The 67,106-nt window shown below is 40.4% G+C and overlaps 1 protein-coding gene across 1 annotated transcript; it reads left to right on the top strand.

Moving 5' to 3' along the window:
* Positions 1 to 39,794: 39,794 nt before the first annotated feature.
* Positions 39,795 to 53,835, top strand: ENTHD1 (ENTH domain containing 1). The gene is made up of 2 exons (XM_010960277.3): positions 39,795 to 40,494; positions 52,645 to 53,835. Exons 1-2 carry the CDS (start codon positions 40,209 to 40,211, stop codon positions 53,235 to 53,237), a joined length of 879 nt encoding a protein of 292 aa, XP_010958579.2. The 5' UTR covers positions 39,795 to 40,208; the 3' UTR covers positions 53,238 to 53,835.
* The last annotated feature ends 13,271 nt before the right edge of the window (positions 53,836 to 67,106 follow it).

The raw sequence follows: 67,106 nt of genomic DNA, 5'->3' as shown, positions 1-67,106 counted from the left end.
AATAGTGCTGCTATGAACATTGGGGTGCAGGTGTCATCCTGAAGTAGGGTTCCTTCTGGATATGTGCCCAGGAGCAGAATTCCTGGGTGCTATGGTAAGTCTATTCGTAGTCTTTTGAGGAATCTCCATACTGTTTTCAACAGTGGTTGCACCAAAATGGATTCCCACCAGCAGTGTAGGAGGGCTCCCTTTTCTCCACAGTCTCTCCAGCATTTGTCATTTGTGGACTTTTGAGTGATGGCCATTCTGGCTGGTGTGAGGTAATACCTCATTGTAGTTTTGATTTGCATTTCTCTGATAATTAGTGATATTGAGCATTTTTTCATGTGCCTATTGATCATTTGTATTTCTTCCTTGAAGAATTGCTTGTTTAGATCTTCTGCCCATTTTTGGATTGGGTTGTTTGTTTCTTATTATGTGTATGAGCTGCTTATATATTCTGGAGATCAAGCCTTTGTCGGTTTCATCGTTTGCAAACATTTTCTCCCATTCTGTAGGTTGTCGTTTTGTTTTACTTATGGTTTCCTTTGCCGTGCAGAAGCTTTTAAATTTAATTAGGTCCCATTTGTTTATTCTTGCTTTTATTTCTATTGCTTGGGTAGACTGCCTTAGGAGAACATTTTTGAGATGTATGTAAGATAATATTTTGCCTATATTTTCTTCTAGGAAATATCTTGTCTTATGTTTAAGTCTTTGATCCATTTTGAGTTGATTTTTGTATATGGTGTAAGGGAGTATTCTAGCTTCATTGATTTACATGCTGCTGTCCAGTTTTCCCAGCACCATTTGCTGAAGAGACTATCTTTATTCCATTGTATATTCTTGTCTCCTTTGTCGAAGATGAGTTGACCAAAAGTTTGTGGGTTCATTTCTGGGCTATCTATTCTGTTCCATTGGTCTATATGTCTGTTTTCGTACCAGTACCATGCTGTCTTGATGACTGTAGCTCTGTAGTATTGTCTGAAGTCTGGAAGAGTTATTCCTCCAGTCTCTTTCTTTTTCTTCAATAATGCTTTGGCAATTCTAGGTCTTTTGTGGTTCCACATAAATTTTATTATGATTTGTTCTAGTTCTGTGAAATATGTCCTGGGTAATTTGATAGGGATTGCATTAAATCTGTAGATTGCCTTGGGCAGTGTGACCATTTTAACAATATTGAGTCTTCCAATCCAGGAGCATGGGATATCTTTCCATTTTTTTTAAGTCTTCTTTAATTTCCTTCATCAATTGTTTATAGTTTTCTGTGTATAAGTCTTTCACCTCCTTGGTTAGATTTATTCCCAGATATTTTATTACTTTGGGTGCTATTTTAAAGGGGATTGTTTCTTTACTTTCTTTTTCTGTTGATTCATCGTTAGTGTATGGAAATGCAACTGATTTTTGAATGTTAATCTTGTAACCTATTACCTTGCTGAATTCTTTGATTAGTTCTAGTAGTTTTTGTGTGGACCTTTTAGGGTTTTCTATATATAGTATCATGTCATTGGCATATAGTGACACTTTTAGCTCTTCTTTTCCAATTTGGATCCCTTTTATTCAAAATGGTTTTTTAATTTGAGACCAGTTTATTTGATGCTGGTGGCTTTTAAGGGAGAAAATAGACTTAATAGCATAATCTTGTATGCTCTGGAGTCTAACAAAGACATAAAATGTCACCTAGGGTTTTTTTGTTGTTGTTGTATCAGTCTTTAAATTCTCATTATTATTGTTTTTTCTTACTTTGGAGGTACCCACTGTAACTGATGTACATCATTCCACATCTTATATCTGAGCAGAATATGGTACCCATCCCTCAAAGGAAGTTTAAGACTGAGATTAAGATTAAAGAAAGATTTTTCTTTCTCAGAGCATCACTGTATCAGAACACTATTCTATCATCCTATTGACAAGCATTACTGTTATTACTGTCAGGAACATTTGATGCAATCTAATATGTCTCTTCAGTCATCTGCTCTTGTACCAGAAGACAAAACCTACCAAGTTGAATAGTAAATCTAATTGTTGTTGCCAAGTGTACTGCACCTACATTAAAAATTCTCATGTTATTAATAAAGAATGAGAAAGAAATGATATTGTTGATTGCTTAGGCAGAATGAGGAGTGCTTGAAAAGTCTTTTAAAAACTTTAAATAGAAACCTCTTTATTCTCTTTCCACAAATGAAAAACTGATCTGAAAGCAGTAAATAAAATTCTTAACAGAATAGGGCTTTCAGAAGCAGAATAGTTCTTGCCTCTGATACTTTCCAAACTAAAGAAAGCCTTTAAATTTTACACTTAGATGTAGATGAGTTTTCTCTCTGCATACTCTCCAGAATTTTTATTATTAAAATAAAAGCTAATTAATAAGGCTATTTGTAGCTTTTCATCACCTCAAAGGACCTTCCTCTTTTCCTGCTTGAGGAGATTCAACAGTGAGGTTATGATTTTTTTGGTCACAGTTGTTTCCATAGCAACAGTTAGGGATGCTATAAATTGAGTCACACAAAATTAAAGCTGACCAAAGCCTTCAGTGTAGTTGTGAGTTACTAAATTGCTAGTGATAGAAGATAAATGTTTACTTCCTACTGCCTGTGTTTATTATTTGCTAAGTGAAGAGTAAACAGTTTTTATTCTTAGGTTTATTAGCATATCATTTATTATATTTTCAAAAATTTGAACTCATCAGTGCTGTTAGAGAAATGGAAATTATACTTATCCTAATTATGTTTGATTCATCAACCTTTTACTTTCTTTATGCCTTATTGCTCTGTGCCAGGAGTCTTTATTTTCATGTTTGTACTTTTATTCTTTTTAAATTAGAAAGTACTTATTGAAAAAAATTTAAATGATATGAAAGGGTAAAAAGTGAAAAACAAAATTTCTTCTTACTTCTCTATACTCCTTCAGTTCCTTTCCTCAGAGGCAACTATTACAGTTGTTATGAATTTGGGGGAAAATTTTCTTTGTCCATACATTTCTTTTACCTAAATGGATTCATTCAAGATATTCTGCTCTGGAACATATTTTTAACTAAGCAATATATCTTCATCTTTCTATGTAATAAATGAAATCATTCAATGTAAATTGTTCCAAAATATGCTTTTTTCATTAAACTATATATTAATGGAAATATTTCTATTTCAGTACATATAGCTGTGCTGTGTTCTTTTTTTCCATTATCACCATTATTATTAATTTTTCAAAGCAGATTTAAACACAGGGAGAGAAAGAACAGGGGACTAATTCACAAACTGAATAGTTAAGTCTCAGTAATTAACCCTCTGTTCACAAATATTACAACTTACTTGATAAGGTAGATACTAAACACTTGTGACTATTTAAATTTACATTAATAAAATGAAATGAAAACTTGAGTTTCTCAGGCACACTAGCAACATTTCAAATGCTCAACTGTCACATGTAGCTAGTGGCTACCACATTGGATGGCACAGACTAGAGTATTTCTGGTATTACAGAAAGTTCTGTTGGACAATGGTGTCACCACCCTTGCTGCTGTAAGTTCTAAGGTAGAGAACTTGCAGAGACAGAGGCCAAGATGTCAGGCATGTGTTACTTTCCTTTCAGATTATAAGGTGTTTCCAGTGCTGCATGAGTAAGTGGACATTTAAAAAATCTGTTTATCAGCAATAAACATAAAAATTAGTTCTTATCACAACTTCAAATAGAATGCATAGCTACCAAGAATTTTTCTCTTTCTTTTCTTGTTTTTTACATCATGAAATGATTACCACAATAAGTTTAGTGAACACCCATCATTTCGTGTAGTTTCAAAATGAAAGACAAAGAAAAAATGTTTTCCTTGTGGTGATAATTCTTGGATTTACTCTTTGAACAACTTTCATATATAACATACAGCAATGTTAGTTATATTTATCATGTTGTATATTACATTCCTAGTAGTTATTTATCTTGTGCTGTATTTGTATATGAATGAATCTTAATTTATTTAACCAATCCCTGTTGGTAATCATTTAGAGATTTTTAATGTTTTTGTCTATGAAAAGCAATATTGCAATAACAGCCTTGTACATATATTTTTATGATGCTCTCCCAGAAGTGGAATTGCTGAAATGTTATATTTATTTCTAGTTTTGGAAAGTACTGCCAAATTGTCCTCCCAAAAGTTGCACCAGTTTATGTACACCAGAAGTGTATCCCCTCATCTATGCAAATACTGAGTATTACAAATTTTTACATCTTTGTCAGTCCGAGAGGTGGAAAATTTTTGTTTTAATTTGTTTTATTGTAATTATATGTAAGATTGAACAACTTTCCATGTGTTTATTGGGCATTTGTTTTTATTTATTAATTCTGTTCATGTCCTTTGTTCATTTTTCTCTTAGGTTTCTTATCTTTTTCTTATCAGCTTCTAAGAGCTGTTAAATAATTAGCCCGTCATCTGGTCCTTCATCCGTCTATTCATTTTTAGTTTTTCATTTGATTTCATTTATTTTACTTATAGCTTTTTTTTTTTCCTTTGGAAAAGAAAAACACATTATTCCTCCTGTGTTTCTTCCTTACTGTCTCAGTACTTCCACATTTCACTTCTAACCCCAGAGACATGGGTTTTTCACACATTAAGCAATTCTCTGACACCAGCTGGGTTTCTGACATTTTACTCATTTCTTACACTGTCTACCGGGAGATGGCATCAGGTACCACAGATTCAGGGCCCAGTCCACAAGACTTCCCTCCCCACAGCCTCCGCTTAAGATACCAATGGCAAGTTCCAGGTTGTTACATGTACTTCTGGCCGACACTATAAATTAGTGTTCCAATGACCCCCTCCTTAGGTTTGATGATTTGCTGGAACAGCTTACAGTACTCAGGGAAACACTTACATGATATAATAAAGGATATGATAAAGGGCACAGATGAAGAAATACATATGGTGAGATTCAAAATGGTCTTGGGTGCAGGAGCTTCTGTGCCTATGGAGTAGGGCACCTCAACCTCTGGGCATATAAATGTGTTCACCAATCCCGAAGTTCTTTGTATGCTGTACTTTCGGGATTTTTATGAAGGCTTCATCACGTAGACATGATTGATCATTAACTCAGTCTCTAACCCTCTCCCTTCTTGGAGAATGAGGGTTAGGGCTGAAAGTTTCAATTTTCTAACCATGGCTTGATCTTTGTTGTGACCAGTGCCCATCCTGAACCCATCCAGGAGCCCACCAAGAGTCACCTCATTAGAACAAAGACATTCCTATCACCCAGAAAATTCCAGGGATTTAGGAGCTCTGTGTCAGGAACCAGGGTCAAAGACCAAATGTTAGACTGATGCTCCTCATGCTCCTACCATTTAGGGAATTACAAGAGTTTTAGGAGTTCTGTGCCAGGAACCATGGACAAAGACCAAATATATGTTTCTTACTATAAATCAATATCACAGCCTTATAGAAATCAAATTTTAATGTAGCCAAATTCACCTTTTAAAAAATGGTTTCTAGATATTAAGTCATTTCCAGAAAGAACTTCTCTAGTGTAAGACTTTATAAAATATCACCCTGGCTTCTTATTTTAACAGACTATTTTTCAGATCAGTTTTAAGTTCACAACAAAATTGAGGGGAATATACAGAGATTTCCCTATATACCCCCTGTCCCCACCCCCTACCCCAAACAGCCTCCCCCACTATGAATATCCCTCATCAGAGTGGTACATTTGTTACATTCAATGAACCTAAATTAACACTTTATCACCCAAAGACCATAGTTTATATTAGGGTTCACTCCTGGGGTTGTATATTCTAAAGGTTTTGATAAATGTATAGTGATATGCATCTGCTGTTGTAATTTAGAGAATAGTTTCATTGCACAAAAAATCCTTTGTGCTCCACCTATTCATTCCTCCCTTCCGCCTAACTCCTGGCAACCACTGATCCTTTTACTATCTCCATAGTTTTACTTTTTCCAGGAAGTCATATACAATGGATCCTTTTCAGACTGTCTTCTTTCATTTAGTAATATGCATTTAAGATTCCTCTATCTCTTTTCATTACTTAATAGCTCATTTCTTTTTAGTGCTGAATAATATGCCATTGTTTGGATATACCACAATTTATTAATCCATTCACCCACTAAAGGACATCTTGATTGTGTCCAGCCTTTGGCAGTTATGAATAAAGCTACCATAAACAGTTGTGTGTAGGTTTTTGTGTGGACATAAATTTTTAACTCCTTTGGGTAAATACCAAGGAGCCGAATTGCTGGGTCGTGTGGTAAGGGTATGTTTACTTTTGTAAGAAACTATCCTAGCTTTTTATGCTTCAATTTTTAAAATATATATTTAAATGTTGTCTATCAAGAATTTGTTTTGATAGATGGAGAGTATTAGAGGTCCATTTTTAAAATTTTATTTTTACAAATGATAATCAGTTGTCTCAGCATCATTTATTGAATATTCCATCTTTTCCCCATTGATTTGAATTGTGGCTTCTATCACATAATAAATTCTCATTTATGTTTGGCCCCATCCCTATATTTTCCATTTCTTTATATTAAAGAACTAATGTGTAAAGATAAACTATAACATTAAAAAGAAAGAAAGAAAAAAAGGAAGGAAGGAAGGTTGTTCATAAGGGCACAGAGAGCATAAGGGAGAGGAGGAATGGAAGCTAGATTTCTTTGATTATACCTTGTTTTTAGATTTGTCATTGGAACCCTGGAAATATCTTGCATAATTATAAGACAAAAGTAAACTAAAGAAAGTAATCCCTAAAAATGTAAAATAAAATTGAATAAATTTACCTTTCATTCAGCTGGTATTTTTATTCTGAGAGGTTTTTTGCTGTTTTGTTTTGTTGGTATTTTTGATCTGGAACTATTGTGAGTATAATGTGGGGTGAATCAAGTAAGTGATCATGTGACACTCTATTTGTATCATCTTTGGTGTCCTTGAGACCTGGGATTCTCAGTTTGGGAGAAAGAAGATAGGGATATAAGATAGAAGAGATTGTCAGAACCCAGTAGATCTGAATTGAATTGATTTTACCTTAAATTTTTTTTGAAAATTAAAAAATTTCTAAATTATCCATAGGTCAAAGAGGAAGCTCAGAGGAAATTTAAAAGTACATAGAACTGAATGAGAAGGCAACATGACATAATAAAATATAAGACACACAGCTAAAGTAGAGGTGAGAAGAAAGTTTATAGACCTAAATGCTTACATAAGAAAAGAGGAATATAACTTTTTTAAAAAAGATAAAAGGTATAAAATCAATAATCTAAGATCCTTCTTCAAAAAACTAAGAAAAGCAAAATAAACTGATAGGAAACAGAAGAAGGGAAATAATAAAAAGCAGAAATCAATGAAACTGAAAACAAGAAAACTGTCAACAGGGAAGATGAATGATACAAAAAGCCACTTCTTCGAAAAATATGTAATTGATAAACCTGTAGCAGGACTGACAAAGATAAAGAGAAAAGATCCAAATCACCAATATCAGGATGAAATGAGATATCACTGCAGTTCCTATATCCATAAAAGGACAATAAAGAATTACTACCAACAACTTTATGTTCGTAAATTTGACAACTTAGAAGAAATAGAACAATTTCTTAGAAAGCACAAACTACTGAAAGTCAAACAAGATGAACTAGAACCTGAACAGTCTTATAACCATTACAAAAATTGAATTTGTAATATAAATCTGAAAAAAAAATTTCTGGGCCTAGATGGTTTAACTGGAGAATTCCATAACATTTAAAGAATTAGCATGAGTTTTATACAAGGTCTTCCTAAAAACAGGGAACACTTTACAATTTATTTTATGAGGCAAGTACTACCCTGATACCAATACCAAATAAAGACAATACAAAAAAGGAAAATACAGACTATTATCTCTTATGAAAGTATGCAGAAATCCTCAAAAATACTTTTCCAGTTGAATCCAACAATGTATAAAAAGAATTATATACCACAACCAAATGGCTTTAATCCAGGTATGGAAGGCTGGTTTAACATTTGAAAGTCAGTCAGTGTAATTCATTGTATCAACAAATTACAGAAGAAGAATTACAGGATTATGTTAACTGGTGCAGAAAAGCATTTGACAAATTTCAACACCTGTTTATAATTTTTAAAAAATCCCAGCAAACTATAAATAGAAGGGAATTTCCTTAAAGTGATAAAGCTCATCTACACAAAACCTACAGCTAGCATCATAATTAATAGTGAATGATTTCCCCCAAAATCAGGAACAAGGCAAGGACTCTTACTCAGCGTAGTATAGAAAGTTCTAGCCATTGCAATAAAGCAAGAAAAAGAAAACACATGCCAATTTTAGAGGAAGAAAGAAAACTGTCCTTGTTTACAGGTGACATGATTGTTTGCATAGAAAATCTTAAGGAAATGACACAAAATAAACCTCATAGAACCAGTAAGTGAATTCAACAAAGTTGTAGGATATAAGATCAATACACGTAAATCAATTACATTTCTATATACTAACAGTGAACATGTGGAAACTGAAATTAAGACATATACCATTTATAATCACTCCCTCAGAGTAAAATTCTTAGGTATAATTATAACAAAACATGCACAGGATAAGTATGCTGAAAATGATAAAATACTGGTTAAAGAAAATAAAGACCACCCAATTAAAAGACATACCATATTTATGGATTGGAAGGCTCCATGTAGTAAAGATGTCAGTAAATATGCCCATAATTATTCTGTCGGTTTGATGTACTTCCAATCAAAGTCTCAGCAAAGTTTTAGACATAGGTAATAAGCTTATTCTAAAATTTATATGGATAGGCACAGGCTCTAGAATAGCTAAAACTATCTTGGAAAAAAAAAGAATAAAGTAGGAGTAATCACTCTGATATTAAAACCTACTGCATAGCTATGGTAATCAAGAAAGTGAGGTATGGATAGAGAGATACTTAGGTCAATGGAACATAATATAGAACCAAGAAATAGACCCACACAAATATACCCAACCAATTTTTGACAAAGGTAGAAAAGAAATTCAAAGGAGGAAAGATAACCTTTTTGTCTGTCAAATTATATTGGAACAATTGAACATTCATAAGCGAAACCATGAATCTTAACTTAAACCTTATACAGAAATTCATTCCAAATGGATCACAGACTTAAATATAAAATGCAAAACTATAAACCTTTAAGAAAAATATTTGAGAAAAATCTTGGAACTCTAGGGCTGGCCAAAAACACAATCCCTAAGAGAAAAAAAAAATGATGTCCGACCTCTTGACAATTTGAGAACTTTTGCTCTGTGAAAGACCTTGTTAAGAGTTTGAAAAGACAAGCTAGTAACTGGGAGAAAATATTTGCCAAACACATATGAAGCAAAGGACCAATATCTGGAGTATATAAAGAAGTCTTAAGACTTGACAGTTAAAAACCAAACAATCCAATTAGAAAATGGACAAGTCATATGAACAGTCACTTCAGCAAATACAGGTAACAAATAAGAACACAACAAGTTGCATCTAACATCAACATCATTAGCCTTTCGGAATATGTCATTTAAACATTCAGTGAAATATCAAATAGCTAAAATAAAAAACAGTGACACCACCAGATGCTGGTGATCATGCAGAGATACTGGATCACTCATATACTACTGGTGGGAATGTAAAATGGTGCAGCTACTCTGGAAAACAGTTTGACAGTTTCTTAAACTAAACATGCAGCTACCATTTGACCCAGCAGTTGTGCTCTTAGACATTTATCTCAGGGAGATGAAAACTTACTTTCTTACAAAAATCTGTGTACTGTTTTCATAGCAGCTTTATTTGTAATAGCCCAATTTTGGGAACAGCCTAGATGGCCTATAACTGGTTAAACAAACTGTGATACATCTATACCATGGATACTACTTGGCGGTAAAAAGGAACAGATTATTGATATATACGACAACTTGGATGAATCTCCAGGGATTGTGCCAGGTGGAAAAAGCCAACCCCAAAAGGTTACAACCTGTATGTTTCCATTTATATAACATTCTTTAAATGTTAAAATTGCAGAAATGAAGAATAGATTAGTAGTTGCAGGGAGCAGGGTATGGTAATAAAAAGGCATCAGGAAGGATCCTGATGGTGATAGAAATGTTCTGTATTTTGACCTTGTCAATGTCAGTATCCTGGGTATGATATTGTGTTATAATTTTGCAAGAGGTTACCTTTAGGGGAAACTGGGTAAAGGATACACATCTCTCTGTATTATTTCTTACAGCTGAATGTGAATCTACAGTGATTTCAGAATAAAAGTTGAATTATAGAAAGTGGCAAGTCACTTTGAAAATGGTTTGACAGTTTCTAATGAAGTTAAAAATAAACCTACCCTATGATCTAGCCATTCTACTCCTGTGTAAATATCCAAGAGTAATGAGTGCATTTGTCCACAAAAAGATTTGTACAAGAATGTTTATAGTAGCTTTATTCATAATAGCTGAAATCTGGAAACAACCCAAATGTCATATGCAGGAGAATGGAAAAACAAATTGTGATATTTTCATATAATGGAATACTTCTTACAAAAAAGAAGAACTACTGGTACACATAAAATATGGGTGAATCTCACAAATATTATGTTAAGTCATGGGAATCAGATATAAAAGAATACATAGTGTATGGTTACATTGATACCAAATTCAAGAACAACCAAACTCAGTGATGGTAACAGAAGGGAGAATACTGTTAACTGGTGGTAGGGGGTATCAACTGGAAGGAACTTTCTGGACTGAAGGAAATGTGGTTATGTTAAGTATACACATAATATTCAAAGTTATTGAGCTTTACATGGAAGGTTTTGCATTTTGCTATATGTTAATTACACCTCAATAAAGTACTGTAAAAAAATTACCCCCCATTTATGGGGAAAAAAAGACATAACCAATCCCACTGTGTAGACTTTATTTGGATCCTTTTCAGACAAGCTGTAGAAAAACATTTATGACACGTTAAATTGAAAAGCTGAACAGTTTATAATTATGATATTTAGGAGTTATTGTAAAGTTTATAGGTATAAAATAATTATTAATGTTAAAGAGTTCTTATCATTTTGAGATACATGTTGAAATAAGTGATATAAGATTTGCTTCAAAATAAAACAGATGAAGGGTGGTAAAGATAACAGATGTAACAGGACTGGCTAGGAGCTGACTGTTGTTTAACCTACGTGATTAGATTGATTATTGTCATTATAAAAAATTAAAAATTTAAAATATGGATGAAAGATACACAAAGGTAGCTTTATTATTACCAATAAAACAGAGTAATTGGCCTCTGAGATAGTTTTTCCTAAGGGTACCCTGTGAAAAGTTAATGCCCCAAAAGAAATCATTGCTTGTCTATACCTGGTGTCTACAGCAAAGAGCGAGGATTTTTTTTTCACTCGTCAGAGGTATATTTTGGGTTTTTTTATTACTTATTTTAATTGAAGTATCATTGATTTACAATACTATGTTAATTTCAGGTATACAGCACAGTGATTCAGTATTGTTACAGATTATACTCCATTGACAGTTATTTCAAGATAATGGCTATAATTCCCTGCACTATCTAATATATCCTTGTTGCTTATCTATTTTATATATAGTAGCTTGTATCTCTTAACTCCATGTCCCTAATTTGCCCCTCTCCCTTTTGGTAACCACCAGTTTGTTTTCTATATCTGTGAGTCTTTTTAAAAAATTTATTTACTTTAGTTTTTTTTTGGGGGGGTGTGGATTTAGGTTTGTTTATTTATTTATTTTTAACGAAGGTACTGGGGATTGAACCAACCTTGTGCAAGCTAAGCATGCACTCTACCACTGAGCTATACCTTCTCCTCACCTTGAGTCTGTTTGAATATACATTCAACCTGTATTATTTTTTAGATTACACATGTAAGTGACAGACAGTATTTGTCTTTCTCTGTCTGACATTTCACTAAGCACAATATTATCTAGGTCCAATCACATTGATGCAAATGGAATGGGTATTCTTAAGGGTAGAAAACCACCCTGCACTCAGTAAACACAAGTGTATAGATAACTTATGTGGGAGGTCTTTCAATCATAATGTGTTTATGATAATATTAGCACATATAGGCACATTGTATCTCCATAAATTGTCCATACATTGTAACAAACTGAAGCAGTGGGATTAATTTTTTTTCTACTTTCACGTGCTCTCTTGTTTTCTGTAAGGACCTGATGTTATTTTATGAGGATGATCCAAAGCCAGTTTTGCCAACAGTTCCTACTTCCATTATCTCTTCAACTACGTGGTTGTCAGAAGGGCCAACAGACTGTAACCTCTTGCATGCAGGTAAATTGGTTAAAGAATAACAAGTGTACTCAGAAACATGAATGAGAAACACTGGGCAGGAATTGTTTTTCATCAGATTTTACTTTGTGAAATATAGCAACGGTGGCTTTAATTTAACTGTGATAAGGAGGGAAAGACTAGCATGGATAAATTCAACCCACATGGGATCCTGTAACCTTATTTTACAGCTTGTTTCAATATTTTTTCCTCTGTTTTTCTTTTTTCTTCTTCATTGTTTTATTTTAAAAAATATTAAAATACTAACTACAAACCTTAAATCTTTTATAAATTATTTTTTTAAAAGCAGAGAATTTAATTTGAGTTCCTCTTCTTGTTTGTATTAATCTTCTCTGATGAAGAGTTTTAAGTTATGGTATTTTTCAGAAGCAAGCATTAGATGAAAATGTGTAAAAAGCAAGACACATGGTATCCCCCAAATTGGCTAGTCATCTCTTGAATAATTAGAAAATGTGTAAAAGTATACAAAACTGCCTCCAATAAATTACACCATCAAATTCCAACCGGGCTCTACTGCTACTCACTATCTGATTGATCCACTGTCGAGCCACTCCATCCTGTCTGTTCTCCAGGAACACTCAATTTCCAATGCATTCTGCCTCTTGGTTTTCTCAGAAAATAGGACGAAAGATCAGCCAAGATGAGAACAAAACATTCTCAGTAGCTTTTATCCCCTCGTAAATCTTTACTTTTATATTCATCCAGGCAGCCTTTCCCTTATCCCAGAGTTGGCTCCTTATGTTCCAAGTGTCATATTCTCCCTCTTCTTTGGACCTTGCCTCCTCAGTGTGCCCCTTATATGGCCCAATATCCAAAATATTAAAACTGAAGTTTATTATATAGATTTATTTTACAAATTCACATGTATACAGTTTTCTTTTAAAGCCAGTTGTGAGAATGATGAGGATATTTTAATAGACACAGAAACAAGAAATTTTGGGTTATGGTGATGTTTGTAGTACAGGGATGGCATTATTCATGTGAATAATTGGTTATAAGTAGTTTTAGTCAGCTTGCTTTGTTTTCTTAGAATACACTTTATGTAAACTGATCCAGATCCAGAAGCTTGAAGGAAGAACAGTAAGGAAAATGTTTTTGTATTCTGATATCCCCTAACATTTCCAGCCCCTAATGTTTAAAATAGACTTTATTTTTGGAACAGTTTTAGGTTCACAGCAAAATTGAGAGGAAGGTACCGAGATTTCCCCATGTACCCCTTATCCCCAAACGAGCACAGCTCCCCCTGGCTATGTGTCTCACATCAGAGTGGTGTGTTTGTTGCAGTCAGTGAACCTACATTAACACTTTTTTTTGTCACCCAAAGACCAGAGTTTTCATTAGGGTTCACTCCTGGCGTTGTACATTCTTTGGGTTTTGACAAATGTATAATGACATGCATCCACCATTATAATATCACACAGAATATTTCTCTGTCCTAAACATCCTCTGTGCTCTGCCTGTTCATTCCTCCCTCCCCCTTGATGCTTGGAAACCACTGATATTTTAACTGTCTTCATAGTTTTGCCTTTTCCAGAAAGTCATATAGTTAGAATCATACAGTATGTAACCTTTACAGCTTGGCTTCTTTCATTTAGTAATAGGCATTTAAGGTTCCTCCATGTCTTTTCATGGCTTAATAGCTCATTTCTTTTTAGTGCTGAATAGGACATACTAGAGTATTTATCCATTCATCTACTGAAGAACATCTTGGTTGTGTCCAAGTTTTGGCAATTATAAATAAAGCTGCTGTAAATATCCTTGTGCAGGTTTTTGTGTGACATTAAGTTTCCCTCTGCCAAGATTTAATACCAGTATGAATTTGAGTATAAGTGAGCATCAAAGGCAACCCTTAAGAGGAAAAAAGTCACAAAACGTCGCCTGAACAATGATTCTACCATTTTACTTGGTTACGATTCTTCTTAACTGGAGGAGCTTTTCCTATTTTTAAGTCTTTCTTTTCTCCGGTCTTTCCTTCACTCTGATCTCAGAAATACCTTGCAAATGCTGATCTTAGCATTTCACTTTCCCAGCTTAAAAACTTTCAACAGTTCTCCACTGCCAGTAGGTCTGTATATTTTTGCACTGTCTTTTAAGACTTTTCATAGTCTGGTCTCAGCCAACCTTTTTGGTCTCATCACCCAGCACTTCCGGTATTCACAATACTTTGTGACATTCTGTTACTTGTATAGTTTCTTCTCCTTAGAATGTCTTTGTTCTGGTTACTTCAGCTGTGTAACACATTGCTGTAAAACTTTTGTGGCATAAAATAACAACTTATTCTGCTCATGGATTCTCTGGGTCAGGAATTAGGACAGGGCACAGTGGGGATGACTTGTCTCTATTCCATGACGTATATCTGGGCCTCAGCCCGAGAACACAAAGGCGGGGCCCAGGAATCATCTAAAGTCTCATTCCCTTCTGTGCCTGGCAGCTGATGCTCACTACCAGCTGGGGGTCTCAGTTTCTCTCCACATGAGCCTCTTTATGTGGTCTCTCCACTTGGGCTAGTTTGGGCTTCCTCATAGCATGGTGGCTGGGTTCCAAGGCTGAGCATCCTGTGAAAGAAAGGACCAGGCAGAGGCTGAATAATCTCAAAAGTCATGTTGCGATACTTCCTCCCCATTCAGTTCAAGGCGATTGCAAAGTCTTGCCAAAGTTCGAGGGGAGGGGACCTAGACACCCACCTCTCCATGGACAAGTGGCAGTGTCACAAGAAAAAAGCATATGGGGTAGAATGTGTATTAGTGCAGTCTTCTTTGTGATATACAGTCTGCCACAATTCTCCACCAAATAATGAATGCTTAACAAAATCCTGTTCATACAGCAAGGCCCAGCTCCAGCGTCACTACTGCTATAAAATCTTTCTACATTCTAAACTAATTTTTCCTTTCAGTGTAGTCCCACAGGACTTTGCCCATACCCCAGAAATAGAATTTATAGTCTTATATCATAATTATTTTATGTTTTATTCATTTTAAAATTATATAAATGATATATGAATATACTCTTATTTTTTAAAATTCAAACAGTATAAACAGCTAAAATCTCCCTTGACTGTTCCTTACCCCAACACAGTCCCCTCCCCAGAGTTAACTGTTGTTATCAATTTGTTGGTTACTCTTCAGGCCTTTCTCTGTGTGTTTACATATATACACGTACCTTTAGAAGTATGCAGAATTGACTTTATGTTGTTTTAGAACGTTATTCTGTATTTTTGAAACTTTAAAAACAATATCACTTGGCAATCCTTCAGTGTATATCAGTATTTAGAGATTTACCATATATTTTTTAAACTCCTGTAATGCCTGGATTTTATAGTTTCTTTCCCTGCTGATAGAAATCTTGGGTTTTTTGTTTTTCCACTATTACGAATAATGCTTCAGTCAATAGCTTTGTGCACATATGTGAGTGTTTCTTTAGAGCAGATTCTTAGAAATAGAATCCCTGGGTCGTAATGTATGCCTGATTTCATTTTAATTAATACTGTCAAATAGCCCCTAAAAATATCAATACCAATTTCCATTGGCTTGCTATATATGAGTGCCTATTTATGCACACCTTCACCAGCACTTGATATTTTTCAAGTCTTCTATTTTTTATCATTTGGTAAATGTTGCATTGCATAGTAGGTATAATCTGCATACTTCCATGTACTAATTGGATATTTCTATTCCCTCTTCTGTTAGATAAGCCGGATTGTCTCCTTATATCCTTAACCTGTTTTTCTTTTGAATTGTGTGTTTTTGTTCACTTAAATTGACTTTGTAGCATTTATATATATGTTAATAAGCCTTTCTATTACTTACATTGCCCATATCATCTTCCAGTTTAAAACTTTCTTTTTAGAAGTTTTGTGTTTTCATGTAGTTTTATTTCTCTTTTTCTTCAGACCTTTTTTTTGTGTGTAGTCTTCACTTTGTAAGAGGTCTTTTGAATAACAGAAGTTCTCGATTTTAATGAGGTAGAATTTTATTCTTTATGGTTTATACTTTATTTGTACCTTGTTGTTTTTAAAAATTCTTTCTTGTCTCAAGACCATAAAGATACTTCTATGTAGGCTAAAATTTTTATAGTTTTGCTTTACACAATTATACTCTTAATGCAGCTGGAAAGGTTTTGTTTACACCTGAATCAGGAGTCCATTTTTACTTCTAGATGGACAACCAGGTGTCCCCGCATCATTTATTTAAAAGTCTGTCCTTTCGCTACTGAACTGAAGCACCACCTGTATCCTAAAGCACTGTATCATCAGTGTAATGGACCAGTGTGATGTTCTATGGGATAGCAAGAAAATCCAGGTCCGTCTGGTCTCTGCTAGAAGAGGTGGTGAGGCAAGACAGTAAAGGTATCCTGTGTCCCTGCCACACAAAGGCTGATACTAATTATCTTTATTAACAGAGATTTTAAAAGAAGCATTTCTAGGCCAAGAACTGTACAGGAGATGCCAGGGACTGTGTTGATTTGCTGTAGTAAAAATACCACAGCTGGCATTACAGCTCTGATTGGCATCACCACCTCGTTACATCTGCAATAGTCTGTAGTCATTCCCCACAGTCCATCTGGCTTTTCAGAAAAACAAGAATCACCACCTCTACAACTTTTGAGTCTTTTATGGTGGTGCCAATTTCTGCATTTTCTCCAGAAATTTTTTTTGGGGAGTGAAGGTGTGTTCTAGAGGTTTCTGCCTGGTCCTCCTAACCGTAACAGTTTGAACTCCATGGGTGGTGGAACCAGTGCAGGGATTCTGCCAGTTTCTAAGTGTGTCTATTCCCGTTACATGTTCTGAGACCATGGAGATCACTAAAGGTAGGCCTGCGGTTCTGCTGGACCCATGGTGGGTTGAGGCTGAGGCCGAGACTTTGTGTGTCACCTGATTTCCGTAAATCCCTGCTTCGTAGAGGATATGGTGGTGTTGGATCTCCAGAGGTTAGTGTCAGTTAAGAGCCAGTATCTAACAAGACCAGGAAATTCTGTGCCCTTTCCAAGGACAGCCGTTGTTCTAAATGGCTTCAGGTACCTCTGGGGAAGGCTTTTTAGGGTGGCAGTTCAGGATTCTTCCTCAAAGGTATCTGACTTTCCCCTCGATCAGGAGGTTCTGGCTCTGTGAACTGGCTTCAGTTCGGGAACTGGGTAAGAGGCCATGACTCCTCCCATGGTGACGCTAGATTTTCACCTATATATGTCAGGCAGCACTCAGTAGGCTGCCCACCTATTTTACATAGATCTTGTGCTTCATTAATTACCATACATCCCTGAAAGTAAGGGAAAAATAACCTGATATCATTGCGTCCCTGTGGCTTGCTGTGGTTATTGTGCCCAGCTTGTCTCCAGGAGGTGAGCACTGCCCTCTGGCTTTTATCACTCTGGGATGCCCTTATTCCCACTGCGAGCAGGGCGCCCAGTCCCACTGCACGATCCCTGTGACCATCTCCAGCCCACAGATGACAGCCACTGTAAGCTCTTCAGTGGTGCTGGTGCCCCGTCACAATACATTTCTTAATGCATTGCTGAAGAGACTACCTTCTGGGGCAGTTAGAAGGTGGTTGAGCATGGTGTGCATAATAGATTCTTCCCAACGATCCCATCTCCTGGAGCCTCTAAGTTTCCTTTTATAGCGTGCCAGAGAGTGCCCTTCCTCTGGAGGCCACTCCTGAGTCCCATGCACGTAGTGTTCTCTCACTCTCTGGCTCTTGCTGTTGCTCTTTTCAGGTCCTGCTGAAATGGTACAGCCTAGGGAGGCGTTCCTGAACATAATATTAAAAATTGACACCCCACCACCTCCATTGGCACTCCCCCTCCCTCTTCCCTGCTTTATTTACTCTATAACACTGATTCTCTCATGCACTATTTTACTTACGCATCTATTTGAGTTAGTAAGAGAATCGTTTGATCCAGAGGCTCAGCATACTACCCACAGGTATCGTAGTGAGTCTGCTGTTACCACAACTCTGACCTTAAGCTCTGCTGTTTGCCACTTCTAGGTATGTATGATGCTTAGCGAGCAGCTGCGTGTGATTTTTGTGTGTTGGTCATGAGTTGGGTGCATGGCTCTAAGGTCTTCCATTCTGAGGGAAGTTGCTGTATGCTTTCACGTTTCCCTGAAAATGTCTTTCTATCAGTCATCAGAGCTTTTGCAAAGCAGGTTTTGAATTAGAGAACTGACTACAGAAATTTGAGTGGTTATCAACATAGCAACTCTATATTATATGGTTGGTGAAGAATCCAATTAAAACCTTTTTAAAAATTTAATTATTCCCACTTTTTAACTTCGAAAATATGGAAAAACATGATTCATGCATGAAAAACAGACATAAATGAAACTATTAAAGGTTTTTATTGAAATGAATAGAGCAAAGCCACAGTCATTTGCAGAAGTCAATTAAATAATTAAGACTAAAAGAATGGTAACTACATTTAAAGATGTCACCTTTTATTTGTCATGCAGTGGCCAACTTTTTTCTTCATTGTGCTGATTAAAGGAGACACTGACTTTTCAATTATTTATGAATTTTAGGTCAAGAAGCCATCCCACCTGCATTTTTTCTACATTACTAACGTGTGTATGTATTATAAAAATATCATATAACCACCCCTGACATTTCAAATTAGGAGAATCAAGGTTAATCTAAACTAAGGTGACAGATTCTTCATCAAATGACTGTGATCTCTCAGATGTATAAGTCCCAATTTGACTTTATTTGAGTGAAACACATGGCTATATATTTATTTCCAGGAGTGAGTAAATTATTCATCCTGCAGCTATTTACTGAATACCTACTGTATGCTGGGCACTGTGCTAACTGATGGATATCCAATGATGACAAGATCCCTGCCTTTCTGCAGTTTTCAGTCTAGTGGTCTAGTCAGCCCTGGTCAGGTCTAATCAGACAAATGAGATAAGTGTCAGGATAGGGAGAGGACAGGGAAGCACACGAGAGTCCACCTAACCCTGACTGCAGAAGTTACGGGAGGCTTCCTAGAGAAAGTGATGTCCAAACAGGAACCTGAAGGATAACGATGAAATGGCCAACACTTATATTGTGTGTGCTGGGTGTACTTTCAGCATTTTATTTCATTTAATCTTCAAAACAGTCTTACGAGATAGATGAGGAAAATCCACACAGAAATTTGAAATAACTTGCCTAGGTACAGAGCTAGGAAGTGGCAGAGTCAGGATTTAGACCAAAATAGTCTGATCCCAGAGCCTGTGCTGCTGTGTTTCAAACCTTTTGACTGTGACCCACAGTCAGATATGCCTTTTGTGTAATGACCCGGTATACACAGACACACACCTGAAACGATAGTTTCACAATAGTTATTGACAATGACTCTAATCCATTCTATTTTATTCTAGACAGTTTCTTAAAATACTGGATGTGACCTACAAAATTGATTTCATAACCTACTAACAGATCACAGTCTGCTGTTTGAAAAACAGTTCACTACACTATTTTGCCTATTACATGCAGAATGAGCCAGACCAAGTGAGGAGAGAAGAGACTTTCTTAGGCAGAGGGAACAGTATGGGAGAGACCAAGAGAATGGGGTAAAAGGAAGCTGGGTGGCAGGTTTGAAGAACTGAAAGAAATTTAGCAGAGCCTTAAGATTAAGTGGATGGTAGGAGAAGTACCAGATGAAGCCAGAGAGATAAGCAAAGCCTTATCAATAAAAGTGACCATATAATTTATTGTCCAAACCAGGATACCAGAGTGAAAAGAGGCACAGTTAATATTAGCTAGAATAACGAATGTAAGCGCAGAGCTTCCTGGGCAAAGTGGCACTGCTGTGGTCTGAATGTTTGTGTCTATCCTCCAGTTCGTATGTTGAAAACCTAATGTCCAAAGTGATGGTATTAAGAGTATTAACCTAAAATAATAAAACAACCAGTTTCTTTATCAGCAAGGCATGTTTATTCAGGAGAGCAAAGAATTGCAATTTGGACATGCAACTATGGCAATCCATATGCAAATCCAGTAAAGCAAAGCCAGAGGAAGCTCTTTTATAGAGGAGAAGGGGAAGTGGAGAAGGGCTGTTATAAACAAAAAGTCCATTGGAGGAAAATGAGAGTTCAAAGTGTCGTGGCTTTTCATCGGCTGAATTGTGACAGTCTTTCATTGGTTGAGCTGTTGCCAGGCAAGGATAAATTCTTTCTTCCTCCTGCTGGCTCTAGTAAAGTAGTGTCACTTCCTGGGGGAGATGCAAGGTACATCTCCTCCTGTTAGTATCTCTATTGACATTGAGTGGTACGTGCCTGAGAGCTCTCCTTTCTGGCCTCCAGACTCTATTTTAGTGAAGTTTCCCCTTATCAATTTTCATAGGATGTGGGGTCTTTGGGAGGTAATTAGGTCATGACGATGGAGCCCTCATGAATGGAAGTAGTGACCTTATGCAGGAGACCTCACTGAGCTCCGCAGCCCCTTCCCCTGTCTGAGTACACAGCGAGGAGTCTGTAGTCTGTTACCGGGAAGAGGGCTTCCCCGGAGCCTGAGTGTGCTGGCACCCTGATCTCAGACTTCAGCCTCCAGAAATGTGAGAGAGAAATTTCTGTTGTATATAAGCTACCCTGTCTGTGGTGTTTTGTTACAGCAGCGCTAGCAGACTGAGACAGGCGTGAAGGCCTGGTCTCCTGATAATGTGTCTGAATAACCATTGGAGCTTTTGCAGTGTTTCAAGCAGGGGCACAATACAGCCAGCTCCTCGCTTGAGAAAGATGACTGAGGACACAATGTAAAGAAAGGACTGGAGGCACGCAAGTTAGGAAGAGCAGTCAGGGGTCAAAACAGAACGAGAGACTTAGAACGTTTCTAAAATGCAACTCTATAATCAGGCCAGGACTCTGAGGAGCTCCCTGTAGGATAAAGACTAACACCTTAGCATAGCGGATAAGCTCCGTTCAGCATGGGCCTCTGCTCTCCCCTCCAGGTTACTTTTCACCTCCTTCGTCCCCCATCACACGCAGTGTCTAGCTAAGGGTGCTGAACTCCTTGCCTTAAATGCCATGTTCTCTCACACTTTGCATATGCCCCTTCCTCAGCTGGGAAGACCTCCTCTCCCCTCTGTCCTCTGTCCCTATTCGTTTGAATACTTAGCTTCAGCTAAGATGTTGCTTCTCCCAGGAAGCCTTTCCTGACTCGCCGATGGCAGGAGTTATTTCTCCTCGTCGGGCTCTCCCGGCACTCCGCACATGCTCCAGATCCAGCGCTGATTCTGCTGTATTGTCATCGCCCGTTATTTCCCCCAGCCTGAAACCAACTAGACGATGATTTTTTTGAGAGGTCTGTGTGTTGTTCATCAGTATGTCCTCTGCCTCTAATCCAGTGCTTAGCGCATAGTAAGTGCTCCACTAAATATTTGTTGGCTAAATAAATATTGTTTGAGATGCCCCTAATTGAATACAGTCGTCCTCACAGTGCTCTTTCTGTATTTTTTGCATATACTTTTAATGTGTCTTCGGAGAAGATTCATCCCAGTTCTTCAAAAGAAGAGCAGCGTGAGCAGCGTAAGAGGGGTACTCCAAGTTCACCTGTGAGGTTCACTACCTGCAGAGTTGCCTTTGGAAATTTTGTGGAATTTTCCTCATCCCTAATTGATATTTGATTGTTATATTAGTTAAAAAGAGTCTGTTTAAAAGGAGGAAATGTTCAAAACACATACGATTTAAAATAATGTACAAGGATCTAGAGAGGGAATGCACGTGGGCATTGGTGTTGGCTCAGATATTATTTATTTAGCTTTTCCTTTAATATCATTTCAAATTTGGTCTGAAACCGGATTCTGTCTCTGGTGTGGCAGGATCCCAGAGACACAGCATGGATGTACCCCTCCCCTTAGTTTCTAGATGTTACTCAAGTTAGTGGGTTTTAGAAGGAAAATCTAGAGGGCAGAGAGAGACCTGAGGGGCTATCTTAGTGGGATTTAGAAGAGGTGGGTGAAGAAAGACAAGGGGCTGTCACAGAGATGGAAGAGCCCTCAAAGGCAGACGTGGCATCTTACTCGTGCTTGAGTCACCCGCATATTTTCAAGCATGTCTTAAAGTGTGCCAGAAGGAGTAGCTGTATTTGTGTGTGTGTGTGTGTGTGTGTGTGTGTGTAATTCAAGGTAATTTTTAAATTTCCTGGTGGCAGAAAATATAACTTCTTTCCCATAGTAGGGGATTCTGAGTGCCTGGCTCAGATACTGTCTTCCCAGATCCCCTACTTGAATTCCTGTTCTACTGCTTCCATCCTGTTCTGCTGGATGAGGTGAAGAGGGGTGGGAGAATTCCATAATGTTACTCTTTCTCCAGGCTCCACCTCTTCACCCTCAGAATGAAAGCAGCGTGAGGGGGAGACTTTTTTTCTGTTTTGTTCACTGCTGAATGCTCAGTGCCTAAAAGCGTGGCCAGCTAGTCATAGGTGCTCAGGAAATACTGGTTGGATAGATGGATGACTGGACCTTCCCTGGTTTCCCCAACTCCCAACACTTGGCTCTGGACAGGTTCAGGGTACAAGACCTCCCTCACCAGTATCTAATTCTTGCTTCCTCTGTTCATCTCCCATCTCAGAAAATCTAGTCTGAGGTAGATGCTTGGAGGTGGGGTGGCAGGTACGAAACAACCTACATCAATATTCTTCCCAAATTCCCTGTTACAAGTTAATCTGGCTTTTGTTTGTTTGTTTTCAACTTAAGTCTTTCCTTCTGGACCCACCAGGAAACTTCCTGTTGGGCAGTGGCAACTTCATATTTTGGTGACGTGGAGAAAGGGCCTTGGGGACTCAAGATGTGTGGGAGTTGTGGGGAGGGAGACAATGGCTGTTAATACTTCATCATGATCCTTTCACCCTAGTGTCTCCAGTTTCTAGCACAATGCCCAGCACATAGCAGGCTCTCCATTAATCTTTATTGAATTGAATATTGGATGAGTCAGAACTGGTAAGATGTTGGAGAGAAAAGAGCAGAAGCCTGGGGACATTCTCAGGGTGAAGATGGACTGAGCATAGGAGGGATGCTCAACATTGTTGATTCTTTGTTGGAGCCGAATTCGACTCAATAAAGCCGCGTGTTTTGTGGATTCTGATGCTAATGAGGAGTGTTGCTGCTGTTTATATTGATTGTAGTGGTAGGTGTGCTCTAAACCCCAACTTAGTGAACTAACTCTTTAGAGTCAAAACCCAGAGTTTGTCTTACTTTTCATAAGCAGAAGCTGAAATAACTATCAACAAGTAGATGCTAATTGCTAAATACTAATAAAATGTTAGAAGGGAAGTTTGAGAAATTTGGGTTAAATTCAGCAGATACTTACAGAGTTTCTGCTGTGTGTCAGGCCCTGTGGTAGGCGTGAGATATGCTGGGAGTGTGCAGGCCCTGTCTGCCCTCGGGGCTTCCGTTCTGGTGAAGAGGATTGGCAGTAAACTAGTTAAGTAATTACAGAGCGTGACACGAGCTGTGAGGGAAATAGGCAACTTTTGTAAAGTGATGATGGGAGTCTAAACTTTAGTTGGGTGACCAGAGAAAGCCTCTGTGAAGAGGTGATATGACGTAAGATGAGGATGAAGAAGCCTGGGAAGGAACAATCCAAGTAGAGGGAACAGCAACAGCCAGTTAACTGGTTAGCTTGTTCCTGGAATTGTGAGGAGGCTGGTGAGGCCAGAACATAGCAAATGAGGGGAGGGTGGTGTGAAAGGGGATCAGAGAAAGGTAGGCAGGAGCCCCATCATGCAGGACTGTGAAAGTCACGGGGAGGGGGGTTGGACTGAATTCTGAGTACAGTGGGCACATTTGAAGCAGAAGAGTGATACCATCTGATTTGTATTTACTTAAATATAAACCAAGGGGCAGTGAGTGTTATGAGGGGGTGCAGAAGCAGAAAGACCAGTGAAGAGGCTGTGCAGCCTGTCCAGGACCACGGCCAAGGGTGGAGGCAGTGGCTCTGGAGACTGAGGAAAAGGATGGGAACAAAAGTGACTCCTAGTGTTCTGCCTTTGGGAAGTGAGTGTGTGATGGTGCCATTTACTGAGAAAGTGGGGAGAACAGGTTTGGGGGGGGTACCTTAAGAGCTATGTTTTGAATACATTATGTTTGAGGTGCCTCTGAGACATCCATTTGAAGTCTTGTATTTACTCCAGAAATACTGAATATGAGTACTCTGAAATAACTAAATTGGAACTTAGACGATTGTTTTTCCTGTTTCTTGAAACAGTCTCTTTCCTTGAGACACCTAACTAAAGATTCTAACTGTGTTTTCTGGATGGTGGTATGTCTGCTGTGCATTTCAGAGATCTGAGAATTTTATTACTATTTTAAAAAGCACAACAAACCTTGAATGTAGGTCATCATCAAACATACCCAATCCCTTAATAAAAATTCAGAGAGAAATCTAGTATTTAATCTCTTTGCTCTTCTTGTTGATTATAGTCCAGCATGTCCAGCATGTTCAATTTCCCCTGAAGTTTCATTTCCCCTGAAGTTGGCAGTTTTAACAAAATGTAAATTGTGGTTCTGGATTTTTTCCTCTTCATATTATTGTCTTCTGCAAACATGGTATGGGCGCTTTAGAGGACTGGGTGAAGTAGACGGTGAATGACCTAGTTTCTCATAGGTTGACTAGACTTCTGAAAATATCCTTTTTCCTGTCTAAAGATTTGTGTGTGTGTGTGTGTGTGTGTGTGCACGTGCCCACATGTGAGTGTGTAATATGATAGATGGCACTATTGCACTACAGAGGTACTCTGAAAGTGTGTTAGAGTTTTGCGGCAGGTGTTTCTTTTGGATCAACATGCAGTGTGGCCTTCAGACAAGATAAGCAAAGGGCTACAGCAGTTACAAATCTTGATAACTCAGTTGTGGCTCATGCCAAGGTCAAATGTTTTACATAAATATAGATTTTAAAAGTTGTTTTGCTTCCTGGAGGTATTGGACTCAATTAATTTAGGAAAGAAAAACCCAGAAAGGAGTGCTTAATACTTTCATAATGATAGTTACCAATCCTTTGCTACCTATAAACTTGGAAGAAGCTTTATTATTCAGAAATATTTAATCACTAAATTGTGACACTTCTATGATAATCATTTTAACTGTCGTATCTATCCCTCCTGTGTGGGCCCTTGTCATCTGTGTGTAGCCTGCACTGTTAGATTACCTTTGTCAGTGATCTCTTTGCCTTAAACTCACCCCTGTCTATCTGCCATATAATCTCCATGGTGATCTGTGAAACACACAAATCCTCAAAACAGCCTTTAATGGCTTTTCATTATCTACAGGGTTAAAAACTATACTCCTGACTTCTTTCATTTTCAGCAATGTGGTGGACTAGACACTCTGAAGGTCCTCCTGCAACTAAAAGACAAACAGAACCCTTAGATTCTGGAATAAAAGATACCTTTTAATGCACTGTTGGGTTCTTGGGGATAAAAGAAATCTCTAAGGGCAAAACAGAAGAAAAACACAGAAACCAAATAAACCCAGAACTGAAACCTGGTTAGAGCAGGGAACTAAGAGTTTAAAGGAATCAAAAGGCAGTTTTTCTTGAAGGCGAATGCTGATATCAGCATCTACAGTCAAAAAACTAAGGCTTGAGCCTGCGGCAGGGGAGGAAGCGGAGCCTCAGACTTCTGCATTAAGTGGAGCGCTAGGAGCACTAAGAAGGGGCTAACCTGACTCCTGACAAAAACACAGATCCTTTCTGGAGGAGAGCAGGCCCAGTTTGGACTCCAGGACTCTTACAGATTAATCTGGCCAAACAGAATGTCATGATCAGTGATCACCAAAAACATATGGGAATAAGCCTGCCTGACTGAGAGTCAGCGAAGTCACAGACAGCAGATTTACCTTCCAAGGATTTCAGACATGAGCTTTTAGCTGCAGAATATTAAGCAGCTGAATATGAAATGTTTAAGAAAAAAAAGGTGGAATCAATAAGGGACAGATGACTAGACAGATTTGAAAAATGACCAAATAAAACTTTCAGAAAGGAAAAATAAAATTGTTTCAAAGTAAAAACTCAGTGGATGTGGATGGATTAAACAATAGATCAAACTGCCATCACAATGACTGTATTAGAATGTGTATTAGGAAAAATTCCCCAGAATGCAGCAAAGAGGCCAAGAAGTTGGAAAATACTAAAGAAAACTTGAGACATAAATGATAAATGAAGTTTAATATAACCAATCAGAGTCCCAGAGGGAGAGAATATATATGTAGATAGAGAGGTAGTATTTGATAAGATGGGGGGAGATAATTTTTCCAGAAGTGATGAAAGACATGAATCCAAAGGTACAGGAAGCACACTATATACCAATAGGATACAGAGCTAAAACTGAAAACTCTCATATCATAGTAAACCTGTGGAGCAGTAAAGAAAGAGAGAAAAGCAAATTTCTGTGACAGAATAACAAAACAAACTTCTCAGCAACCACACTGGAAGCCAGAAGACAGGCAATAATATCTTTCTGTTTTCAGAAAAAATATCTGTCAACCTAAAGTGTGTAATCATTTAAGAAAAACAATGAAGTAAAGTTCCTTTCAAAAAAAGACACCTGAAATAAACAGAAGCTGGGTTTACCACCACAGGCCCTCAGGAACTTGTAACCATGTATTTCAGGAATTCCAGAATTAATGTCAGAGTGTAAGAAGGAATGGTGAGCAAAGAAATTGGTAAACGTACAGGTGAATATGAGCAGATGTAGTTTAAAAAACTAATTATAACATTTAATTTGTAGTATTGGAAGGCGGGGTGGGTATAGCTTGGTGGTAGAGCACATGCTTAGTATGCACGAGGTCCTGAGTTCAATCCCCAATACCTCCATTGAAAAAATAGTAATAAAATAAAAAGTAATGTAAAATAATTGTAATTTCTGGTGTTTGAAAAAGAACTGAAATGCTAGATGTTATAACAGCATGTGACTGAGGAGAAGGGTAAATTAGTTATAGGGTTCTAAAGTCTCTGAATAATAATTCAGGAGGTGGGTCAATACAGTGACTTTGGACTCAGCCAGACTACGTATGTGTAATAGGATGTTAAAATGGACTCTTTCTGACTCTCTTTTGCTTTAGAAACTAATAATAAAACAGATACCAGATATCAAATCCATATGTGGAGATTGTTAAAGGAAATGGGTGAAAACCTACTCTGTGACTCTTGAGCCCCACCCTCACCTCACCACATACACACACAAACACACACACAGAGTTTGGAACCTTTTAAGGGGGACATTGTGGTGGAAGAGGGAGAATCTGGTGAAGAAATTTCTCGGACGACAGCTGTTATCATGCTCTGAGTCTCCACGCAACCCCCTATGGGGCAGCAGTGAGAAGACTGCTCCTTGCTAACCCCAGCCCCAGGGAGAGAGGCTTTCAAGTACATTCCCTGGAACTGGAGACCAGTGCCTGACTCATGCCTAGAATTATAGTCAGAGTCTGACTCTGGCCTGGGAGAGGGAAAAGCTGACCAGTAGCTTTGGTGGTAAAACCACAGAGGCCTGGTGATGGCCTGTGACCCGTAGCTGATCACAGCATGGGCTGCCCAGATGGGGGTTATGGAGGAGCAAGAGCTGCCTGTCCAGTAGGGCGGCCTGGACGGCAGGAAGGCCTCAGCAGAAAGATGCTAGAGGCCTGTGAGGACAGCCTCACGTACAGCCAGCTGGACTGGAACTGCATCCAGCCCAACCCTTCAGAGTCACCCCTGGCTTATTTCTCTCTCATATCCATTCTAGCTTCAAAATATATCTAGAATCAGACCACCTCTGTTGCTTGTCCTGGTCCTGTCAACCAGTCTGGCTAAGGTGGGTTACTGAAGCGGTCTCCTAACTTGTGGCCTGCTCCTCCCCTTGCCCCCTGTAGCCTTTCTTTACATAAAAGCCAAAGTGATTTTATAAAAAAGAAGTCATACTGTATCATTCCTTTGCTTAAATCCCTCCAGGGACTTCTCACCTCACACAAGGACCCTCTGATCTGCCTTCCTCTCCCCCCTCTCCTCCTCCCTGTTCGCTCTGCACAGCTGCCTTAGACCCCTTGGTGGTGTTGGGACATGCCAGGTACCCTCCTGCCTCTCCCTCTCTACAGGGACTCTTCCCTCCGACTGGAGCACTCTGCCCTCCACTTGTCCGCATGCGTCTCTCTCTCACCCCCTTCAGTTTTCTGCTTAAATGTCACCTTAACAGTGAGTCTTGTCCCCCACCCCTCCCCCACAAGCCTGCCCATTCCCTGGCACTCCCTGAACCCTCCTTAACTGCTTCATTGTCCTCCATAGACTTGACCACCATCTGACTTACTATATCTAAATACCTAATTGTTAATTTCTTCTTCCCCTACTGTAATGTGAGCTGCAAGAGGATATAGCTGTTTTCATACACTGCTGTATTTTTAGTACCTAGAAGAGTGTGTGACACGTGGCTTAATAAATATCTTCTGAATGAATGAAGGTATGAAATGAAGGATGCAGAGGGAGGAAAGGCTAATCAATCTTAAATGCCACAGAGAATTCCTGTGACATAAGGACTGAAAAATTTCCATTGGATTCAGCAGTTAAGAGGTCAGTGCTAGCCTCCCAGAGGGCAGCTTCAGTTGAAAGATAGGAATGGAATTCAGCTTATAGTGTTTTGAGGAGTTGAACAGGAAAGAAGGAAGTGGATTCAGCTGGGGAAAAATCATTTTTCAGTGTGTTTGGGTGAGGGGAGCAGGAGAAAGATTGAACAACGATCAGAGGGGCCCAGAGAAGAAGTGTTTAAAATAGAAGAGACTGGGCATCTGTGAGCTGAGAGGAGAAGCTAATAAGAAAAGAAGGTGAAGACTAGAAAGAGAGGAAGTGACTTGTGTGGGTGTTTCAGTGACACGGATGGCAGGACAGGCCTGGTAAGAGGGTTTTCTGAACTTCAGGACTGAAGGGGTGGGTGTAAGGATTGGTTGTGGACCAATCAGATCAATTCAGGCAAGAAGCTGAATCAGATCAGTTTAAAAGTCTCTCTTTTCTTGACAAGTGGAGTGAAAATCATCTTCTAAAAGTGAGAGAAAAAAGGTCAAGTTGCTTGAGGAGAGCAGCGAAGGTTTGGAGTTGTCTTTGAGGGAAACAGGAGAGCTCTGAGGACCCAGGCGACTCCCAGGTTCACAGTTGTGAATTTTCTCCAGAAGTGGTCAGTCACCCTGGAGAGAAGAAGGGAGGAGGAGGGGATTCTAACGCACTTCAGACCCAAGGTGCTAGACTGGAAGTCAGTGGGACTGCAGCGGGGAGGCAGCAGGAGGTGGTTGGAATAAGCCGAACCAGACCTTGATGTCCCACCTTCAGAAATGGTGTCATTAGGGGCACCCCAGGGTACACTCATACTCACCTCATGAGGGAGTCAGTGTTGGGGTACCTGCCATGCAGAGAGGATGGGTGCCCATCATAGCCAAAGAAGCAGCAACCACCATAAATGTGTGGCCACAACAGGGGGCAGGTGGGGAAGAGACAGACTCGTGCCTTACTCCCCTCTCTCTGTTCTAGCACCCGGGAAGAGCAGAGCTCAGAGGAGGGGCTTTGACCTGTAAGCTGCTTTGTCCCATAAGACTGAAGGAAAGGAAAGTGAAAGCGCAGAGCAGACCAGGAGGTGGGACAGCACCTGTGTGTGGCGGGGGGTGCCTTTCGAGTAATTAAGAATGGCTGACCTGTCACGGGGCAGGGAATTCGAGAGTGGAAGGAGAGTTGGGACTCTGATTAGATTGATTTAAACTTTCTCACCCCTCACATCCATGTTTTCTTTTTGTTTCATCTGTGTGCTCTACTTTTCAATGATTTCTTTGTCCCTGTCTTCCAGTTCCCAGTTTTCTTAATTTTTTTTGGAGTTGATTTTTTTTTTTATGGAAATATAGTCGGTTTACTATGTTGTGTCAGTTTCTGGTGTACAGCATAATAGTTCAGTCATACATATGCACACAAATCAAATATATCTATGGTGATTTTATCTTCTGTGTTTTGTAATTCCAGTGAATTAACAATGTCTAAAGGCTTTGCTGGTCTAATTCTGCTGACTTTTTTGTATTTGCAGGCACAGTCAGTGCCTAGTACATAGTCGATCCTCAATGTATTTATTGCATAAATGAATGAGTGAAAATATGTGGAAGATGCTGGAATAAAAAGAGCAAATGAAACATTACACAGATAAATTTACAATATAGTTCTTTAAGTCATTTATTAAAATACAAGCTGTGGGTGAAACAGGTGAAGGGGATTAAGAGGTACAAACCTTCAGTTATAAAATAAATACTCCATGGGGATGTAATATACAGTATAAGGAATATGGCCAATAATATTGTAATAACTTTCTATGGAGATGGATGGTTACTAGACTTATGGTGATCATTTCATAATGTATGCAAATGTCAAATCACTACATAGTACACCTGAAACTAACATAATATTGTACATCTATCTATATATATATATACATCTATATATATATGTATATATAAGCAGAGCACTATAAGAACATGGCCCATCCCATCCCCCTCTGCCAGCGGGAAGAGAAATGGTAGCTGTCATCTTGGGTATTCAGTAAGATGTTTCCCAAAGGGACATATACAATATGTGAAGTTTTAATAGGTGAAGTTTTTTTGTGTCTGCTTATTTTGAGTAGTAGAGCATTCATGAGAAATAGCACTTCATTTGAATTCACAATTTAAATGATATTTAAAGGTTTGCTGCAGTATTGCAAGCTTAGACATGAGTTTTACTCAGTATTGAGGTAAAAAAGTTTATTATTGGTCTGTACATCTAATGGGGAAAATGTTTGAGAATTGTAATTCATCTCCTCATCTTTCCACAGCACACCAGTTCTCTTGGCCTTAAATACAAAAGCCAGTGGGCACGAAGGGCATGCGTCCTGCTTGTGGTCTGTGAATACAGAAAGTTCTGTTGGGGGGCGAGGGGCAGGAGAGTGCCTGGTATGCTCAGGTTCCCGTCTGCTTCCAGCCAGGGCTGTGGTTGGGACTCCCTTGTGAGCCACTTCTTCAGACTGTCTGTTCCGTAATAACAATACCCAGTAACTATATTCTTTTACTGTGTGCTGGGTACCACTTCAAACATTTTGTATGTTTAATTCATGTCAGAATTGAACCTCTGACCCAATTTAGCTTCATAGTGTCACCTGTAGGGTTTTACTTTCATTATAAGGTTTGGTTGGATGATCACAGACACTTGTGCTTTCAGGCACCTGCCCATCTCAGTCAGCCTGAAGTGTGCTCTGTAACGTGTGGAGACCTTAGCATGTCAGAGACCAGGTTCCACTTAAACTCTAGCCTAAATTAAGACAGACATTAAGATAGATAATGACCGCTACCAAAGACACTTCCAGCTTCAGTTTTGATAAGGATAATCTATTGAGGAAAATTATGGTTTTTATTATTGGTGGAACCATAACTATGGTTTAAAATTTGATAATGAGTGTCCCTTACCTATTTTATAATCCATTCTGATTCATTTTTGTGGCCTGAAAGTCTTCAGCTATTCCACTTAAAGATTTTTTTAAGGAAAAACACATTTAAGTGTGTCCATATCTCCATTTTTCTGAGAAATTAAACCATTATATCCAATTTATATCAAAAGAAGTAGTAAATATACTTGGCATATTTCATAGCTGTATTTTCCAAATATGTTTTCTTATTTTAACACTTGGATATAATATATACTACAGTTAAATATAATGATAGATGACTTAAAAATTCTCAGAACTTACAACTATGTTTATACACACACACATACATACACACACATACACATGCATACACACACATACACATGCATACACACACTTAACACACACAGATCATAGGGAGATTATAGCTATACTAATTTAATATGATTATTTGGGGCTTTATACTGTAAGGCAAATTAAGATTTTCATATCAAATATGTTATTTAAGTTTCACATTAAATATCCATTTTAAATTAATGGCTTGTCTACTTTAGACTAATATATTAAAGAGCAATTCAAATCACCCCTCTATGTTAATAATTTATAACTGTGGCCTTTTAGCAAAATGGCCTTATTATCTTCAGATCATATTTCCTTTGATTAACATAATTACTAAAGTAGCAAGCAGCCCCTTTGGTTATACGATTTTAAACTACAGAAAGAAGTATTTTGGCATCCATCTTTTGTCATGCTTGCCAGCTCTCTGCTTTGTAGCTGTAATTGGATACTACGTATCAGACCAACAGGGGAATTGATCACAGCAATAGCTCTGCTGGAATATAACACCCATTGTTAGATTCACAATATAATAGAATATAAAGTAATTTTCAGTGATTATATACCTGAAACAAGGCAGTGGAATTACTGAAAAATGAAAAACAGTTACCAGTATTGGACTGTTCCTATCTGTAGGCAAAGTCTCTCAACTCAGAATTAAATTTGAAGTCCTCTTTAAAAAATGACTTCATCATCATCTCCAAACTAGCAAAAACAGTTTCAGTACCTTCGACAGCATAGCTGTTTCTCTTTTGTCCTTAGGCTCAAAACATGGAGGTGTGCTGTTCTTCTTTTCCTTGCTTCAGGCATTTTGGTGATAGCCTGTATTTAAATTTTCTGTCTGATGTCTTACACAGGGAATAAGCTTCTTCCTAAAGATAACTATCAAGAATAACCAAACCAACTTTAATATGACTGACATTTCAAGGTCCTATTTTGCATTAATCAAGTATAGAGCAGGTGTAAAGCATTGTACAATAAAGAGACTGGGTACAGTGTCATAATTTGATACTGGGCTTCCCATCCAGTGTCTGCTGGATAGATACTTGAGAACAAAGCTTTTTGACATTCAGGTTTAAATTGAAAGAAAATGAGAAACTGGCAAGCCAACCAGATTAATTCACTCTGTACTCCTCTGCCTTTTCAGTGGAACTCAGAGAAATTCTCTCCCAGAGAAAGTTGGGACGCCCTCATGAAAAAAATCCCTTTAGTGTTTACAGAGTATCCATTTATGTGCTTTGTGTTCAAACATAAAAAGACAAATTTCTTGCTGTTCTCCTTCAAATCCCCACAAGCTCTCCTGGACTTCAGAAAAATTTCCATAAATGCTGTCTGTTCTTTATATGAATCCAAGAAAAAAAATCTACCTCAGTCCCCTTCCTGGGAGAAGATGGACAGACACAGGTACACAGGCCAACTGTGTACTTAAGGCAGCCCTCCTGCACATGGCCCTGCATCTCGATAGGCGGCCCCAGGGACACGTGGCCTGCTCCCAAGTTCAGCTCCAGCCGCTTCCCAGTTATGAACAGTTAGAATGACTGTTAGTAAAGAAGTGCCTGGTGCAGCTGGTTCTACCACACTCTTTGCTCCTATTTTTATTCCCCTAGTGAGAGGAGCATCAATTTAGAATTCAGGAATCTGGGGTTCTAGTCCTACTTCTGCCCTTGAATCATTATGTGATCCCGGCAAGTCACCTAATCTCTGGAAGTCTCAGGTTCTTGTGTAAATCACGAAGGGACTGAATGAGAACGTCCTCTAAGACTTCTCCTGTCCCACAGTCAGGTTTCTTTTAAAGGCTAGATAGATCATCCAGATATTTATCAGGTGACTGTTAGATATTCCGTTGGTCACTTACGGGTTGAACAAGTTGAATAAGGTGTGTGTCCTGAAGGGGTGTACAGCCTACTGGGGTGACAGAGCTATAAACAAGAGTTCTAAAAAGTCATCAACAACAGGTGTTTACTGCTGGCGCCAGAGCTTAGTGCCTGCCACATACTTAATACACATTTGTCAAATGAATGAATAATATTTGAAATAAAGAAATAAGTGGAAATAAGAATATTCACATTGTGTTATGCAAAAGCAAAGAAAAAAGGGATTCATTTTAACCTGGAGGATATAGAAAAGATTTCACAAAGGTGGTGGTATTTGAATTAAGTTTAGAAGAATGGAACAGTCTTTGACAGAGAAGAATAAGGATGAGGATAGACTGAGGGAACATGAGCAGAAACACAGAGACATGAAAATGTGTGTCCACCTAATGGACATCACCCCGGAAGCTGGAAATCAGATACAAAGAGGGAGAAGAGCATTTCAGGCGGAAGGAACAGCATGGGTGATGCCATGGTGCCCTCAGGGAGCACAGTAAATGTGAAAAACTGGAAGATGTTAAGTAGACCAGAGTCGTACGGTTCCAGGAAAAACAGTACAAAATGAGGCAAGAGAGGTGAATGGGGACTAACCTATGAAGAGCCTTGTAAAAGCATGTTAAGTAGTTTGAGGAAATACTGGAAAGAAGTAACAGGATCTGATTTTCAGTTTAGAAAGGTCACTCTGGCTGTGCTGTGCGGAGTGAACCGAGGAGACAGGGCAGGGAGACCTCTTAGAGGCTGTGGTAGCAACTGTGCTCCAGAATAACCTGCGACTGGGAAGTTGATGGTCATATTTCTTTTTTTGGGGGGGGGATGGTGAGATAATTAGGTATGTATGTATGTATATATGTATGTATGTATTGGAGGTACTGGGGATGAACCTAGGACCTCATGCATGCTAAGCACATGCTTTACCACTGAACTATACCCTCCCTGCTTGATGGTCGTATTAATAGAAGTAAAACAGACACCCAACGTTGAGGAGGCTGGAGGGTAGTGGGACTGCCCTGTGCAGAGGACTAGGTAGGTATTTGGGGCTAGAACTCAGCCAAAGTCAGAGCTGAGAATCACAATGTGGGAATTACTTGCACGCAGGTGATACATCTCGTCCTACTTGAAGTACAGTAAGAGACGACATCGCCCTGGGATATTGTAGAGGCAGAAGAGAAAGAGACCAGGGATAGACTGTCTACATTTTAGAGGAAACAGAGTCAGGGAAGAATGTTGAAAAGATAGCTTGGAGAGATGGAGGAGAGCCATCAAAGTTCACTTGAGGCAGCTACAGAGGAATGAGTTTCAAGGTTTCAAAGTGAAATCTTAAGATTTCACTTTCATTCTTCCTCATCACTCCTGCCTGTCAGTCAAGAGGTCCCCCAGACCCAGCTCCTTCCTTTTTCTCCAGATTTAACTCCTCCACTCTTCACACACTTCGCAGTAGTAACACTGAATGCTTTGTATCTGCCCTGCTTTCCCCTACACTACACTGTCCACAGTCCTCATTCCTTTGCTGAGGTTGTCCCATCTACTTGGACCAGCTTCCTGTCTTTTTCATCCTGGTTGACTCTGTCTCACCCTTTCAGCTCAGTTCAAACACTGCCACTTTTAGAAGACTTCCTTCAACCTTTTTTACATCTTTGTACCTCTAAACCTAACGCAGTACCTCAATGTGTAGTTTCTTAGCACTTGTTTTGGTGTGAAATTAATCTTAGAATCTGAATTATTTCTTTGGTCTCCTGATTGATTTCCCTTATTTCTATTCTCCCTCAGCCCCAGAGCATTTAATTGAAAGAGAAAGCAGTAGTTCATCTAAAGCACTGTATCAGCCAGAGTCCCGTAGAGAGGAAATAATGTGCCAGTTATGGTTCTGACAGCCTTATTGAGATATAATTATCATACAATAAATGCACATATTTAAAGTGCATAATTTAATAAGTTGTGACATACGTATATGCCCATGAAATGACAACCACAATCAAAATCATATTCATCATCCCTCAAAGTTTCTTTGTGCCCATGGTAATCCTTCCCACCTGCCCCTCCCTGCCTGGCCCCATCCCTGTTCCTATGTAACCACTAATCTACTTCCTGCCAGTATAGATTTTTCTCATTTTCTAGAATTTTTTTAGCAGAACCATACAGTAGGTACTTTTGTGTCTTGCTTCTTTCACTGTCTGACATAATTATTTTGAAGTCGTGTGCATCGATAGTTCACTCATTTTTATCACTGAGTAGTATCCCAGTATATGGATATACCATTATTAGTTTATCCCACCTGTTGAGGGACATTTGGATTGTTTTCAGATTTTGTCTGTCACAAATAAATATGCCATCAACAATCATGAAGAGGTCTTTGTGAGGACTTATACTTTGTTTTCTCTCATACAAATACCTAGGAATGGAGAGGCTGGGTCAGCCAAAATGTTTCCCAAAGCAACTACCATTTTATGTTCCCACTAGCAATGTGTGTTACTCTCACCAGTGTCCTGTGAGGTCTTCCACTGGCTAGGAAAAGCGTGAGCTGCCAGCCCGTGTGAGCTCTGAAGATCCTGCCACTGTTCCTTTGGGGAGGTGCCTGCCCTGGCTTAGGCAGTTTCCTCACCTGCATGCACTGATGCGCAGATCTTCAGAGGCCTCTCCAGTGCTCTGCCCTGTAAACTCCAGTCATCTTGGCCTCTGCAGACGCCCAGTTCTATCCTCTCAACTCGGGGATAGGATACCACTGTACTCGGCCTGGGTTGCCACTTCCTTCTCCGTGGCCTGGAAACTCTCCAGGCAGTATCCTGGGACAGTCCTTGGGGCTCACCTTGTCTATTTCCCTCTTTCCGGATTCACTGCCTGTATTGCCTGTTGTGCAATGTCTCAAAACACTGTTTAATCAATTTTGTACAGTTTTTTAGTTGTTTTAAGTAGTAGGTTAAATCCAGCCCCTAATCATCTCAGCCAGAAGAGGAAGTCTAATCAGCACTGGTTATTTTAACAGAGTTTCTTTTTGACCCATGGGTATTTGAAGTGTATTTTTAAATTTCCAAATATTTGGGAATTTTTTTCCTCAGGTATATTATTGTTATTTATTTTTATCTCAATTCCCCTGGCCAGAGAAGTTAATATGAGATTTCAAGATTTCAAGTCTATTGAGACTTGTTTTACGGCTCAGCATATAGTTTATCTTGGTAAACATGCCATGTATACCTGCACACTTACCAAAAGCTGTGTATTCTGCAGTGGTTAGGTGTGGCACTCTACAGATGTTGATTAAGTCAGGGTAGTTGATAGTGTTGTTAAGTCGGCTGTATCCTTCTGACATTTTGTGCAGTCTGTCAGTTGCTGAGAGAGGGGTATCAAATTGTCAACTGTGACTTAGTTGGATTTGTCTAATTCTCTCTTTAATTCTATCAGTTTTGCTTCATTTATTTTGAAACTCTATTAGGCATATACACACGTATAATGTTTATATCTTCCAGATGATTGACTCTTTCGTCATTGTGAACTGTCCCTTTTATTCTTTAAGAATACCCTTCGTCTTGAAGAATATTTTATCTGATTTTAATGTAGCTACTCAGCTTTTTAATACTTAATGTTGCATGGTATATCTTTTAAAATCCTTTTTACTTTCAGTTTATTTGTGACTTTGTTTTTAAACTCCCTTGTATACAGCATATAATTGGATCTTGTTTTTTATCCAGTCTGGAAAGTATGACCGAAAAAAAAACTGTTATAAATTTTTAAGTAGTCACATATATTTTAAGGAAATTGATTATATTTACCTTAATATTTCCCATTTCTAGCACTCTTTGCATCTGGTATAATTTTTCTTCAACTTGAAGTACTTCCTTTAGCATTTCTTTTTATAAAGGCCTGCTAGCAATTATTTCTCTTAGTTTTTATTCATCTGAATGCGTTTTTATTTTGCCTTTGATTTTAAAGAATGTTATTGCTGAATGTAGAATTCTGCATTGACAGTTTTCCTGTCAGCATAAAATACACACACACACGCACGCGCACACACACACACACACACACACACACACAAAATTTCCATTGTCTTCTGATCTCCATTGCTTCTCATGAAAACTCAGCTGTCATTCATGTCATTCTCCCCTTATATGCAGTGTGTCACCTTTCTGTGGATACTTTGAAGATTTTCTTTGTTAGGTTTGGTATCAGCAATTTGACTGTAATAGTAGTAGATGTGGTTTCCTCTGTGGCTCTCTTTTTACTAGAATTCCTCCCACCCCTGACTCTCTGGTGCTGTGGTAGCTCCAAATCTTGTCCTCTGGATCATTAAGCCAGTGAGACTGTAGGTTTAGCCAAATTTTTAGCACATGGTATAAAGTTGACTAGAACTTAGGTGATGATTTGGAGAAACAGGAAACTCATCCAGTGCTCTTCCTTTCTTCCAAGTGTTGACCCCCTCCAGTTTCTGCCTGTGGTTTCCCTGCGGGGATAAACCACCAGCCCTAGGGATATGGGAGCAGGGGGAAGAGGTTGGAATTATTAAAATTTAACAGCTTGGAGGATGGGCTCTGTGGGGTGGTGACCCAAAACTCTGTAATCCAGACCTCTTAGAGGGGATCCTGGCTGGCTGGTTGCTAATGTTATTAAGGGGGATATGATAAGGCTGCTTCTACAAGTGTTGGGGGAAAGTACAGACTAGAAAGAATGTTGCTGATGGAGTGAAGAAGCATTGCAGGGGTGATGCTGTCAGGAGCAGGCCAACAGGAAAGTGCAAGTCCTTTCTTCCTGCTCCAGCCTTCCAATCTCCATCTCCTGTTGGCAGAACCTAAGAAGAAGTTAGCTGGCACAGCAGACGTGGTTGGTGGTGTACCAGCCCAAGTATCACGAAGCTAAGAGACAATGGCTTAACAACTGACACAGCCCAGCCATTAGCTCCTCAGAACCCGTGCACATTCTGTTACGTATATTTGAACATCCAAGCAACAAAAACACAGTTTTAAAAGATGAAAATATTTGGAGATGAGAGGGTTGGGAACAAATGGCATTCCTGGTAGAGGCGATGATTTAGGTTTCTTAAATTGTCTGATTTTGTGGTAAACTAGCAACACTTTGGCCCAGGTTAGCCTCCGACTGTGGATGAACATGGAAAGGAAGGTTAAAGTCAAAGAAAATTTTCTTTTCTTTATAATAATTCAGAGCTTGGCAGTGATGATGGTAGAATCTAAATGTGCACTAGGAGGTATGTTGTGATGCACGTTGTGATATGTAAACACTTTACAGCAACTTCCTACAATTCCTGTATCCTCCTCTCTGGTGGGAGCTCTAATGAGACAGTCTTCCTTTCACCTTCTCTCACCTGGTTATGCTTCTGATTTTATGAACTCTGTCTCTTAAAAATAGTTTTGTTTCTTTCCATATCCAACTTCAGATGAAACTATCTGAGAGCAAACCCTAGCACTGAGAGTACTGATAACAATTTGCATCTAGAAATTTGGACCAGGCCCATAATTCATATTCGGTAGATATTTCTATATCAAACCCACTTTAAATTTCAGTTTCTTTCCATTCCTTCAATTCCTTCTATTTGTAATAAATATCATTTGTCTGTTACATATTCCAGTATATTATGTTCTAGGTTCTTTGGTGATACTAGTGAATAAAATGGACAAAGATCCCCACCCTGATGAGAAACTACATTTTAGTAATCATCACAACTGCTCTGGAAAATTGCTGCTTTTCTCCCACCAAAGATTTATTAACATTAACTTGCCATCTAACATAGTGATTTTCATTCATGGCCCTTGTGTAGACACTGGGCAAGAAGACATTCTTTATTTCAGAGGAAAAAGGCTTTTTTGTAGCTGGAGGTTCTGTAAGGATAGACCAGTATGATGTGGCATATTTTCTCTAGTTTATCATGTAAAAGATGAAAGTTTGAAGATACTAAAAATATGTTGGTTTCAGAGACAGATGAGTGGGTGAAGGGAGAAATATTTAAAGACAAGTTATTTGAAGCTTTTCTTGACTTGGCTTCAGTGAGGAGAGAGAGAAAAGGCAGCCCCCAAATGACTGGTGCATCAGGTGTAGCCTGGGTGTACTTCAAATAGACAGAATAGAAACATAGTAAAAAAAAAAAAAAGTAGAAACAACTAAACAGGAGAGAATTCTGTTATGCCATTTAAAAACTTCAGTTATTGAAAATGCAATAAATTTGAAATAGAGTATTTTCAATTTTATTTTTTGATTATAGCTCTTATTTGTTACTTTATAGATACTGTGCCTGTTTCCTCAGAAAAAAGCCCATCTCTGCAGACAAATGTGAGTTTGGACAAGAAATCAGACAGTACCATTACAAATACTGTAATAGAAAACCCTTTGCAAATGTCTCTAGAAAAGCAGCCAGCTGCAAAAAGTTTTGAAACCCTGACAGCTTTACCAGCATTTTGGTCATCAAGTAGAGAAGAGTTGATCAACCCTAATTTAAGGATCTCAAAGTCAGATTCTACCTTCTATAATCAGGCCTCTGTAGAGACACTCTATGTCTCTCCCTCATTCAAAACATTTGACCCAGTGAAGGAGACTGTAATCAGTAAGGACCGTCCGAAAGCAACACAGTCCAGCTTCGTGCAGATGGATGCTGGAAACCTCAAGACCTTAACCACATGGGGTGAGTATACAGAAAAACAGACAAACACAGACCAAAAAACCTCTTTTGAAGTACCCTTCTTTTACTTTTTTCTTCTTTTCTCTCCATTTTTTGTTCCTTCCTTTTACTCTCCATCCATTGGTATTAAAACATGCCATGGAGGTACTTCTCAGTTGAGAAAGTGCCTCTTTTATTAAAGGGCTAATAAGCAGCTCATCATTGTGGATTACAAGTGCTTAAGAAAGCACAAGTTCTGAGCAATTTTGATGCAGAACAAATTAGGAAGAACTAGCGTTAAATAAGAGCTTCCTGTTAGAACTTTAGGTTATTTATTTTAAAACCATATGAAAAAATTGGTTATTATGTATATTGGTCTGTATATACACACATTTAAAAGGGAAAACACATAAATGTGTGTGCGTGGGTGTGTGTGCTTTCTCCTTTTTAGAGGAGCTATGTACTGATTACAAAAAAGGGATGGAGAGTCTCTTCCATTTTCTGTCTTAAGAAACATTAAGAGGGTTGCAGTAATGCTTAGGCTGGATGATAAAGGATAAAGCCAGTTGGGAGTCCAGGTCATAAGTTATTAAATCCTACATTTTATAATTATATTTTCCTCTATAAAGCTAATTAGTTAGTAAAAGAATAATTTGTTTACTGGTACATTTTTCAAAGACTAGTTTATTGGTTCTTATATATAATGATGCTTACTTACTCATATAAATATAAAGTTTTTAATATAAATCTTTTAAACTGCCTCAAATTCAGGTCAGAAGTACGATATAAATACAAACAATGGAAGCCAAAATGTTGAGGTTAAAGAAATTTACCTTGGTGCTAGTAAGGTCAGTGAATAACAAAAAACTCTTTTTGCTGCTCTTTCCAGAATTTTTTCGAATTGAGTAGCCTAAAAATACAACTGATTCTTAGTTTTGTCACCAAATTAACTGCTGATGGGGAAACCAATTAGTATTGGTTATGATGGCCATGTTAGCTTATGTGCATGGCTGTCCCATGGGAAGTTGTTATTTTTGGTTCATTTCTTTCACAAATACCACGAAAAGAAAATTGAAAATAATTTTTGCTCACTGCCTGTGTACCAAGTACATTTAATTATAAAATGTAGCAAGAAGTTCCTCTAAAACCAGTTAGCAAGAAAGACTTTTGCTTCTACTTATAATGAAGTAGACAGCATTAGTCTAATCCTCCACCAAAAATACTGATTAAAGCTGAAAAACTATTAAAAGTCATTATAAACCAATGAAAGTAGAAAACACATGATGAGTCAGGATCCTGGGGAACAGGATTGTGATACTGTGATATAACAAGAAATACATATTTGGTCTTCACCTCTGGTTTCTGGCACAGAGCTCCTAAGAGCCTTGGAATTTCCTGAGTCATAGAAGTGAGAGGAACACCTTTCGTTATTCGTAATAAGCCCCTTTCAACCACACCAACTTTCAGCCCTCCCTCCTGGCCTGTGGGAAGAGGTGAGGGGCTGGAGATTGAGTTAATCATCAGTGCCAAAGATTCGATCAGTCATGCCTACGTAATGGAACCTCCATAAACACCCTAAAGAATGGCTTTAGAGTGCTTCCAGGTTGGTGAACACACAAAGGTTCTTGGAGGAGGGCACCCCCGGAGAAGACATGGCAGCTCTGTGCCCCTTCCCTGTACCTCACCCTATGCACTTTTTTCCACTTGGCTATTCCTGAGTTGTATCCTTGTGATAAACCAAAAATAGTAAGTAAAGTTCTTTCCTGAGTTTTGTGCACCATTCTACCAGATCATCAAGCCCAGGGAGGGGACCATGGGATCCCTCAATTTATAGCCAGCAGGTCAGAAATAGAGGAGGCTTGAACTTGCAGTAGGCATCTGAAGTGGGAGGCAGTCTTGAGAGATTGAGCCCTTACTCTCTGGGGTCTGCACTAACTCTGAGTTTCAGTGTCAGAATTGAGTTAAATTGTAGGACACCCAGTTGGTGTGCACAGAGCCTTGGAGAAATCCTTGGTGTGGAAAGCCCTCATGTTTGGTGTCAGAAGTGATGTGAGTTGAGTAGGAAACTAGTTCACATTTAGCTGGTCCCACATTCACCTCAGCTTACCCCCCTTGCATCATTTGCCTATGAGCAGAGCAGGACGATAGAAGCTGAGAGAAAATTATAGGCCTGGGCTTTCCGCTGTCTCACTGAACTTGGAAGATAGGGTTGCAGTTTGGGGCTTCCAAGGTGCCAGGGACTCAAGGAGCCAATATTCTAGAGGGGAGGAAATCACAGAGAAAAAGTCCACAAGTCTTCGTGTAATTTCTTACATTTGCCTCTTGCTAAGCTGATCATGTTCTGGATGAGGTGCCAAGAGACTAAATGGGAAGCAGCTTCTGAGACCCAGTGAGCTGAGCAGAGATCCTGGTAATTTTGTGGTGCTAAGAGACAGGTTGAATGAACTCCAGTTCAGGATGTGCTGGATTGTAGGAGCTCTGCTAAATACTCCGTCCTTTCGGTTGGGACCTCGAACAAGCTACACCCTAAGCATCAGAACTACACTCTAGGAGTAAGGACAAGCCAGAAATAGAACAGCCTTCTCAAATGCTGAACCCCAGCTTCAACTAGAGCAAAGCGATAGCCTTGTATTCCATCTGTCTTCTAGAAGACACTGAAATCCTTTCTTGAGAGCTGCTGCAATTTCATGCATAATGTTTGGCATTCAACAAAAAATTACCGAGCATACCAGGAAATGAACAAATGACCAGAAATACAGGAGAAAAACAGACAACAGAAACAGACTCACAATCTGGATACTGAAATTACAAGATCGGTACTTTAATCATGATTAATATGATCAAGAAAACAGAAGGAAAGATGCGTAATTTCATCAGAATAGAATACTACTATCTATAAAGAAGAATCAAGTGAATTCCTGGATTCCAAAGCTGAAAAGTACAGTAGTGGGGAGTTAGTGGACATAAAGTGTTTAGGGTGGGACCTGGTACTTGGTGTCATAGGCAAACTTCTATTACTACTCCAGTGTCCGTATTTTTAGTTCCACTTTTAGAACTGGAAGACCCCAGCCCCCTCCAACCCTTAATATCCCCTCTGGTTATTTCCAGAAGTACCCAGGAGTTTCTCATTTATTCTCAGGAACAAGTAGACCCTTATCCTTATAGAAAGGGCATTCAGGCTGAGGAATAATTCAGGGCTCAGCTGACCAAAGAGGTTATGAGGACCTCCAGTTCATTCTCCATGGAGCAGCCAGGGTGACCTGATGACTGATACTCCCCACTTAAACCGTGGACTGCGCCTCCTGTTCCTAAAGGTCAAAGAGCCTCCTGGGCTTCATGCAGTCTGGCTGCTTCCTCTCTCAGAAGCCTGGTGCTCTTTCCATTTGTCAGATAAACTAAGTGACTTCACCACCTTTTTACTCTTGTTTCCTCTGACCAGAACACTTCTGACCCACCCCTTCCCTAGCTCACTCCTGCTGATCCTTCATAGGTCAGCTCACTTCTTCAAGATTTCCTGGTCCCCTAGATTATTTCAAATCCCCCCAGCTGTGTGCTGTGTTAGTACCTGTAATCATCCTACCTGGCACGTGTTGTCATTCTAATTAAATATAACTACGTAAGCACAAAGTTGTTAATTCCCCGCCTTCCACCCATGTAAAATATCAACTTCACGAGGGAAGGGACCATGTGTGCCCTGCTGATTATTGTATTCCCAGCACCAGTCACAGGGCCTTCCTTGCAAACCCCAGCTGGAAAGTGTCCATAAAGAAGTAATAGAAGAAGATACTGGAAAATTAAACCAAGACAGATGACAAGGAGCTAGGTGTGCCAGATTGGGACTTTACTTTGAAGACAATGCACGTCACTAAAGGTTTTAAGCCAAGTGAGTGGCTTTATAAATGTGTTTGAAAAATTACTTGTGTCAGGGAATGTGGAAGGTTCATTTGGAGGGGGTGAAACTGGAGGCCAGAGAATTTCAGAGGCTGTTGTGGGAAAGGACACGAGGTAAGGGGTAGGGGAAGGAGCCAGTGAGGTGAGGAAGAGGTCCCGAAATGGAGTGTGATCTGGGGAAGACGGGCTGGGATCCAGACCAGAAAGTCACCGTGTGCTGCGGGCCTGTGAGGAAGGAGGGGGAAGGATGTAGCAGACGTTGTTGGTTTTAGTAACTGAAACGTACTGAGCCTTCGTGGGCCGCACACTGGACGTCGTGGCCTCCGTATCTTATTGTCTGAGGTCACCCACCAAGACTGAGGGTTTGGAATGGTATAAGGGCCATGAGGGGACTGGAAAGGACTTAAGACAGCCACTCTAGAGAACGGAGGGAGGGGTGATGAGACACTGAGGAGAGGAAGGAGCAGTAATCTGTAGCAGGCCGGATTTGCAGGAGCCGGTGCTTTTCTCCCACAGTGCTGAGCATCCTGGGCTAGGAGTGAAAAAGGTAGATATTTAAACTGAAATAGGATTAGGACTGCAGCCTCTGGGCTAAATCTGGCCCATGGCCTGTTTTTTGTAAATAAAGTGTTTTTTCATGAACAAGTTATTTATTTAAGCCGTCTCCTGCCATAAGCAAAAGGATGGAAGATCAGTGTAATGGTCATCACTGGATACAAGAAGATGAGCTTAAGGTCCCATACACTTTTCTGGCCCACGTGTGCAAAGCAATGGTCCAAACTAGTGCTGCGGTCCCTACTGGGTAGTGGTCCGTTCATCTTCACGGCCAGTTGGAAGCAGACTCACATGAGGGTTACGGAATAGGGTATGATTACCATCTCCCCAGGGAAAGGGCTTGGACTTGAGGTGGAGATGGGGGTGGGTGACAAACTCGGGTCTCTCCTCCTTCCTGTGGTGCCACTTCAGAAGGACGTTCAGCATGCTCACTCCCACCCTGGAGAGCGCCACGAAGTAGGTGAGGTGCTTCCACGTGCAAGCTGAGCCCTCCTCACCATGGGCGCCACACCTCAGGCCGCCCCAGCTGCAGCCCAGAAACCCAGGACCCAGCCACTGCCGCCATTTTCAGCCTGGACCACCTGTAAATAGAGTTTTATCGGAATACAACTACACTACTCGGCTTGCATGTTGTCTTGCGCTGCTTTTGTGCTACATCAGCAGAGCTGAGTAATTGCAACAGAGCCTACAATATTTACTGTCTTGTCCTTTATAAAAAAGGTTTACTGACTCCTGGATTAGGAATTAGCAGCAGGTAAGGCAGAAAACACATCAACAAGGGAAGCAAGAAAATGATTAAAGTGATGGATCCTGGGATTCTAGACTGGACAAGAAAGGAGGCCGAGCCAGGAGGGCACTTAAAGAATGAGAAAAAATTGAAGGATCACTGTGTCTCCTTTCTCAGTGAGGCCAAAGTATAGATGCAGTAAAAGGAATGTAAAAGGCTGAAAGTAATGGAGAAGGAAAGTAATCTTGGAAAACAAGATTTCAGAGCAGGGCAGTTGTGAGTGATGACATGTTCTATGGAATACTCAGAGGAGTGAATGGCTGAAGGTCACTGTGAGAAGTTCAAGAAATGATGAGGCTAGGATGGACGGCTGGTCTCCATGGACACTGGATGATGGAGGATAAAGAAGATACTACCGATTTTCTGGGTTTGGTTTAGGAAGTCATTTGCTTATATGAAAGGTCCATGTATGATGTTATAAACTCTTTGGAGATAATGAGCTGGGCAAATTAAAAAATACTCACATACTCATATTTTAGTGGTTTTCAAATATCAGGGAGGCTGTCTAAGGCAGCCACCTAATACACTTTAATATTTTTACTACATGAGAGGGACAGATTTGCTGCAGCAACATCCTTTGACCTTAGGTTGCTGAATAACTCTGTTCCTAGAACAGCCCATTCCTTCTGCTCCTCTGTTTGTTTATCTGTGGTTTTAGGTCGTTAGTTTATCATGCACACTAAAAAGGAAAAGGGAGCTAGTAGATACTTAAAAGCCAGATCTGGTGGCAGGCAGCTTTCATCACATTCTCATAAGCCACAGTTAGGATAAGTGTGTTCCACCGCACTGGATTTTACTTTCTAATTTTGGAGGAGGGGGAAAGAAATCTATTCTATGCTTTCTCATGTTGGGATAATGGTGGGCATTCTGCCTGGCTTCATCCTTTCTTTCTGTCACATTGGTTCCATTTTTTCACTCTGAATTTCAGTGGTTGTTCTTTGTGGCTATTTTTCAGTTCACCTTTGCTAGGGAAAGAAACCAAATGTGACACACACATAAAAGACTCATTAACCATGCCTTTTTCTTTTTGTCTATAAAATCCTTCAGAGCTGGAACAATTAACAATTTCCCTAAAAGAAATCAGGAAAATGATAGAAAACAGTTCTGCAAACCATCTCAGCTAACTCTGAGCTACAAGTCAGGCTGGTTCAGAAGCACCATGCAGAGCAGAGCATTGAAAGGAGAGGGGAGTCTTGTCACACCCACCAGGGAAGTCACAGTGGAAGTGCTGCCCTGCCCCCCAGACCCAGCCCGGCCAGTCTTCTAGCTGCGCAGCTCCCACCTGCTTTTGTGCACACAAAAAGATGCACTGACTTGATTTTTTTAATTTAGTGAGCCAGATTTACACTTTATAGGTAAGTGAGAAAATTCATCTTTAATCCAGTAATCCAATTTTCCCAATAAAAATGTGACATACTTGATTTAGAGGCAGACTTCTTAGCATTTCTCTCTAACCCTATGTTACTCCTAAGTCTGTTTCTTCTGTGTAGCTTATTTATAATAATGACATTAAAAATAAAATTTCAAATATTACATGTTTTAAAGATTGAGATCTAATTCATGTACCATAAAACACACCCTTTTAAAGTGGACAATTTAGTGATTTTCAGTATATTCTCAGAATTGTACAACCATCACTACTAATTCCAGAACATTTTCATCAGCCCCAAAAATCCTGTACACATTAGCAGTCCCTCTCCGATCACCCTTCACCCCAGCCCCTGGCAACCACTGTTCAATGTCCTGTCTCTGTGGACGTACCTATTCGGACGCTTCGTATGATGGAATCATGCAATACATGGTCTTTTGTGACTGATTCTTTCACTGAGCGTCATGTTTTTAAGGTTCACCCATATGGTAGCATAAATCAGTACTTCATTTCTTCTTATGGCTGAATAATATTTCATTGTATAGATAAACACATTTTATTTATCGATTCACCAGTTAGTTTGATGGGTGTTTGGGTAGTTTCCCCTTTTTGGCTATTACTCTGTTATGAAGATTTTTCTAAATGTGACATCTTTAAACTAGCATCAGAAGAGTCTAATCCGTGTGTGTAGTTAACAGGACAGCCATTATATATCTGCTCAGAAGACTGAACAAGATGAATTGGAGAATGAAAGAAAAATCTCTCTGTTGTGCAGTGACATGTTTAGTGGACCAAAGACCTGCTGCTAGCAGGAAAATTTACATTTACAGCTAATGAGAGTTTTAAAATATTTCTAGAAATACATTTGTCATTTTATTCTTGCAGCCCAATACTTCTAAATGCTTTTTAGATTTAAAATTGTAGTATAATAATTAACAGATCCAATGTTATTCATGAGTATAAAAAATTAAAGATAACCACATCAGCAATGGGAATAATTTTATCAGTGCTATCTTCAAGCGAGTGCAACATTAATTAGCATGCATGTATCACACAATGCGATTTTTAAATACAGCCATTTATTGCTGCTTATTTGCAATATTTGCTGCGTTTCAGCTCTGGTGGGTAGACTATGAGGAGGATGAGTGTTAACAGATAACTTCTGTAGTGAGCCAGAGGAGGATAACTGAACGGGCAGGGAGAGGCACCCGGCAGTGCAGCCTGAAGTGTCTGGTACAGCTGCAGTGTGTTTGGAAACAAAAGTAAATTGGCGTGCAGCAATTAGAGATGAAGTGGTTTTTTATGAGCAAAAGCATCATGTAGCCTATGAATCAAAGCTTCAGAACTGTAAACAATGATAAGCTATTTACTCAGCAGTTGTCACCACAAAGCAGGAGAAAGGTGGGCACACAGTAGAAAGCAGTGATTCTCAAGCCTAAGCGTGCCTCAGAAACACCTGGGGGCTTGTTAAAACTCACTTTGCTGAGCCCAAGTGCCCAGCTTCTGACTCAGCTGGCCTGGGGTGAAGCCCAAGGACTTCATTTCTACCAAATTCCCAGGTGATGCTGCTGCTGCTGGTTCAGGAACCACACTTTGAGAAACACTAGCATAGAGTTAAATGCCAGATACTAATCACATCATATATACGTGATGATCGTAACTGTGTTATCTTTAAATATGTAAGCTAACATTGTATTAGCATTTGACTCGAATAGTACTTTCCTCCTGGCTCTTAAATGTTCCTTATTAAATTGTTCTTTCTGAGCAGAATGAACTATTTCTAGAATAGAATCTTAGTATCCTAACATATATGTTCTGGGTCCTAGAATCTTAGAATCTCATCAAGGGTGTATATTTCTGTCATCTGATGCATTAATCTTGCCTGAAACATTTCTACCACATGGTCATTCAGGCTGTGCGTATCAAGAAACTGATCGTTTCCCAAAGCAGCTCGTTTCAATGTGTGGAAAACCATGATTATTAGAAAGTTTTCTTTTTTTAATTGGGCTGAAATCTGTTTCCCTGTTACTTTTGACTGTTAACCCCAGTTCTAACTTGTGCACAATATGAGAAATGGAAGATAAGTGTTACTAAAGTTTTGTGACTATCTTCAGATAACTAAATATAGCCTGTTGTGCTTTGTCCCACTTTCCCTTTTTGGGTAAAGATTTACAAATACACAAGCCATTCCTTATAGATAAGATGTCGAGTCCCCTCACCCTCCTGATTGCCTGCCTTCTAAGTTTTATATCCAGAATTTAACATAATTCTGTAATAGAGTAAAAATAATTCTAATACAATGGAATGGTGTAGGCGCAGACCTTCGTGGTTTAGATTATATGCTTTTAACATCAGAGACTTGAATTTGAGTCTCATCTCTGCCCCTTTTTAGCCTTGTGATCTTGGGAAAGTTTTTTGTTTTTTTTTTAACCTCTTGGAGATTCCTTTGCCTCATGTTTTCAGTGGGGTTATAAAACCTACTCCGCATGTTATGTTGGAGGGTGGTACTGAATAAAGAGAACTGGAAAACAGCTATCTGAAGAGCAGTCGCATCCTCAAGCCTCTCCTCCGGGCCAGACAGATGAAAACTGCCCCGAATATTCACCTACCCTCACAACCTCCGCCAGAAGTCTAGAGATTTGTTTTCTGGAGACGGTAGACGGAGGGCCTCTGAAATGAGAGATGCTAGGGAGAGTTGAGTGTGCCAGTCCTATAACAAGCACTGCAGGATTAAGTGGCCATGTGCAGACCAAATGAGTTTCCTGTCCCCTTTCCCTCCTAGACTCCCAGCACACTGGGAGCCAGATAGATCTTCACCTTCTACGCAGGGGTAGAAAAACTATTCTCACAAGAACCTATAATCTCAAAGGAAACAGCCAAAGATTTTGACATTAGTGGTTCCCCAGCAAGTGACCCACTCAATTGACTATACACTGAAGTTCAACGTTGACAAGTCCCTCACTCACACTGAGAGCTTCCAATCAACTTTGTAATCCTTTATTCTTAATCATAAACAGACAGAAAGGTGTACCAGACATCTGAAAGAAACTTCTAACATGAAACATTGAAGCAAGAGATCTGAGAATATGTTGCACCCAGGAAACAGGAAACAAGAACAGGTTGTTACAAGAAGAATTTCTGAGAACCAAAAAGAAAGAAAGAAAAGCTCTTAGAAAAGATAAAAATATAATAGCAGAAATTAACAACTCAGTGGTAGGATTGGAAGCTAAAATTGACAGAATTTCTAAGAAAGTAGAGCACAGAGACAAAGGTAGGGAAGATGGGAGAGAAAAATAGGAAGATTACAGGAGTCCAGGCGATCTAACATCTGAGAACAAGAGGAGGTTCAGAAAGAAAGAACAGAGAAAACACAGGGAAGATGAATGATTAAGGCAGTCAAGAAAGCGTTCTAAAGCTGGAGGAAATGAGTTGCCTGATTAAAAGTCAGTTGACTTAAAGTTGACCTCAATGAATGAAAAAAGTCCCCCTCAGGGCGTACGATGTTTCAGAATACAGAGGACAACGGAAATTTTATGAAACTTGGGAGATAAAACAGGTTGTATACGGTTATACACAATGACTATGGATTAGAATGGCTCCCAATCCAGAGCAGTAATGCTGGAAGCAAGAAGACAGTGGAATTTTGCCTTCACAGTTCTAAGAGAAAGGACTTTGGACCCAGAATTTTTTATCTAACTGAACTATTATTAAGTCTAAAAGTAGAATACTGACATTTTTCAGACATGCAAGTTCTCAAAACTTTTACTTCTCATGCATCCTTTTTCAGTGAAGTCCTGGGGAATGTGTATTCCAAAATGAGAGTAGCCCAAGGAGAAAGTCGGGATGCAGAAAACAGGAGGGCGGTGAGGGGCTGCCAGACGCCAGCCGTGAGCGTGGCTCAGTGTGGCAGTGTGACTCAGGACCCAGTCGGCACGCCCATTACCACGTACCCTCTTTTTAATCCAAGTCTGGAATGTCTGGATAAGCCTGACCTAGATGTGTTAAGTGTTCTTGTCTTGACCACGTGTTAGTGAACTTCCTGCTTTCCTTTTCGTGTCCTGCTGCTGCATCAGCCGAGAATACTCACGTCACCCCCATAAGTTTTGTGATTGGAATTTTCCCTAAGAACTGGAGATAGACCTCAGAGAGCTTTGAAGCAGAAAATAGAAGCTGCCTGCCCTGGCCATATTTTTCACAGGAGGTCCAATTTAGTTTAGAAGGACATGAATATGTAAAAGAAATAAAATAATATAGAAAGATAAGTCATGTATGCTAAGTGGTAAGCATTAATGTCCCTGTTCTGTGACTTACAGTGAATAAGTTCTTGTTTTGTTTTTAAGTAGCAAGTCCAGAGTTACTTGCAAAGACTTTAGCACTGGACTTTGCCAGTTTGTACCACCTCATACACAAATGAATGTAAATAGACATTCCTAGGAGACAAGGAGTTCTGTGTCCAAGGAAGTTTGAAAACACTTGAATAAATTACAGTTGGCCCTTGAGCAACATGGGTTTGAACTGCACAGGTCCGCTTATACATGGCTTTTTCAGTAAATACGTGCTACAGAGCTACACGATCTGAGGTCGGTTGAATCTGCTGATGCGGAACCTTGGATGTGGCGGGCCAACTGTATAAAGTTATAGGGGACTTCCGAATGTGCGGAGGGCCGATGCCCCTAACCCCTGTGATGTTCAAGGGTCAGGTGTTCTGTAGATGCCTCAGAACCTTAAATGTGTTAATGGATGTTGGTAATCTCCTAATGGGAGGCATAATATGCAAGTGGCCAGTCTCATTTGACTTTGAAGCCCTGTTCTCACAAAATATCTTTTTACATCTTAAAGAACACAGTGTTCCCCAGAACAGTTTGGGAAATAATGATTTAGAATGAAGTGTGAAAGAAGAGTTTTCATATGATTTTGCCAGAAAGGAAGTTAAAAATGTTATCAGATCTTTAATTTTATGGAAAGTACCTTTAGAATGCTTTTTATTTTACTTATAGTTTCTTGGTGAAAAAAAAAATTATATGCATGTGCTAAAGTGTCTTAGATCTCAGGGTGGACTGAGTCTTAACTATATTTGACCACTGAGAGGAAAAGATTAGTTTTATAACTTTGGGTACTTGTAGTCAGTTGTTCATTTTGCCATAAGAATATTCTTTGTTGGGAAAAAAAAAGATGAAGGAAACTATGTGACATGTTTCTTTGACTTTCTACTTTAAATGTCAGCTTAAAATACTGGCAGTCAGTAGAATAGGGTGTAATATTTTACTTTTCTGCTCTCTCTGTTAAGTGTAATGTAAAAATATGTTGGGCAAGATTTAAGAGTCAAGATGAATATTGATAACTCTATTTTGGTTTCATCTCCATAGTATTGTTGATATATAATACATTTTTAGGTTTTCTCTGTTTCCTGCTTTGGGTTACTTGGGCTTATTATGACTGTTTAACATATTAAATTCTAAGTAGTTTATTTATGTTGAGACCTTTCAGATAGGATTTTACATCGTGAAATGATTTTAGTTATCACTCTCATTTGTATGTTGCATAATCTTTCTCTCTCATTTATACATTTTAGTTTCAACTGCCTCTGAGGGAACATCTTCCTTTTCTACTTTATCCATGTCATCTCCTAATTTAGCCTCTCCAGAGAAGTCTGTTCATCTGTTACCCCCAATTCTGGCTGGACCTTCTTTCTGGACTTTGTCCCACCAACAGTCTTCTGCGCCTGTTAAAGAGAAAGCTAAGACAGCCAGGGTTCATCACCCTTTTGCTTCTAGGGGCCTGCTGTTCTCTGATGAAGAAGAAAGTGACTACCTCAGCCTACTGGAAGTTCTTCCAGACAACTCTGATTCTGCCAAAAAGAAGACAAGTCCTATTTCTAGCAGTAATTGGGTAGAGTTTTCCACCCAAAATGTAGACCATTTTACCTCTATATCCTGTTCTAGTTTTCAGGCAACCAAAGACCTGCCTAGGGAGCCTGAAGCAAACAATTCCACTAATGTTCTTCTCGGGGAGGTAAAAAATGCTATAGTCAGATTACACGAAGATCTGAGCATGGTAATACAAGAACTTAACGTCATCAGTAGCCATCTGGTAAGCTTGAGTGGGAGTAGTCCACAAATAGGCGCGTCTTCGCAGTTTCCCAAGGAGAGCTCGGATCGAGTTTAACAGTCTTAATAGCTGTTTTTATAGAACTCATTTCCCAAAGACTAAGACGTTAACCTTCTATAGATTCTCATTATTATGGCAAAATAGGGTGATGGTTTGATTTTTCCTTGTCAGGTTTATTAAACAAGTGTATCTCAAACCAACGAATTCATTTGGGTGGTTTATTTTTTTAAAGAGAAATGGAATCACCTTTGATAATATCTTCAGATTTAGATATTAGTTCATTTGAAACTGAAGAAAGTTTCATTCTTCCATGCTCTGTACTTTACCTCAAAATATGTTAAGCATTAGTGAAAGTTACAGTAAGACTTCAAACTGCAAATGACTATTCTAGAGCTTTTGGATAAGTTGGCAGTAAAAAGCCCTTCGTTTTCCATCTGTGTGGAGTTTCATTGTTAACAAGCGTTTGCCTTGACTTAGGAGAACCGAGTCTGGGGTATATGTTTCACATGTTCTCATGTCAAGTTTCAGGTTCTGCAAACCAAGGGCCAGAAATCTTTTCCCTTCTTGTGGATCCACAGTTGGTTGGGAGTTAAGTTGAGACAAGTAGGACATGGAACAGGTGTTTTATTTTGTTAATGTATAATGCAAAGTGAATTTAAATGTGTACTTGTTTCTTGTATTTTGGAAAATAAATTTGATGTTTTTCATCTTATATGTATCTTTTTAATTCATTAAGATAGGCTTCAAATAGAAATGTCTCGATTATTGTATTTATTGGGAAAATGATCTGGTTTGGGTATTACAGAACAGTGTTTCTCAATCCTGCTATAGATTAGAATCACCAGAGAAGTTTTTGTTTCGTGTTTAGTTGAGAGAACAGTGTAAAGGACTCCATGTACTCATTGCTCAGTTTCAACAATTACTAACCAAGGGCTAAAATAATCTCTGATAATTTTGAAGAAATGTGAGACATTTAAAAAGTATTCTAATGCTTGGGTGCCACTCCCAAATCAAAATTGATTTTCATGATGCAAACTGGTTAAGAACTAGAAGGAACTGTTAGTGCAAAAACTCTAAAGTGGGAGGATATTTGCGTGTTCGAGGACTGTCAAGGAGGCCACTGTGGTTGGTGTGAGGTGAAGAAAGGGGAGAAGAGCAGGAGATTTCAGTTCATGGTGGAAAGGGCAGGGAGTGGTGCCGGATGAAATGGTTGTTGAAGACCGTCATTAGAGATTTTGGCTTTTACACTGTGAAATAAATATTATGACAGGCATTTAGGGTGAAAAGTGATATGATGTCACTTATGTTCTAAATGGTCACTCCGGCTTTGGGGGAGAGATGGAGGCAGGGATTTGGGATGAGGCAGGCAAGCCAACCAGCAGGCTGTTGCAGTTATCCAGGTAAGAGCTGACATGGCTCAAAGCAGGGAGAGCATGGCAAAGGTAAGTGACAAGTGATTTGTTTAGGGATTTGCTGGTGGGTTGGATAAAATATATAAGAGAAAGAGAGGAGTCAAAGATGAATCCAAGGTGTTAGACTGAACAACTCAAGTTCAAGGTGAAGTTGCCATCAACTGAGATGAGGAAAGTGGCAGATAGAAAAATTTTGAGGCTTTGAGGCATTCATTTTTGAAGAGGTTAAATTTCAGATGTCTATTAAGTAACCAAATCAAGATATCAAGTAAGCAGTTGGATATGAGTGTGAGTTTAAGAAACAGATCTAGATTGGAATGGAGGCTGACAGTTAGTAATTAATTCTTATTTAAAGCTATGAGTCTGGATGAAATCACCCAAGGAATCAATGTGACAGTGGAAAGCGGTTGAAGGCCTGAGCCCTGGGGCATTTTAATGAGGTCAGGAAGAAGTTGAGGAACAAGTGAAGGAGACTGAGTTCCACTGAGGTAGGAACAAGACAATATAGTGTGTGGTGTTTGAGATCCAAGAGTGTTTTTCTCTTCTTGGCCCTTTTCTCCTTTATGTGCCTTACAGAAGCATCTTGTCAAGTTCTTCCCAAAGCCCTATTAGATTTTGGTCAGAATTGCATTAAATCTATTAATCAATTTGGGGAACTTTTTACAAATTTAATTTTCCAGTCCATGAGCATGGTATATTTCTATCTGTGTTCATACTGCTGTTATCTTAATGTTCTTCAATAAGCTCATTATTTCCCCCACAGAGGGCTTCTATTCCTTTTTTAAAAAACTTAATTCTTTGTTCTTGATATTTGTATGCTATTGTAAGTGCTACTATTTTGCCATTTTTTACAATTTTAGAATTGAAGAGTTTATAGAAATGTTTAAGGTATAGTTGTACATTGTACATTCATACAGCCTTTACTCAGGTTCACCGTTAACCTGTTGCCATGTTTACTTTATCGCCCTCTCTTACTAAACACATGTATGTCTACATACGCATTATGTAGATATATGGACACACACACACACAGAACCACTTGAAAGTAAGTTTCAGATATCATGACACTTAACAGCAGAATATTTCAGCACACTTATTGCGTGAATCCGGGTAATTATTTCCCAACCTTCCTTCCAGTTAACCAGTTCTCTCTTCAGCTATGTCTAATCTATTATTAAATCTTCCCATTGGGTTTTTAATTCAATTATTACATTTTTCATTTCTAGAATTCTACTTGAGTCTTTTAAGATCTGCTATATTACTTTTCATAGGTTTGTGTTTCTCGCAGCTATTTTCAAGTTTATCTTTGCTAGTGAGAATGGTAAACAAACTAGTGTAGAATTCTCACTAGTAAGAATACTAAATAAACTAGAGAGTGTTCTTACTAGCAAATTATTTAGAATGGTTTAATACATACATCTAAAGCTATAAATTTTCCTTTACATGGTTGCAATCCACAAATTTTTAAAAATTGAGATATAATTCACATGTCATAAAATTTACCCATTTAAGGTGTACAATTCAGTGATCTTAGTATATTCACAAAGTAGCACTATCCTATTCTAGAACATTTTTATCACCACAAAGGGACATCCATACCTATTAGAGGAACCCTCCCATTTCCCCTCCCTCAAGCCCCTGGCAACTACTAATCTACTTTCTGTCTCTCTTCATGAATTTGCCTCTTCTGAATATCTCATATATACGAATCATGTAACATGTGGCTTTTTGTGTCTGGCTTCTTTCATTTAGCATAATGCTTTTTAGGTTCATCCATGTTGTAGCGTGTATCTGTACTTCATTCCTTCTTATGGCTGAATAATACTGCTTTGTGTGGAAATACCACATTTTGTTTATACACTCCTCGTGGGCATTTGGGTTGTTTGCACTTCTTGGCTGTTACGAATAATGCTGCTATGAATACTTGTGTGAACATACGTTTCCAGTTTTCTTGGTCAGATACCTAGGAGTGGAATTGCTGGGTCATAAGGTAACTTTTATGTTTTGAGGAATTGCCAAACTATTTTCTGAAGTGGCTGCAGGATTGTACCACAAGTTTTGATTTGTATCTTCATTGTCTTTTGGCTCAAAATATATTCTAATTCCTGTCATGAGGGAATGTGGAAGCATATTTCTTACTTTCCCAGCGTATTGTACTCTCTGAGAATTCTGGCATCTAACGTATTTGCAGGCCATTTCGTGTTACCTGTTGCCCTGCTGATTTGTGCTCATGATGCTGTTTCCTTGTGGACCTGAATATTCTTGACTGTGTGCTGGTCATGACACTTGAAAATTTATTTGTGTGATTAATACAGGAATTTGTTTTTTGCTTCTGCCAAGTACCAGGCGCTGTTGCACCAGCATACTGGTTAGGTCAATCAAGGTCATGGCTTGAAGTTTTCTATAATACCCAGGTTAATCCCAGACTTAAATTCCTCATAAGAGACGGTTCATTTCCAATTCACTCTCAGTGTATAACCACTGGGTTCCACGAGAAGTTCTCTCTCTTCTTAGATATTGCCACCTGTGTGATGTGATTTCTGTTCCTATCAGCTTTCAAGGCCATCAAAATGAAAGTTGAAAGTGTTGAATTCAACAAATGCCCTTAGGGAAAAGAGGCTTTTATGATCATTTACCTGTCAGGTCTCTGTCTTCTTGAGTGCCTATTATTTATAAGACTCTGTACCAGATACAGTGCTGAACAAAATCAGATACAGCTCCTGTCCCCACAGAGCTTGAGTTCTAGAGTTCTGGAGAAATTTGATAGATTAATCAAAATGTTTTTTTTTAATGTAGAAGGTTAATAATTCTGAGAAAGAATATTTAGTATTTGACCTGGTGGAAGAATTCTTAAGGAAATAATTTTTGAGCTGAAACATAAATTCCAGGATTATTAAATAAATGCCACCAATGACACATTGGGCAAATAAACTTCTTTTTGAAATAAAACCCAGCTTAAAATAAGTACAAAATCTTAAGACCTCTTCTGTTGGTTTTCTTCATGTATCTGGGAAATCCATCAATGACTTCTTATGGGATAGTAAGATACAATATCTTCTTTTTGTACTGACTATAAAATTTATTTGTTGTACGCTGCCAAGATTTGAGAAGAAAAAGCTTCCAGAGATAAAGCACTCCTCCCTCCCCATCCCCCATCACCAACACTTGCTGCATCAGACATACTGGAATTTACTCAGAGAAACCTCAAAAATAACTGAGGCAACAAAAACTGTCTCTTTGAGAAAATAGCTTACTTGCTGTGTGCTTATTGCGTGCACACGTACCTTCAGATTTTAACTAGGTTTTACATAGCTCATATATTTTAATTCAACCATTTGTTAATTAGTATAATTAACAAGCACTTATTTGAGTTTCTATTTAGCCAACTCCATTAAACGAATAGAATAAACTTGGCTTAAATTAAGAGTGGGTATGTTCTGATTGACTTTGTAATTATCTTAGATTAAAAATACTTCATTAGATGTTATTCTCTTAAGTACCTTACTTGAAACTTGAGGATCTTATTATAAGGCGGCTATAAAAATAATTTACAGTTTGCTTACTGTCAAATTACTCATGTGTTCATTCTTTAAATATTTATTAAGCACCCGTTATGAGTAGGTAGTTTGCTGGGCTTTGGGGATACCTTGGTGAACAAGACAGATGTGGTCCTAAATGAATGGGTAATTCGGGTGTAATATGTAAATTCTATGAATTTGGGAAGCACAGGACAGTATGGGAGGGCTTGGTAAAGAGCCACAGCCAGCTCTGATCTGGGGATCAGGGAACACCTCCTGGAGGAAAGGAAATCCAAACCAAATCCTGAAGGATGAGCAGGATTTAGTCAAGCAAAGGGACTTAGGGTAGAGGGAGAATTTTCTAGGCAGAGAGAACAGGATGCACAAAAGCTGGGAGCCAGAGAGAAGCAGGAGGGTTTGAAGACAGGATGTACAAACTGCTGGGGCCAAAACCAGAGCACGTGAGTGTCCCTTTACGCATCGACACAGTGGGTAATGGTTAGGTAGCATCTATAGACTGAATAACAAAAAAGGACTGAGTGGCAAGAAAATGGATCCTATTGAAAATGAAGTGTCATAAAAATGTGGGGTTAAAGGTCTTCCAAAATCCATTTACAAACTGATAAAAAAAAAAAATAGGCTTTAAAAAGGGTTTTTAGAGACCTTGGTGACATCTTCCCACCAAATGAGTCTGTTGTGACAGTGGTTTGCTCCTGGGTGTGCAGGGAGTCCCTTCCTTCGTGTGCCTTTATTTTAAAGGGAAAGGGTGCAGAGACCAACCTGACCCATCAGTTACGTGGTCAGTATTACTGGGGTCTCAGTATACTGTTCTTCTAGGGTTCACTTTATTTATAGCAGAGTGGCTTCTGAGATGGGATAAAAGCGTTTAGATCTGTGGAACTGAGAGACCTTTATTTCTTGCAGAACACCAAGTAACTGGGGAGGCCAAGCATATTATTGTTATGCCAGAACGTATGTGCCACCTTTTATCAGCAGGCAGACTTAGAAAAAAGTAAATTGGCTCAGAAGAAACTAGGTTTTCAAGATGATTTTGTTTAGTAATTTCAAATTCTGTTTTCTCACTGATGGCGCAGAAAGTTCTCAGAGATGTGGTAATTATTGCAGAATTATGGCTTCAGGCATTTGTAGCTATTCACACAGTAAAATTCCATCATGAAATATCACGATCTCTGTGTTCAGTTGTGCTGCAGCTGAGAACTTGTCCCCTGTCATGTTTACTGCATCGTTCTTACCCCACAGAACACCGGAGCAGAAGGCAAAAAGCAGTAGTTCTAGGACTTGGTGATTGATTAAAAATGGGGGAGGAGAAATAGGAATGAATCAAGGATGAGCTCCAGAGATCTGGTTTTTATATGTCTGTGTATTTGTGTCTGTAACAACAGCAGCAGTAATGATGGTTGACATGCATTGAATGCTAACCACGTTCTAAGCACTTTTTGATTCTCTCAACAACCCTACCAAGAAGGGTTATCACATTGCACATGAGGCTAAGAAAAGCGAAGGAATTTGCTTGTTCAGGGTCACACAGGTAATAGTGAGGGTCAAACCTGACCGGAACCCTGGTCTGTCCGGCTGCAGAGCTGTGCTTATGACCACTGGCCACACGGCCTCACCATTCAGGGTTAGGGTGGTGCCATTGGCTGGGATGGGAAAGTGAGAAAGCTGGACAGGTCTGGCCTGTCTGCCCCCTGCTTAGGAAGCTGTTGGAGCGCCTGCCTTCCACACCTGCCCTCCCCATTCACATCCTGCTCGCCAGCTGGTCGCCCTCTCCTAGAACCGCTCAGCTGAAGCTGCCACCCCAGACCGTCTGTATCTTATTCTGTTGGTTCCCATTTCTGAAGGTCCGTCTGCCTCCACACTCACTCCCAGCCCTTCCTTGCCCTCTTTCATGTCTAGACCCAAATTAACGGAGACTGGAGCACAGCTAGAACATATTAAGAGCTGGTTTGGGGGTGAAGAGACTGTCCCAGTTTCTCTTTCTCGCACCTAATTAAAGCTGGGAGATGGCATGTAGCTCCACACACACGGTTTTGATTGGATTGGATTGTTATCACCGGTTCCCCCTAGCAGTGGAGAATTTTATTTCTGATGGGTCTCTGCCTCTGGTGAATATAATGTGCACTTGAAAACCATACAGAGCAACCCAGAAATAGCTGACAGAAACTAAAGGAAAAAATTAGTTTTGAATTTAGTTATGTATAACAGTGATATGTTCATACTTCATTTTTTAAAAAAGTGGTGGGGAGCACTTTCTCCGTAGTGTCTCTTGGTGGTTGGTTTCATTACCTCTGGTGCTAATGGTGTGATGTCTGCTTTACTTCCACACCCCTGTGTGACAGAGTCTCACGGGGCAGCCACCAACCCTAGAGAGCTGGCTTTTATTAACCCTAAACCCATCTGTTCCACCTGTTATCTCCCTCACCCCTCAAAAGAACGAAAAATAGAAAAAGGACTGAACCAGAAACAGTGACACACTAGGTTAAGTTGAATGTGAGAATAAATACACAGCTTGAAAGGCAGAAATTCCAAAAATAAAGAGAGCTAGCCAGAGGGAGGCAAACCAACGCGACGCACGGAAGGCAGGGGGCCCGGCGGGCGCAGCGCCCTGTCCCTTTCCAGGCAGATGCCAGTCAATGCAGACCCGCTGTGGACTGTGTCAGCTGGCAGCTTGAAAGCCTTGACAAGGGACTGGAAGGGACTTAATCGAGAAGCTGATTGGAGGCTGAAAGAGGCGGTCGTAGGGGAGGGGGGTGGTCTGCAATGGGAGGCAGGGAAACAGGGCCCCAGCCTTAGTGGGAGCACAGCAGGGCCCGAGGCAGAACCAGCAGGCACACATTCCCCTCGTGGGGACCGTGAAAGAGGATGCAGTTCCCAGGAGCTGTCAGAAAACATGGAGCCAAAACTATCTGCATTCCTGAGGCAAGGGGTCCTTACAGATGATGCCACCGCCCTTCACGATCCACATGTGTGCCCCCAAATAAACAGGAGCCTGTGGAGGCCCTGGGACCCGGAGGGGAGGAGGGCTCTCCCAGAGGGGACAGGGCTGCCGGCCCTCCGTGCCATCGGGGCGGTCTTGACGGTGGCTGGACAGATCTAGGCCAACTTACTCTCTTGTTGCTGGGAACCACTGCTGAGCGTGGCCCTGCCACCTTGGCCTCGCCACCTTGGCCTCTAAGTCATCACTGCTGGCCAGATGGGGAGGGCTGCATTAACTGCTTCAACTGGGCAGTCCTACTGGGGACAGTAATGGCGAGCGGCTGGGGAACAAAAGGTCCAGAGGCTCTTTTACTGCCGGCTGGGTGGGGGCTGGCTGCCAAGCCTCATTCTGAGTCTGTAGATTTCCTCTTTTAAAGTATTTTAGGAAGCTGCAGGAGGAAACGCGACACACAAGCTCGCTGCGCTCACCGGTTATTTATCTTGGAAGGTTTTCACTGCTCAGTCTCTTCAAATCCCCTTGGCCTCATGCTTCCTAATGTTTGTGGAGCACCTTACAGTTGGCAAAGCACTTGAATACACCTCTGTTTAGTCTCATGACTCTTCCGAGAGAACGAGGCAGATGGGGCTGGGGCCTCAGAGAGGCTGCGTCAATGGCTCAAGGTCACACAGCTCTGAGCAGTGGTGCTGGGATGCTCGAGGCATCCTCTCCGGCTCCCTGTGCCACTCCAGCCCCTCTCCCAGCTCAGGAAAGCGACAGCATTCTAATCAGCTGCCAAAAACTCAACATGGAGTCTCTGCCCTTAAAATTGTCTTTTATATTCTTAATCTTGTAGATTAGCTTTGTTTAAGCCATTAACATATTTCATCATCTCTAATATATGGAAATTAGTGTTTTCATGAGGCTCATTAATCTTTGCTTCTTCCCCTAAAAAGCCAAAGTTATTGGAAACAGTATTACACAAAGCCCAGAACACCTCGCATTCCTGAGATGAGCGGAAGGGGGAGGGTGGTTATCACTCTGATTCTGCCTAAATGACAATCACCGAAAGGGCGAATCTCAATGACTAATCCGCTGAGGTTTGCAGCCAGGCTCTTTGCTGTTTGACATTAGAACTTAAGCAGTTTTCACCAGCTTCTCAGCCCATCCCCATTACTGCGTGGAAAAGTGCAGTGAATAGAGATGCTTGAATGTTAATAAGCAACTGATCGAGTAATTATAATTCTACATTTTAAAGAATTTTAAAATAATCTTGGGAGTGGGACAGGGTTGGGAGTGAGCGTGTACCTTTCTGTGGCTTCTGTCTTCTGTCTCTGCTGCTGGCCAGTGCAGACCTGCCAGCCCCACGTCCAAGTTTCTGGTCTCTCTGGAGTGTTTGTCCCATGGGATGAGAAGCGTGCCTTTACCATAGCTCCCTTGGGAGGGGGGTGGAGGGGCTTCCAATGGGCGCACTGGTGTAACCAGAGCCCTCCAATGGAGGTCAAGCTGGTTTTGCTAAGCAAGGGGCCGGTCCATGCTGACTGCCCCCACAAGAGAGAGGAAGCTGACCACCACCATCATCCCTGTATTAGTGCCCTCACACCTGGTGGCTTAAAATAACAGTAATTGATCATCTCCCAGCTCTGGAAGCCAGGAGCCTGTGATCATGGTGCCACCTGAGGGCCGTGAGGGGGAATCTGCCCCAGGCCTCCCTCCCAGCCCTGGTGGCTGCTGGCAGAGTCAGGCTTCCTCAGCTCGTGGACGCCTCACCCCCATCCTCCGCCCTCATGGGGCCTCCCCTGTGTCTCCTCCCACATCCTCCCTCCCGTGCCTGTGTTTCTGTGCCCTAGTTTCCCCTTTTTATAAGGACACCTGTCACATTGGGTTAAGTCCAGCCTAACCATCACCTCTGCAAAAACCCTGTTTCCAGATGAGTTCACATTCTGAGGTACTGGGGTTAGAACTTCAACAGATGTCCTTCAGGGGACACAGTTCAACCCGACACAATCCCCTTTCCCACACGCAGCCTGTCTTCTACCCACTTGTGAACGAACATTTCCATAAAGGCAGGCACTTCCCCGGCACCCACCTGGCTCAGCCCAGTCCTGCTCCCAAGAGAACACAATGTAACGTGAGGCCGACCCCCTTGTATTCCCGTCAACCACTCAGGACTATGCAGGGTCATGGGGGATGGCAGCCTGAGAAATGCACAGTTTGGGGATCAGGCAGTGGGAATGTGACCCCAGGCTCTGCAGCCCTGGGCCGGCTGCTCAGCCTTCCCGAACCTCTGTTCCTTCGCCTGCATCATGACTCAATAGTACCCACCTTACCTGGTTGTTGTGAGAACTGAAAGAACACATGTCGAGATGACTTGCACGTGGTAGGTGCTCAATAAATGTTCTTTCTTCTGCCATCTCCGTGTTTCCCACAAATCTCATAGTCTTGGGATTTTCGATTGACCAGACATTGTTCTATAGACAGTTCTGCAACAAATATGTACTTTTTGAGCTAAATTTATGGTTTCATTCGTTGACGAGGAGAAGCATTTTCTAGTACCTAGGTTTTCAGAATCCACGAAGGGGTTCCAAGCCCACTGGCGGGCTGCCTTCTTTGAAAAGGACACAGGTCCAACGCCATGCCTGGCGATAATTGACTGTCACAGTGTCTCTCCAGGTCCCATGTTGCGTAGGCCTTTGTGTCTGCCGTACAGAAATCAATTGCCCTGTTCCTGGGCGCCTGCACCCCAAGGAGCAGCATTCAGAAGAGACGAGCTGCCCCAGAGCACACATCTCTCTGTTCGGGGCTCCGGCTGACACTCGCTGCATCAGAATGATGCTGGTGGGGGGGCCACCCCTGGCCGGGGTCACTGCCGTCTCAGTTTTGTAGGCAGAAATGCTGGCTTTATCAGCTTTTCCAGAAGTGCTCAAGCCAGAGGAGACTGATTTGTAATAACCCAAATCAAAAGAGACTGTCTTATAAGCCGGACCCTTGTTTGGCACCAGACTTCAAGTGTTTATTCACTCAGTTGCTTGTTCATTCACTCATTCCACAAACGTCTACGGAGGGTCAGGCCCTTTCCCGTGTTAACATACTTAATCCTTAAAATAACCCCAAGAGTTCTCATTACCCTTCCTCGTACAGATGGGGAAACTGAGGTTTGGAAGTATGAGGTCATTATCCTTGTGGTGGACCCAGGATAGAGGCTGGAAAGAGCACGGGGCACCAGAGAGAAAAGCAGTAGGGAGACGAGGCCGGAGAGGTAGGTCGGGGTCTGCTTGTAATCCTGGGGGGTGTCCATTCAGGAAACCCACACACTAGCGTCCTGGTGATTGTCAACCACGGAGGGAAACTGTGTGTGGCCACAACACTTGCACGTGTGCACCTCTCTTGTCCAGCATCTTTCCATCGTTTCTTGGGGTATCTCTAGCAAACCACAGACAAGCACTCCCCCAGAAAGCGTTCCCTTATCAACATTCTTGCAGCCAATGTACTAATCAGTTCTCCCTAAATTGTGCTGTGGTCACAAACAGCCCAGATTCTCGGTGGCTTACAACCACCACGGCTTATTTCTCACTCAGGTTAAACCTCAGCCGCCGGTCAGCCGAGGCTCTGATCCTCCTCATCTTTCTGGGATCCAGAAGGGACCCATCCCTGGGACATGCTCTCCTGGCAGAGGGAACGAACAATGGGGGAGCCGCACGATGACTTTTAAAACATCTGGCAAAAGTTGCTTCCCTCATAAGCCGCTCGGCCACGCCTGCAATCCCCCATAGGGAAGGAGGAACTCTTTCCAGTCAGGGCAGAAAATAATTGGCCATAATAATATAATCCACTGTAACAGATTATTTACATTTATGAAATAACAGCATTTCCCTCTCAATGAGGCACCTATGAAGATCAAATTAAATACAGCGTGTATGGCAGCAAACTGTCCATTTTACTGACAGTTTTGTAGTGCCCAGCACAGTGCCTGGCACACAGTAAGTGGGCAAGAGTTATCTGTGGGACTTTATTCCTCAGTGAATATTTACCAAGCACCTACTCTGTGCCTGGCACTATTCTAGGATAGTTCTTGGCATCCACTGGAGAATGAGACAGGCAAGACTCCTGTTCTCACAGACCTCACAGCCCAGTTAGCGGGCACAGACAATAAACAACAAAATGAGGATTCCAGAGAGTGGTAAGAACTGCAAAGAAAATAAAACAGAATAAAGAAAAACAAGCCAGAGAGTGTATGACATGAATCAAAAAAGATGCCACCAAAGAGGTAACTTTGAGCTGAGACCTGTGTGATGAGAAGGAGGCAGTTGTGAAAAGAGGTAAAGGATGGGCATCCTGAGCAGAAAGAGCACAGCACGTACAAAGGCCCTGAGGCAGACGTGAGCTAGACTGAATAAGGAACACAAAGACGGTCAATCCGGCCGAGGTGTCCTGAGCACGGGCAGGACACACACAGAAGGCTGCTGGAGATGAGGGAGGGGCCCCCGCTCCTGTTCTAGTGCGGCTTCCAAGGTGGCCAGAACCTAGCAGGTGCTTAGGGCACAGCGGCGTCTTAGGAAACTCCTGCTCCAGGAAGAGTAACCATCAGGCTGGGACAACAGCCAAGCCAGAGGCAGAACTCCTCCCTGGAGGGGCTGCAGAAGCCCTGCCAAGTCTTTCTTTCTGATTCTCCTTTTTTTTCTTTCTGGAGAGGGGCAGGTAATTAGGTTTATTTATTTCAATGGAGGTACTGGGGATTGAACCCAGGACCTCGTGCATGCTAAGCACATGCTCTACCACTGAGCTGTACCCTCCTGCCCCGATTCTCCTTCTTGATTCCTCATTGGCCCCTAGAAGCTTCTCTCAGTGCAGCATCCCTCCGTGACATGTTATAGTTTCCTAAATTACAGCTGATTTTATTATTTTTCATGGTGGCTGCTTTCTGATGACCTAGAGATGGACTGCATTCTTATAAACACGCTCTCTCCAGCTCACAGTGTGGGATGGGCTTAAACGAATCCCAGCCACTGTACACTGATTGCCAGGGGCTCTGCCTCCAGACCATGGCAGCCGCTGACTTCGGCCTGGGTTTCAGGGTGACTTTCATTGTGGGGACCTGGATCTGGCCACCCACAAACAGTGGAGTCACACAGTACGCACATCTAACTCCACATCCACACGTCAACTACGCCCACTTAGAGGAGAGAGGGAGAGTCATTTAAGTCACACGGTGAAATCAGGCCTCAGAATGAGCCAAAATAGCAGACGAGACTCTGCGGTTCCCTCAGCACCCTGGTGCCTCTCCTGTTGTGAGCATCTTTCCTCCCATGGTCCACGAGACCCTAGTGTTTAAAGGTCTGGGAGATCTGAGGTCACCTGGCTCCTGTAAAGGGATGGCATCGGTGCCAGCGTGCAGGACCTCTGGGTGGGCCGTCCTGCTGCAATTCAGGATGCCAGTTTCACGGGGAGACCTCACCAGGGGATTCCCGGGGAGCCACCACATGGGCAGTTCCAGTCTTTGGGCTCATTTCAGAGCAAATCACTGAGTTGCTTGTACGGGGATGATGCTGGAGGAGGCCTCTGTCCTTGACAGGGAATCAGAAGACCAGATTCTGGTCCTGGCTGGCCACTGAGCTGTGTGAACTTGGGCCCAGTTCCCCAGCTGCACACGAGGGCCTTGGGGTGGATGGTTTCTGTGGCCTCTCCAAAGGTGACATTTCTGTGATCCTGCAGCAGGCACCTGCTGTGGGGACAGGGAGCACTGAGTAACCCTTCTGGGGAGGGGTAGTGGGCAGAGACCACCTCTGGGTGTCTGGGTCAGAGGAGCCATGGAGAGGATGCCCTCCTAAGCCAGACTGGAGGAATTAGCGCCCATCAGGAAGGCATCAGCCTGTTCAAGAGCCCCTTTAAAAGAGGCTGTGCCCCAGGAACCAGGCTGATGCAGGCAATCAGCTGACCCTCTGGTCCAGGGTGTCTCCCTAGCCAGAGGTCTCTTTAGCATCCAGTGCCCCCGAGACAACAAAGGTAAGGAGTCAAGGTGGAGCAGGGCCGGGCCCAGGCCTAGGCCTGATTAGAAAGAGTC

Source organism: Camelus bactrianus, chromosome 12 (assembly GCF_048773025.1).
Source record: "Camelus bactrianus isolate YW-2024 breed Bactrian camel chromosome 12, ASM4877302v1, whole genome shotgun sequence".
NCBI classification, from domain to species: domain Eukaryota; kingdom Metazoa; phylum Chordata; class Mammalia; order Artiodactyla; family Camelidae; genus Camelus; species Camelus bactrianus.
The sequence above is the reverse complement of the archived record's forward strand: the minus strand, read 5'-3'. Positions and strand labels throughout refer to the sequence as shown.

Bases quoted from the DNA above. Each gene is read 5' to 3' on its own strand.
- ENTHD1 (XM_010960277.3), top strand. From the start codon at position 40,209: ATGTCTCTAGAAAAGCAGCCAGCTGCAAAAAGTTTTGAAACCCTGACA. The intron at 40,495-52,644 runs GTGAGTATACAG...TATACATTTTAG, and splicing joins CAAGACCTTAACCACATGGG to TTTCAACTGCCTCTGAGGGA.